A 60,948-nucleotide genomic window follows, 5' to 3' on the forward strand; every position below is an offset into this window, starting at 1 on the left:
CAGTGCAGTAGTGCACTGGCTCTGTTTACTAATGGGGCGATACACCTGGAGTGAGTAAACTGATATGGTTGGTGCGTACTACGTAGCGCACCACAGCAGACGAGCTGCACAGCTGGTTTATCAATAACAATATCCTAATCGCCGTATGCTGTGTACCAACGTCTGCGTGAGACTGGGTCATTTAGCAGATTACCTGGACAGGGACACCGTCGCACGGTAAGAACGCTGCAAGTTGAAGAAGCTGTCTTGCAGCATGTGGAGTGGGATCCTTCAATCAGCACTCGTACAATTGCACGTAAATGGGGACAAATCAGACGAATGTAAGAATAGTCCTTCAAAAGCAATTGTTACATTCATTTCACTTACAGTGTGTCCACAACCTGGAACCAGTTGGTTATCCACCCAGAGCACAGTTTTCGCAGTGGTACCTGGAACAGTATGAAATGCATCCTACATTTCCATCCTCTGTGTTGTTTACCAATGAAACAACATTCGGGGGTGATGGAGTCTTCAACATGCACAATTCGCATGTTTGGAGTGAGGATAATCCACATGCCACAGTTACAAGCACCCACAAAGTGCGGTTCTTCGTTAATGTGTGGGTCGGTGTTGTTGGGGACTGTTTAATTGGGCCGTATCTGCTACCTAGTTGTTGTCTCTTGGTCATAAAAAAATGGAAAAGTGTTTGTTGGTTTAATTAATTTGCCGCCAGAGAAATCTTCCTCTACTGGTTTAAATACTCCTCATAGCAAAAAATTACTTTAGGGGAAAATATTTGTTTTGATGTCCCCTACAACCTCCCAGAGTTTGTCGGTTTAAATACTTTTCACCTTGTATAAGATCCTTCCCACCCCTACTGAAATGGTGCTCTGTCACCCATCCTACCTCCACAGTCTATCCCTAAGCCACTCCCAAACCCAGTCCCCTGCCACAGGTATCATTTCTCTGTGGAAGACTAGGGTGCAAGACCCACCCAATCCAGCCACCCAGCACTTCCTACTCCAGCCCTGTCACAGGCTTACCCCACACCATCATCAGAGGCTGAACCACCTTTGGAAGCAGTTGTGTAATATACCAGCTCTGCTGCCATTGTTGCTGACTATCATTCAGCTGTCCACCAGGATGAGTGGCCACTGCCAAACTGTGGCCAAGAGAAAAGTTGACCATCCTGTAGCTTAACATGTAACTGAACATAACATGCTTGATGTCAATGGCTGCCTCAGAAAGTGAGCTATCTGGCTGCTCCTCTCCACCAACAGGTTTCTGAACTGTGCAGATGGCAGTTATCCTTATAACCCACATCCACTACCAAAACTATCCCAGCTTCAATCAACAGTAACCAACTGTCCCTACACTGACGGCCTAACAGTTAACTCACCCTCACTGTGTGTTGCTCTTCATTAACACACCAGCATGTCTTTTTCCCCTTGCCTGCTCCTTTCTTTTGTGCTCCGTTTCCTGCTGACCCCCCGTCCCCTAATTCCCTCCTCTACAGCCTCCTGACAACTACGCCTGGCAGTCTTGTCGTGCCATCTATCTAGGCCCTGCTTGTTCCACCAGGCAACGGTCTTCTCCCCTCCCACCCCCACACCCATTCCCTGATACCCCTCCCGTTTCCCTGCCTCACTCCTGATTGCTGCTTTCCTTCAATGTGACAGTTGTATTCTGGTTACAGCTGCAGGAGATAACCGTCATGTGTGCTTGCTTCTGTGAATGTATGTGTGTGTGTGTTTTTTTTTTTTTTTTTTTTTTCTTTTTTCTGAACAAGATTTTGGTGGAAAGCTAAATGTTTACCAGTCTTTTTCTTGTCCCTGTCTGCAACCCAACATTTCATCTTTGCAGTGAGGATCAATGTATTGCTTTGCTACATTATGATGGACCGAAAGATACTTTGCTAATGTTGTAGGCATTTCAACCTAGACTTTCCAGTGTTTTATTTTACTTTTCTTATATATTTTACATGTAATTGCATTCTTATGAGTTGTACTATGTTTTCATACTATAAAATGCTCTGAAATATGTATTCCTTACTTTATTGCTCCACATTACCTTGCTTATAAAAATGTGTTAACACTTTCATAAAGTAACAGAAATGTTAATATGTTGTAGACAAACCCTAATCAATTGAACCCTTCACTACGTAGCTTTGCATATCTGCAAAGTGGAATTAAACAAAATTTTCTCAGGTATCTCTGCTAATTTAACATTGAAGTTCCCTTTACACAACTGCAACGCTGCATATCTAAACTGAGTGCAAGAATTTGCCACTAGTCGACACCACTGTCAATTTATATGACTTACGTTTGTCGTGTACACAGAAACTTCAGTTTTAGCATGAAGCACCATCTTATAATATGTGATGCAGTAACAATGGTGAATATGTCTTCGTGATGTTCATGCACATTTGTTTCCTGTACACTTGTTGACAAAGCATTACTGTGATGGATTCCGTTGTGTATTGGGATAATAGAAAACATAAGGTTTTGACATGAGATGAATTTATGGTGATGGTTTGCCGTTCTGAGAGTGAAGAAGGGGTGGAATTGGACAATAAACGTCCAAGGCCTTAAATCTCCAGATAGCGATAGTGATCCTGGAACTCTTTTTCTTCTTCGTCATGCTTTAGGCTTTCCCTCAGCTTGTTGCAGCTACACATGGTCCTTCCACCATCTTGCAGGTCTTCCGATGCATCTTTTACCTTGCAGAGTATATCACCAAAAGTATAGTGGTAATCTTGATTTGTCCATTCATAACAGATGGCATATCTGTTTTTGTCGGTATTCCTCCACTTTACTGCTTATATCGAAAATATTTAATTCCTTCCTGATACCTGTATTTCTGGTGTATCCTGCTATGTACCTGAGGAATTTCATTTCATTGGCTTGTAATCTTATTTTATCTTTCGTTTTCATTACCCAAGATTCACTCCCATATAGTAATGTTGGTACTGACATAACTTTATAAAATGTTATATATGTTCCGGTTCTCTTCTGATAGTGCCATTTAAGTAGTTAAATTTCTCAATTTTGTCTTTTTGATCTAGGTCTCCCCTGTACAACAGCATGGTTCCTAGAAATTTGAATCTATCTACTTGCTCTATAATCTTGTTGTCTATAATTATTTTTGTTCTTACTGGATTTTTCTCCACAGAAAGCCATGGCTTTAGTTTTTTGTATTGCTATTGACATATTATATATCTGGTATGTTTAGTATAGTTCTTAGGCAGCTCACTGCAGTCCATCTTCATTATTCAAAATTAACACTTGGTCATCTGTGAATAACAAAGTCATAATTTAATCTTTTTGGTTGAAGTTATATGTATAGTTCTTCAGTTTCTTTCTCCATTATCGTCAATGTTGTCAATGTATATATCAAAAAGCAGAGGAGACAAGCTGCAACCTTGTCAAACTCCTAAATTAATAATCTTTATTGTTTCTTCATTATCCCCAATTATTTGGATTCTTGTATTAGCATAGATCTTGTATTACCATATATCTTCTGAACTTCCAGAAATTCAAACTAAAATTCCTGTTACCAATACAAGAAATATAAAAAAACATCGCATTTTATGGAAAAAGCAATGTTTTCCTTCCTCTCCCAGCAAGTTCCCATTCACAGGAAAGGACAAATTACACCAGTCAGTTCTACAGCTATCTACATTGTACAAATTTTTAAAATATTTCCTCATTGATGAAATTATATATAAAATTGTGGATGAAACAAATTTATATGTTATTCAACAAAATCCAAACGAGCCAATTTATTGTACAAATGATGACATTTATAATTTTTTTGGTATATGCATCATCAGTGCTTTGGCCCCATGAGCCAACATCTGTGATCTATGGTGATGAAAATCGTGTAATGAAGGGTTAACAGTATGGAAGGAGTAAAGCGTGTTTTTGTTGTTTATAAATGAGTATGATGGGTGAGCCATTACGGGTGTGTCTTTTGGGTGTCATTTCTGGCTCCACTTTCTTTTTCTTATTTTAAAAATTGTTTTTGTACTCTCTTCTACCATTGGCTCTCACTGAAATGCAGCACAGATAGCGTAGATTATAGTCATAGAGTCGGGCCTCTCAAGCCTAGAGCCTATGTGTGTATGCAAGATGCGTAGTCATATTACAGACAAAAGTGAATAAAACACTTTTAGTTAAAAGAAGATGACGAAATGGCAAGTGATTTACGCAAAAATTATCTTTTGTAGGTCACTAAAAAATTAATACTGGTAATAGACTTGAGTATAAAAGGTAGGATTGTGACTTCCACAGTGTGCATGTGTAAGCAGCAGAAATCATGCCAATTGATTTTTGATGAAAAATTCCACGTTTTTGTGAAAGTAACTGGTATTATTCAATACTTTTCCAGTCATTATAGCACATACTCATAAAAATGACTTAAATCATGGTTATATCTATTTGGGGCAATGCAGTCTTGTTAGAAACAAATACTACTAACAGAGGGGAAATCCACCACCAATTAAACTTTCTGACTGCCAAAAACTAATCAAATGACGATAATTTACTGGTACAGAGCTTACGATATTCATTCCATGGAAGAATAAGCCTTTTATATTCTGAAACCTTTCTTCCCTTTGATTTGTTGGGTACTTTGAGGACAGGCTGAGTTACATTTGGAAGGGGGTGGGGGTGAGTGGGTGGGGAGAGGAGGTTAAAAATTTTACCAACTGCAATTCTTATCTACCACCCTTTTGCAAAAGGTTGAAATTGATTGTCTTGCTTACAGTGTTGTTTTTCCCATATTGTTGTGAAAGATTTTCACAGGGGAAACGTTCTTGAAACTATTTCACATCATTCTGTTGTGCAATCATTATAAAAAAAATGAGATGTGCAAAAACTAGCAAAGTTTTCAGTCTTGCTTATGTGGCTTTTGATGACTCAGTACCTCTGTTATTCAGTGAGTTGTCACCTTTACTCATTAATTTATTAACAGTCCTCATGTTTGTCAAAACAAAATGCAATGCAGAGGTCCTATTTCCAAGGCAACAATGAGGTGGAAGTAACACTTTCCACTGCTCAAGGGCTACTTGTGCGAATGAAGAAGAGTTACATAGTTGATTCAAAGAAAACTGTTCTATGAACCAGCAGGGAAGAGTCAGCTTAAGACCATACAATTGTCTGTAGGCAAAAAAAAGTTAACAGCAGTAATGTGACCTGCCACAAACATTATTTAGTGATAATGGCAACTCTCCCAATGAATGTCGGACAATTATATATAAAAAAAAATTTGCTTTAATTATTTTGCAACAGTAGCATGTAAACACATTTCTCTTTCTATGATGGTGAAAACTTTTAAATACGTACACTGAAGCAAACCACTGTAAATTTCACAATTTAATGTTTATAATTTCATCAACTGAATATCTGGGAAGAGAAAAAAAGGAAGACGAGACAATTCATTTCATCAGGTTTAGTTTATTGAGCAAACCTTTTATAACAATGCCTGCCACAATATGACGAACATCATATCAGTCATTACAGTCTTAACAAATAAAATTCTTTTCATACTAATGCTGTACTACACTTTGGTTTACCAAAATCTTCAGATCATTTGCACAAAATATGTGACCTCATAACATACTTTTGTACATTTGTCGAATATAAAAAATCTGTATATTATCTTTCATAAACATCCACATTTAAAAGTAAAAGAAAATAATAATAATAGTACTCGAGAATTTGTCACACTATTAACAATAAATTTCTTCGACATAAGTTTGACTGAACTTATGTGAGAAAACAAAACAGTTTATACATTTAATATAAAATCATATTTATACAATAGTAGTTTTAAAGTGGGCCTAACTTGGACTTGAGTAAGTGTGATCGTAACATCTGCCCCTTGTCTTACAACTGCAATTACCTATACCCTTCTCTCAAGCCTGATTTACAAGACAGCTCTGAGCAGCTAACAAAACATAGGATTTTTAGTAACAATTTTATGCATGAAGACAAGAAATATTGCATCTCATAATGATATAACTGCTGGGCACAAGCTCAATACCAAGAAATGTCATATGCAGAAACAGAGGAGACTAGCACAAAAAACCTGCACCAATTAAAATCAATAAAAACAGTTCCTATTAATTACATTTATTCTTTGTAATTAACTGGACAGTCAAAATTAATGTATTTTTACACATGTTAATTTCAAAAAGGAACTTTCAACGGGTGTATGATATATATGCAAACTGAAAAAGCAAGCAATGGAGAGGCTTGCATATAACGAGATAAGGATTACGAAATAGAAAGTATATCAACAATATACAGCAGACCAAATTATTGTAAAGCTATTGTTTTCCTTTTTTCATATGCAGTAAGTACACAACATAGCATAAGAGCACTGTTTCCTTAGATTTTTTATCCAGTGCTCAGTACAATGATTGCTAGTCCCCGCTGGCTCAGTCTCCAAATTGACACTGACGAACATGAGATGCAGTGCGAGCACTAAAAACAGTGCTTCAAACAACCGCATTACAAGAAAATCTTTACTAATATAAATTCCTCCAGCACTAAATCCCCACCGTACATACTACAAAGGGATTTCTAGTCGGCAGCTCAACAACACACCGCCACGAGGCACCATGATTACATCCCTACAAGATCTCTTTCAGTTATGTCACTTCAAAGCACGGTAAAGCCTCCAACCCCAGAAAGCTGTAGCCACAAATGACACACCAACATGGAGCAGCTGAAACCGCATGCTGGGTCGGCGCACCAGTACAACTGCAGAAGCCTGTGTGCAAGATGGAGGGAGGCGCCGTGGCAGGCGCCTGCGGTCCCGCTCTACTTGATATTGACAGCACGGGTCCAGTTGCCATGACACAGCGTACAGACCAGTGCAAAGTAGGGACACCGCTGTCAGTGGTGCATAGGCACAAGGCCGGTCGGGCCATAAGAAACCTGAGTAAAATTCAAAGATCTGTCAAAATCATTTCACACTGAAGTAACAAACTTCAGATTCATTTTGGTTAATTTACATAATATAAACAACAATGGAAAACATAAATATGATCCAAAAAAGAATTACATATTACTGCATCAACAACAGGAACTAAAACTTTATTACATTTCTTTAACTAGTAAACCAGCACATTAGAAACTGTATGATTTTATATACAAATATCAACGATAACTTCATATGATAAAACAACCGAAAAACAGTAGTGAAGGTCAGCCTAGTGCTCAGTGTTTTTCGAGTGATATGGCAAGGAGTCTACACACTTCCTACTTCATTTAAAGAATCAATCCTCTCCCAAAAAAATTTTCTATTAATTTCGATCCACAACAAAAAAATGCAGGCTGGAGCATGTGTGATTTAAAAAATGAAATTCCAGTACTCACTGATAGCATGGAAATAACGATACTCAAAGTTCAGTAGATAAAGAAAACACAGTGAGCTTTAGATTAAAACATTTTGCTTCAAAAGCCGAGTTCTTTTTGGATGTAACAGCAGTTTGTATATTGGGAAATTGGGCAATATGGTAGCAACAGTTTGAGCACTGAATGGAACAAGAAGAGGATGTTGTACACGACATATATCAAAGTCTCTCCAGAGCTCATCTCTCCAACTTCAGAACTCTGCAATATTTGTAATGTGAACTGTCAAAAGCATGCAATTTGATAACTAAGTATGATCATATATGAATTGTTCGCTTAGCGTATACACACATCAAAAAAAGTTCCCAGAACTCCTGAAGATAGATGTTGACTGTGGATATTGTATCACAGACACAGCCCCTTTGGCTGTTCAGAGATGTCACTAAACCTGCCCAAAGATGTAAACAATCATGCATGAGCAGTGCCTATTAGATGGAGGGTGTCAGACCGCCGATTAGTTCCCGGAGGGAGGTACACAGCTTGTGTTGTCTGTCGTTCAACCATGCCTAGACAGTCAACACCGCGGTTCAATCGCATCTGCATTGTTACTTTGTGCCAAGAAGGGCTCTTAACAAGGGAAGTGTCCAGGCATCTGAGTGAACCATAGCGATGTTGTTCGGATATGGAGGAGATACAGAGAGACAAGGACTGTCAATGGCATGCCTCACTCAGGCCGCCCAAGGGCTACTACTGCAGTGGATGACTGCTACCTACGAATTACGGCTCGGAGGAACCCTGACAGTAATGTCACCATGTTGAATGATGCTTTTCGTGCATCCACAGGACATTGTGTTACGACTCAAACTGTGCGCCATAGGCTGCAGGATGCGCAACTTCCCTCCCGACATCCATGGCAAGGTCCATCTTTGCAACCATGACACCATGCAGCGCAGTACAAATGGACCCAACAACATGCCTAATGGACTGTTCAGGATTGGCATCACTTTCTCTTCACCAATGAGCGTTGCATATGCCTTCAACCACATAATCATCAGAGGCAATCCGGCCACACTGAACATCTTAGACACACTGTATAGCAAGCGCAGCAAAGTGGAGGTTCCCTGCTGTTTTGGGGTGGCATTTTGTGGGGCCGATGTACGCCACTGGTGGTCATGGAAGGCACCGTAACGGCTGTACGATACGTGAATGCCATCCTCCGACCAACAGTGCAACCATATCGGCAGCATGTTGGCAAGGCATTCGTCTTCATGGACGAGAATTCATGCCCCCATCATGCACATCTTGTGAATAACTTCCTTCAGGATAATAACATCACTCAACTAGAGTGGCCAGCATGTTCTCCAGACATGAACCCTATCGAACATGCCTGGGATAGAATGAAAAGGGCTGTTTATGGACAATGTGATCCATCAACCACTCTGGAGGATTTATGCCGAATTGCTGTTCAGGAGTAGGACAATCTGGACCAACAATGCTTGATGAATTAGTGGATAGTATGCCACGACAAATACAGGCACGCATCAATGCAAGAGGATGTGCTACTGCGTATTAGAGGTACTGGTGTGTACAGCAATCTGGACCACCACCTCTGAAGTTCTCGCTGTATGGTGGTACAACATGCAACGTGCGGTTTTTATGAGCAATAAAAAGGGCAGAAATGATGTTTATGTTGATCTCCACTCCAATTTTCTGTACGTGTTCCGGAACCGAGGTGATGCAAAACTTTTTTTGATGTGTGTAGTAATAAAATGTCTTTCCACATTTCACATGTATTTCTATCGTATATAGATCGCTACTACATAAGCGTGTATGGCACGCAGTGGATGGTACACCCTATACCAATTTATACAAAGCACTGAAACATAAATAAACTTCCAAAACATTCAAAACACAATCCACATACCACCCACAGGATGCCCTTTAATTTTCCATTTTTAACAGGTGTTGTGCCTATAGACTTCCATACCACTGTAGTGCTTCCATGTAGTATGAAGATAAGAGCAGTATGATTTCAGAACTTCTTTTGAAAACAAAGTATTTGTCTTCAAATAACACAGGACAACTTTCTTTTAATATCTCCTACTGGAGTTTACTAAACTCTAATGCTCTTTAACTAAAGAAATAAACTTGCCCTTGAATAAAAATGAACGATTTTATGTCATCTCAAACAAGCAAGCAATGTTCAAGGAACAACTGCACTAGTGTCTGGTTATTAAGCCTTTTGGCCAAGAGGTTCTCATTCTGAAAAGCACAACATAGCAGCTACCGCCACAATATGAGGTACAGATGGTGGAAAATTATTTCAGACTGGCAATGGCAAGGAAATCGTTTCTGAAGAAAAGAAATTTGTTAACATCGAGTATAGATTTAAGTGTCAGGAAGTCGTTTCTGAAAGTATTTGTATGGAGTGTAGCCATGTATGGAAGTGAAACATGGACGATAACCAGTTAGGACAAGAAGAGAATAGAAGCTTTCGAAATGTGGTGCTACAGAAGAATGCTGAAGATAAGGTGGGTAGATCACGTAACTAATGAGGAGGTATTGAATAGGATTGGGGAGAAGAGAAGTTTGTGGCACAACTTGACTAGAAGAAGGGATCGGTTGGTAGGACATGTTTTGAGGCATCAAGGGATCACAAATTTAGCATTGGAGGGCAGCGTGGAGGGTAAAAATCGTAGAGGGAGACCAAGAGATCAATACACTAAGCAGATTCAGAAGGATGTAGGTTGCAGTAGGTACTGGGAGATGAAGAAGCTTGCACAGGATAGAGTAGCATGGAGAGCTGCATCAAACCAGTCTCAGGACTGAAGACCACAACAACAACAACAACGAAGTTATCAATAACAAATTTACTGATGTTAATAAACACCAAAGTTATGTATTTCTGTTAAGGTTTGATATGGCACAATGTTTTAGCTGTGCAAGACACAGCCCCACCTTAACATTTTTTTAAATTTTTTTTTTTAATCCGAACAGTGTCTGTCCATTTTCTAGTAATCGAGTGCTGAGGTCTTCGATATTGGCACTGGTTACAGACTCTGCATCCACTTCAGTGGCAACAACAGTCACTGAACTACGTTTACATTATGGTGGCAGAGATTAAAGATGACATGGTGGGTGTTCCTGCATCCAAGCCAGTGAGTATTAGGCCAAAGACATGAGCAATATAGAGCTGATTCTAAAGTGCACAATATAGAGCTGATTCTAAAGTGCAGTGATAAGGAAAACTTTAATTTCTTTTTGTCACCCATAATGTCAGTAGTATCCAATCAGACCTGGAGAGCAGCAAGGTACTGTGATTCAGAACTTGTTTCAGAGCACAAATACAAAATTTCAAATCTTAAAGGGCAATTCATGCAAGCAGCTTTTGGGCATAGAATAAGCTATTCAATAATTTGAACAATGGTTTAGGTAAGTGGTTCCAGCATACAGAGTAGAAATTTAAATAGCAGTAAAGAATTCAGGACCTTGAGTCTCTAATATGGGAGTATAATGGGGAGCAGCTACAAGTCCTGGTTAAGGCCAGCGTGGTAATAGAAGCACATATACAAATAACAGTTAAATTAAGAGAGACCAATAATGATACTGAACATACTAATAAATACTGAACTTAAGTTATCACAGGTGACACAAAATAAGGGGGCAATCAACAGGATAATGATAAATGACTCAGCAACCATTTTCACTGGGGTTGATGTGAAAAAGTTACATAAAGATGTCCAGCATCTAACTGCGGAACAAGGAGACACGCAAAATTATTTTTTTAGTATAAGAAATTAACAAACTGAGGAAGAGTGTGAAAGTTTTGATCAGTCTTGACAATGGCACACAAGAAAGTACAGAATTCGTCTGCCAACTGCCATTTATAAAAATATTTTGTAGAATTTTACCTGACTCAACTCAGATATGCAGAGTCACCTGTAAGCATGATAAGAGGTGATAGTGGCCTATGTCATTCTTTTTCTCGGAAGTTAATGAAAATCATTTCTTTAAAAATGGATTACGAGTGGTCTCAACCACAAAAACATTTGAAACTTCCTGGCAGATTAAAACTTTGTGCCGAACTGAGACTCGAACTTGGGACCTATACCTCTTGCAGGCAAGTGTTCTACCATCTGAGCTACCCAAGCACAACTCACACTCTGTCCTCACAGCTTCACTTCCACCAGTACCTCGTCTCCTACCAAACTTCACAGAAGCTCTCCAGCGAAACTTGCAGAATTAGCACTCCTGAAAGAAAGGATATTGCTGAGACATGGCTTAGCCACAGCCTGGGGTATGTTTCCAGAATGAGATTTTCACTCTGCAGCAGAGTGTGCGCTGATACAAAACTTCCTGGTAAAATTAAAACTGTGTGCCCAGACCAAGACTCGAACTCGGGACCTTTGCCTTTTACGAACAAGTGCTACACCATCTGAGCTATCCAAGTATGACTCACACCCCATCCTCAAAGCTTTCATATCAGTGCACACTCCACTGCAGGGCAAAAATTTCATTCAGGAAACATCCCCCAAGCTGTGGCAAAGCCATGTCTCCACAATATCCTTTCTTCCAGGAGCGCTAGTTCTGCAAGTGTCGCAGTAGAGCTCCTGTGAAGTTTGGAAGGTAGGAGACAAGGTACTGGCAAACATAAAGCTGTGAGAACAGGGTGAGAGTAGTGCTTCATTCCTTACGAAAGGTCCCAATTTTATGAACTTTTAGTATGTTGTGAACAGATGGCCTGTGGTGTAGGATCCAAGTTTTACACCTCTTAGACTCTACGCTAACTTGAGGAAAGATGAAAAACTGTATAAAGTCAGCAACTTTCTGTCTTTTCTACATTATGATTTTCCCTTGCATCCCTATAACAAAAACCACTTAGGTCTTTCTTATACTGCATTAAATATTCTACCATTTTCATTACCTGAACATATTTTTGAACAACATACTTACCAAGATACAATGCTTGAAAGACACAGCAAAATTCTCAAACTGCAAAACGGACAGGTTTCAGCATTACAATTTTAATTGAACATAAAAAAGACAGTAGTAGTTGCCTTTAATTGTCAACATTTATCATCTCCAACACCCCTCCCCCTGCAACTGGGCATTCATTTCTGCTTGGGTTGGAGAGTAGGATAGCAAGGTGTCCTATGGAAACCCTATCAGCCAGTACCCTTCATCCACCATCTCTATCTGGGCTGTCGTTGAAAGCGGGATTTCTTCGTGTAGGATTGTGGTCCAACTGTTAAACTATGGATTCAGTAATTTCACACGTGTAAGCTATTGCAAAACTTCATTAAAGCTAAAGGGATGGGGTATTGAGTACTGCACAGTGAATGTGTCAAATTGATTTCCTACTTCCTCACACCAGATCATTTGACCTGCACTGGGGCTGACTCATCGCCACAGCATAATGAGTCACTGTAAAACACCTATATAGATTATGTGTAAAAAAAAACTTTAAATTTAATGCATTAGTAGTTCTTGATAGGTATCCTATTGATGCTCATTACCAAAATACCAAAGCAGAGGAACAATCTCAACAGGTTTTACTGAACTTGTACTCAATTCCAATGACTGAACAAAGGGCACTGTGGTTAAGCAGACAATATAGCATGTTGCTCTGACAATAATTAAAAATGCTATATCAAAGGCAGTTTACTTCAATAACATTACTATTGTATTTCCAGAAGAGCAGAAGGGGTAATTTCCCATCCTTCTGTACTCAACAACATCATGTAAATTCAGTGTACAGGATATTGTTTCCCTTCACGTTACAAGTAAGTGTGACATTACTTTAATCCTCTTTGGACAAGAAAAAAGAACGTACCATTTACGAGAGAACTCTTTCCATGCCCAGCACGATATTTTCAAACAGCCAGATGCAACAGATGCCAAATTACTAAAGCAGAAGAAACATTTCTTGTGGCACTGTACAATGGAAATGTAAACAAAGATAAACTGGACAATCTTCTCTAATGACAATCTCTAAATCAGAGGCAAATCCAAATTCCAACTTGGGGGACTGCCACCAATACGAGACACTAACCTGTACCATTCTTTTTTACCTACAAATTTAGGCATGGTTTGAGGGTGAACATTAATAAGAAGAGGAATGAAAAATGAAGCTCCACATTCTTCACTGAAAATAATTTCATGTTAATGTACGAAATGATGTACCGAAGTGGCCTTGAGCTACTCTGGTCCTTTACCATTTGCAAACATTCTTGTGACATACATGCAAGAATTTGTCCAAACTGACTCTTACTGAGCCGGATACTGAAAGGACATACAATGACGGGGAAATCCTAACCACTGACATCATTACTGCGGAGTAAGAAACTGATACCCAACTTGAATTGTCATCTGGACCAAAGAGGTCAAGTTATTAACTCTGTTACATATTTTTTCCATTAGCAGTAATCTTCATTTTTGAATTAGGTCTTTAGTTGGTACGGAATGACACGGTAATGGAACTTTCTATGAAATATACATTGTATACATCAAAAGCTGTTTTCCTGAAGTTATATGCCTGTACTGAATGAAAACCCCACCAAGGACTGGGAGGGAAGTGTGTTCTCAGCGTTGTTAAAGTTAATATTTAGAAGCACCAATTATAAGAAACCATAATTTTTGCAATTTTTGTGCAGGTTTAGTAGAAATCAGCAACCAACTGTAAAATATTCGCCATTAAAGGCATCTGCAATTGTCCTTTTAAAAATGTTGTAAAACTGAAATTGTAATGCTAAAACCTGTCCTTTTGTGCAGCTTTTCGATAATCTGAGTTTGGACACTTTTTTCACGTTCTTTATTTTGGTAAGTATGTGGTGTAAAAATACAGGGTGACAATTATTGAACTACATGAAAAAAAAATGTAAATCAGTTGACAAACTATGACGTACACACACTTTATTCAACATGTAAATGTCACTACAGATATTCAGATTTAGGTTTGATATGCCTGCCATAATTAGTGATGATGTGGCGCAGGTGAATAGCAAAATTTTGCATGACCTGCTAAAGTGTGGGAACATCGATGCTGCTGATGATTTCCTGAATGGCAGTTTTCATCTTGGCAATGGTTTTGGGCTTATTGTTGTACATCTTGTCTTTAATACAGCCCCACAAAAAGGTGTCACATGTGTTCAGATCAAGAGAATATGGCGGCCAATCGAGGCCCATGCCAGCGGCCTCTGGGTACCCCAGAGCCAGAAATTGGCCCCTGAAGTGCTCCTCCAGGACATCAAACACACTCCTGCTTCGATGGGGTCAAGCTCAGTCTTGCCTGAACCATATCTCGTCAAAATCAGGGTCACTTTGGATAATGGGGATGAAATCATCTTCCAAAACCTTCACATACCATTCGGTAGTAGCCATGCCATCAAGGAATATTGCATTAATTATTCTGTGGCTGGATTGCACAACACACAGTCACCTGTTGAGGGTGAAGAGACTTCTCAATTGCGAAATGCAGATTCTGTCCTCCAAATGCACCAATTTTGCTTACTGACGAATCCATCCAAATGAAAGTGGGCTTCATCGCTACACCAAACTACAAATACCATACTAATTCCCATTATGTCCCACGGCCAACCTAACACAAACCATTCAGAAGTTATAATGATCTTATTTCACATAGTTTAATAATTGTCAACCTGTATATTCATGCAGTGAAAATCCTAGAAAATTTAACGCACTACAAGAAATGTAAAAGGGCTTACTGTTGCAGGATGCAAGGTAAAAAAAATATAGAAAAAACTGAAAAAATGCCAGAATTTGCTATCTCCCTCCCGCAAAGCTCCCAGATTTTACACTAGATTACCTACATACAACATGCTAAAATTTCATAAAGTTCGGACCTTTTGTAAGGTCCAATGTACCCACAAAGTTGACTACTGTTCCTAATGAAACGACAACCCACACCTTCAATACCATAGGTTAAACGAAAATCTCATCTCCATGGGAGCGACAATCCAGCGTGTGAGAAGTTCCTGTCTTTCTTCTCGTTTCCATGTCCATTGATCTTTCTTTTTCCATTTATTAGCATTTCTCATTTCCCTGTCTATATTCTTATGTCACAAAGCAAAAACTATTTTCTACTTTAACAATTTCAGAAGATGAAATTCCAGTACTGGTGATAAATTGATTAAAAATGAAAAACTAACCCTGTCTTTCAGAGCTACTGGTTCCTTCCTCATGGAGGAAAAAGGGATATGTTCTGGAAAATTCAAAAGGAAGGTCACTCACTAGGATTGAAGCAACAAAACCACGGTCTCCACCAGAGTTCTGACTTCCTCTTGTCTTGCCCTGAAATGACAAATATTCCTCCCACTATCCTCCCCCAAGTGGTGTTCTGCTGCTCATCCAACTGATGCAATCTCCTTGTCCATTCCTATACCATCTGTACTCCAGGTGCCTAGTCCCATGGCACACATCACTGTAATATACCAAGATGCAAGACCTGTCACATTCATCCACCCACTATCATCTACTCCAGTCCTGTCACAGGAATTTTCTACCCTACCAGGCAGGGCCACCTGTGAAAGTACACATGTAGTCTACCAACTTAGCTGCAACCACTGTGTGGCATTCGGCAGCCTACGTGGCTATGAGCACTAACAAGTGGTCTATCAGCATGACTTGCCATTGCCAAACCGTGGCCAAGAGACAGCTGCACCACCCATTTGCTGAGCACCCCACCCAACACAACGTGCTTCACTTCAATGACTGCTTCACCACCTATGCCATCTAGACTCTGCCTGCAAACACCAACTTTTCTCAACTGCACATGTGGGAACTCTTTCTGCAAATTATCCTTCATTCCTGTAAACCTTCCATGGCCTCAACCTGCATCTATGCCTTTCCCTGTTCCCACCCCAACCTCTCACCCACCCCCCCCCACCTTTCCCCCACACAGCTGCACAGTCCCCCTTCTCTGCCTTTTTTCCTCTCCCCTTTGGGTCCACAGCACAGTCTCCTGATGCTGCACTTAGCAGCCTACCATCCTGTCTCTGCCACATCCCAGCACACCAGCACACTCCTACAGGCAGCACTATAGCACCTTCCCCCACTCCTAACCACTGTGCTTCTTACTACTAATGAAGATGATCACAACAGTCAATAAGTACTTCCATTTGGTGTTATGCAACTATTTATCACATGAGACAATGAAATAATGTATATGAGCCAGCAACATTGCTGTCCACCACTGGCATCTGTCAGTCAAAAAGTTATTTTAATCAAAATATAAAAATAGGTCACAAATGCATTCAGCCAAGTGCTAGTTTCAAGTAAGAATCTGATCAGCCTCACAACAAATCAACATATTTTTTTGAAAGATGCACCAGAAGAAAGTGACATCATTGCACATATAGTTTTGTTACAAGATCCTTATGGAGACCAGAACCTCTATTACTGCCGCTTAGGAAGTCAAACTCGTAAACTGACCCGCAATGAACAGTAACCATAAATGCTGCCAGGTATGATGTACACTAAACAGAGATTTTAACTCCACAAATCAATGCCATAAATGAACTTAAGATCTTGTTTGGTAATGCTGTGGGTCTAATTTGTTCCCTCATATACTGCTTATTTGCAAGAGTAAAATGAAACATACTATAAACCAAATGTATACTATGTACGAAGGGCATCATTCCAAATAGCATTTTTTACACATGACATACATACATACATACATACAGTGGCAAAATACACAAACCTGCCCCAATTGAACATATACTGGACAAAACAGCTGTCTTCCGTAAACAGTTCCCAACAGCTATCCAGCGGGCTGTTTCATCTCCTAGCCTTGAAGGTTCAATGACAATTATGCTGCATCCAGCTTCCAGTGCTCTTTCCAGTTCAAGTTCAAAGGTTTCGTGCGCATTTTCACTGTCATACACTTCATGGATGATGGCAATTTGTGAAGGGTCTAGATCTCTGAAACATACATTTAATTTCTGTCATAAGATTTGCAGTTTATGACAAACAGTACAAAGTGCTTCTACAACCTGAAACCAAAACTAATAATGTTCCATATGTACCAAGCGAGTAAAAAAAACCACATTCGACAGTAAAAATTGGAGGAGGAGGAGAAGAAGAGGGGTGTCAATTTCACAGTACTTTCCCACCAATACTGATAGATTGTGACACAAGGGTCAGTTTTTCCACAGTTCTGATGCATCACTTTTTTCATATTGTTTTCCTTTAATAACCTATCAAACCCCAAGACGGGAGAGTATGGCAAGATATAAGTCACTGTGTAACTGGAATCTGTCTTCAACTGAGAAGCATTTGGACATATCTTGACAATGGGGTTGGGTTGTTTGGGGGAAGAGACCAAACAGCAATGTCATCAGTCTCATCGGATTAGGGAAGGATGGGGAAGGAAGTCGGCCATGCCCTTTCAAGGGAAACATCCCAGCATTTGTCTGGAACGATTTAGGAAAATCACGGAAAACCTAATTCCTCCTCCCGAATGAGAGTCCAGTGTGCTAACCACTGCATCTTGACAATGTCTTTGCCATGTTAATTTGGGGTAGTTCTAAAAAAAAATTATGGCCATTGTGAGATTGCCCCACCCAAAATGCAGCAGAGACCAAGGTCTACGTTACACTGGAAGGTTACACCTTTTCGTTGTGACTGGGCAAAGCCTACAAATATGAATACAAAGTAATGGTTGGGTAACAGATTGATCTGTATCATAGTATGAGGTCTATGTTCATTGTCGGTAAGATTTCCTCCGCATTTCATACAAGCCATTATGACAATATGTGAATCCTTTGTTCATGGTTCCATTATTTCTAATTGTTGTATGATGCACTGTAGCCGACATTCACTCCACATTTAATGAACTTTTCTTTAAAAATAACTGAAACTGCATGGTAAATTTCAATGTCATGTTATATAACAGACATATCTTCGACGGTGTAATGGTGCATATTACTACACATAGCATATGGTACATTGACTACGAAAAATGCACGGAGCGGCAGTACTATATTACTCTTACTCAAATTACTTTTAGTTTGTTACAGAAGCTATGTTTCAGAAGTGATGGTGATTTCTGAAAAAAAAACAGCGATGCAGTTCCAAGTTAAAAAAGTATGTAACTTTTAGTGGGTGAGCATCCAGCTATTTATTTTACTAGGTATGGATCCACTGGAAGTGGTTTGCACTCTGTTTCCTTCAACTTTTGAAGTGACTTATGAGACGAGTTATACAAGGCTTACAGTTTTAACATTAACTTCAAATCATGGTGTAGTTTGACATTTATCACATATACAAATCAATGACAGAGCTGAAAGAAATGAAAGTGACCAAACATCCACAGAGTACTGAACCCCAAACCTTGGATTTATAGTCTGACACTTAGTCACCAAGCCACACTAGAATCTTCATTTCATGAGACAGGGTGCAGTGAAAATTGTGATACAGTAGTAGTTCAGTGATGTCACCACTGGTTTTATATTTACTTTATGAATGTAAGTTATGGTGAAACTCTGCTTGGCATTTTCTCATATTATATGCTGTGAACTATGGATGAAATGCAACAGGCAGATTCCATATTGCTAGATTTCCAGAAAGCATCAACACAGAGTCCCACTGCAGACTTAACAATGGTACGAGCATACTGATTAGTTTCCAGATATGTGAATTGCTCAGACTTCTTAATGACAGAACTCAGTATGTTGTCCTTGACAGCGATATCACAGAGATGAATCAGAAACTCAAATTGGAATCCCTTGAGGGAAGGCGAAATTCTTTCCACAAAATTCTATTGAGAAAGTTGGAAGCTTACCGCAGAATGAGTCTACTACAGCCAGTGTACATATTGTTTAAGGACCACTAAGATAAGAAAAATGGCTTATCTTCACTTGCATGTGGAACAGGAAACAAAGTGATTAGCGATGATACAAGGTACCCTCTACCATGCACAATATGATGGCCTGTGGATTATGTACAGATATACAGGGTGTTACAAAAAGGTACGGCCAAACTTTCAGGAAACATTCCTCACACACAAATAAAGAAAAGATGTTATGTGGACATGTGTCCGGAAACGCTTCATTTCCATGTTAGAGCTCGTTTTCGTTTCGTCAGTATGGCTTCATTCAAACGTGATCAAGTTGTAAATTTTCACAATCAACATGTGTTGGCTGACGAGAATCCACACGCAATTGTGTAATCACGTCATCACACAGATTTTCTGTGAACGTTTGGCAGGCATTGTTGGTGATGTCTTGATTGGGCCCCATGTTCTTCCACCTACGCTCAATGGAGCACGTTATCATGATTTCATATGCGATACTCTACCTGTGCTGCTAGAACATGTGCCTTTACAAGTACGACACAACATGTGGTTCATGCACGATGGAGCTCCTGCACATTTCAGTCGAAGTGTTCGTACGCTTCTCAACAACAGATTCGGTGACCGATGGATTGGTAGAGGCGGACCAATTCCATGGCCTCCACGCTCTCCTGACCACAACCCTCTTGACTCATTTATGGGGGCATTTGAAAGCTCTTGTCTATGCAACCCCGGTACCAAATGTAGAGACTCTTCGTGCTCGTATTGTGGACAGATGTGATACAATACGCCATTCTCCAGGGCTGCACCAGCGCATCAGGGATTCCATGCGACGGAGGGTGGATGCATGTATCCTTGCTAACGGAGGACATTTTGAACATTTCCCGTAACAAAGTGTTTGAAGTCACACTGGTACGTTCTGTTGCTGTGTGTTTCCATTCCATGATTAATGTGATTTGAAGAGAAGTAATAAAATGAGCTCTAACATGGAAAGTAAGCGTTTCCGAACACATGTCCACATATTTTCAATATTTGTGTGTGAGGAATGTTTCCTGAAAGTTTGGCTGTATCTTTTTGTAACACCCTGTAGATGCCTAACTGACCTTTACTGAAATCCAAGGTTGGTTGGTTAGTTAGTTATTTAGTTAGGCCAAGGTTAGATTGAAAAGTGATAATTTGGTTGTGGGTTGGCAAAGCCAAGAAATGTGAGTTGACTATCACACTGTTTTTATAAATAATAGTAAATAATAAACAGACAATAACAAATAATTTACAGACAGACAACAAATTTTTAATATCATGACTTGGGTAATTTGCTGTCATCAGGGACTCATTGACGGCACAAAAAGTGCATTTTCAAGATGGAGCCTTATCATATTTATCAACAGTGTCCATTCTTCTGCTACAATTGGTGTGTACTCTTAACCATTGTCTGTGTTCTGCATAACTGATTGAAGGCGGAAGGTTTGTTTCTTACGCAGGGTGAATTCTGGCAATGGCCTCAGTCCAGTCCCATTCCCAAGATTCATTTAAGTCGGACTGAGACGTGCGTAGCTCTGTGTCTGTTTTCAAGGATGGCTTTCTTGATTGAAGTCAGTTTCTTTCTAGGGTAACCATGTATTGATAGGATAGGGAGTTGTAGGTTTCCTTGTACACATTTCAACTCAGTACCTATACACTATTCTGAAAATAATAGTGTATAGGTACTGAGTTGAAATGTGTACAAGGAGGTTGTGGATACTAATTGATCTGTAGCACAGCTAGAGTTCTACGTTCGGCTCCAATGTGATAGTTTGGTTGTGATGACAAAGTTAACAAACGTGTCATGACAATTTATTTAAATAGATTCTTTACACTATAGTTATAGTCGCTGTCCCCAATTAAAACTGTGGGGCCATGAGAGCTCCCAATACTTTGACACCTAAAATAATAGTGATTATATAATATTACAGTCGCCATATTGGCTGACAGTGTGACTGGTGTAAGATGACACTTTTTACAGCATTCTTCAGTACTTCCATAAAGTGTGTGAACCATACATGCAAAAGTTATATCCTAGCACTTCGAAGTTGAATAGGTAGAAAGGGTAACAGTAAAAGGTGAAAGGGGGGGGGGGGGGTATCAAAATGGCCAGTATTCTTCATAATGTACAGGAGAGTAACCGCTGCCACATACATGCACAGAAGAAGAAACTTATTTTACTATGTACAGGATGCCTATGATACAGTCACGATGGAGGTTGCAAAAACATGAGTGTCCACAAACACAAAAATTTAAAGAAAAATACTGAGATGAATTCACACAAAGTACTGTGCCCAAATAACTTGTCTCAGAAGTGTACAGTAATGACTTTATTTCCACACAACGCTTTATTTTATTATATGAACTTGCTTACAAAATATAATTTTCAAAATTGATTTGGATGGATGAATTTTTTGCATTATGTAAGTGGCACACTACAATTAAGTAAAGGAGTTTCATTAGTCACGGACTTCATTTTCCAATGAGACGCTAAATTTACTGCTTTACTAGTAAAATAATGGTGGTTGGTTTGTTTTCATTGAAACTGTCACGTTATGAAGAAACATTAGAAAATGAAGCCAAATGAAGGACCTAGTTAAACAATGTACCATTTCACTGCACAATACAAATGTATGTTTCTTAAGGATCATCCAGCGTGAAAAAGAGATGAGCAAACAAGAGTAAAATAAATAGTTGTCACAATCACAATTGTTGACGAGTAGCCAGAAAACTGCTGTTTACACTGTTAAAACCCCTCACTTTTCAAAGTAACAAAGTTTTTCTTTACGATAAAATTGGTATTTTTAAAAAAATAAAAAGACGAAGATTTTGAAAAATATATTGATAAGTAAAATTCATTATGTAGTTTTCATCCAGTATTTGAAGGCAGTAGATTAAAAAGTCACTCAAATGATCAACTTCGACAACTGACACATTAAGTAAAATGTAAAATCAGTAAGATGTTGGATGAACCTCCAAACTGAACTTAAATTGGTTTACTGGCAAGTATTAATATTTCTTTGGTAAACGTCATGACTGACGGCACGACATTTTCATGAAACCTTCAACATCAACCAATGAAGACGCATTTCCAACAACCTTTCACAAATAACAAACAGCTTAGTCACAAAAACTTTAACACTTAGTCAATACCTCTACTAACGCAACCAACCTGCTATCCCCTTCATCCACCATCTTTGCATCAGAGATCCAGTATTAAAATGATTACCGTCAGTGATGACCGTGCTGCGCAGATAAACCTCAGCTGAATAGGTATGATGTCTGTCCTATACCTGTATCGATAGAGCATCATTATAGTTTTTTCGAGTCGATCGATTTTATAAGCCACTATTTCAGTGCCACATTGATTTAATTAATGTTGCGAAATATATAGGCCTTCGCCATATTAATCGGTTTAGTTTTATCAGTTCGAAAATAATATTTATTTTTCGTTCGTCTGCACTTGATATTCGGGTCGCAATATATTTTTAATAGATATTGGGCTTTGCAACTTCTTAATTGCGTCCTGCTTAACAATTGTAATGAAATGTGAATGATTTTAGTTTCTAACAAATATGTAGTATCTTCGATACTGAACTGCTGCGCCCGTGTAAGATGTAAAAGTTCGCAATTTCGAAACTGTTTGTAGTGTTGTTCCGCGACAGTGATGAATGCGACGAGTTTGTATGTTTCGACTTGTAGACTTGTATTACAAGCAGATTCGGAAGATTCATCGTCTTGGACGGACTTATTTCGTCTGGTTCCCTATCTAAGACAATCTTTGTCTTGCACGGTTTGTGGGAACTTATTAATTGAACCGTATACTCCTACAGAGACGAACTGTCAGCATCATGTGTGCCGTTCTTGTAAGGGCGGAAGAAAAAAGCTCAAGCCATCTTGTAGTTGGTGCAAAAACTACGAAAAATATGTGGAAAATGTGCAGCTACGTATATTACTTCAATGCTATAAAAAACTGTGCGAGTATGTGACCAGCACATCGATTTACCGCAGTTTATTTGTGTCCGCAACCAGCAATGGGGGATCAGGTGATGGAACGTCGAGTCTTGTGGATCTCATACAGGAGGGTGCAGGTTTCAAAGATGATTTCAAAAGTAATGCAGGATTGTCGAAATCTGCTTACAGCATACTACCATGTGTTTATACTAGTACTTCAACACAGACGGGTGTTGCGCCTGCAACCATTGGGCAGTCGGAAGGAAATAACTGCTTGCAGGCTGTCGAACCACAAGCCATCCGAACTGTGTCAAATGGTTCTTCACTATACTCAGTGCTGTTTAAGGGAACAGGAAATAAAATAACTATAAAAAGGAAAGCCAATGATTTAGGAGACGACCCGGGCGATGGTAATGGATGCAGTACAGATGCAGTATCCACAATAGTACGTGTGCAAAACATAATTTTTCCTCTATAGAAAGAATAATTTTATTTGGTACGATGAAAGGCAAATCCACTTGTTCATACCCAAGGCCTCACAGAAAAGGTTTTCACCTTCTCTTTGCAATACTTGGCGTCGTGTAACTACTAAATCCCCAGTGATAAAGCTATTTTTGCTTTATTTAGGAAATGCAACTTAAGTGATTCTGTTCGAATTGACTCACAAATGCATTTCAGGTATCTAGGGAACAAAATTTGTGTTGTAAATATTACAGTAAACTGCTACTGGTGCTTCTTCTGTGCTGGCATGTATCATACATGTCTCAATTTCTGTTTCACTACATGCTGATCATTTACAACTATTCTTTTTCTTCCTTTATTGTTTTTAAAAGAAAGATGGACAGATGTGAGTTAGTAATTCTTACCCACCATCTTTTACACATCACAAAAATAGAAACTGTCCTGCAGACTAGCAGTTGTCAAGCACAAACTTTTTCATTTTGTTTTCAAATTTAACTTTGCTGTCTGTCGGACTTTTGTATCAGTGTGTGAAATTTTGGTTGCAGCATTGTGCACCCCATTTTGTACTAAAGGGAAATTTAATGTGAAATAATGATTGTCATATTTTCTTCAACTATTGTAATTATGTACATGTTTGTTCCTCATGAGCTGCAGTGGATTATTTACAACAAACTGTTTTCTCCCTTCCCAAGAGTTGCAACAATTCTAACTGAAAATATAGCTAAACTAAGTTGTCTTAGGATTTCCAAAATGTGCTTTTCCCAGTAGAAATTTTTATCAATGTGGACACCTAAGAATTTTGAAGTTTCCGATCTATTCATTATTCCCCCATGAGGTGGTATACGTATCATTTATATAGTACCTCTACATGTGCAGAACTGAATATGTTGTGATTCTTGGAAAAAAGACAGCAAGACCATTTGCAGAAAACTAATCAGTGATACTGTTAAGGTTATTGTTTACTATTTCTTCAGGTGCTGTATGTGTGCTTGTATTGATTACAGTACTAACGTCATCTGCAAAAAGAACTAATTCTGCTTGCTGCATGTAAAATGGAAGATCATTTACATACATGAGGAACAATGCCCAATGAGATAAATGGAACTGCATATGTATATAACAAAAATATTTTCAAGACAGATTTGTTGGTTCACCAACTTGTAACCTGTCACCTTCCGTCGTAACCTAGACCATCACCATCTCCACTGGACCTGTGTAAGTGTGGTAAACAACATGGTCTAAGCCATCACCCCCAAGAAATAAATGAAATATTATAAACAGATGATGGAGCAGTCATCCAGAGTTGAAACAAGCAAAATCTCAGACGTAACATATGACTTCACTCTTCATTGTTCACTAGACCAACCAAAAACAGCAATACTCAGTTATCAGTTAGGTGAGAGTTTTTAAAGCAACCAAGAAAATTATGTATGAATTCTTCTTCCACACTAGCTATTGTTAGTAGCACCAAAAAGTTTCATTGTATATCAGACTATAAATTTATCACACAAATAAGGCACATCCAGCAATTAATTGGGAAAATTATAGTTTGTTAGTGGTGGGTATGATAAGACATCCTGTGAAGCTTTACAAAATGCCTTCTCTGAAAACTATGTAGAACAGATAGTGAGGAACCCTAATAACGATGGAGATATATTGGATCTAATCACAAAAAATAGACCTGACCTCTTTGAGGATGTCTACATTGAAACTGGTATCGGTGGTCGTGACATTGTGGCAATAAGGATTACAGAAGTACAGAGGACAGCTAACACAAGCAGAAAGATTTATGCATTCAGTGAACTAGATGAAGAATCAGTAGTATATCTCAATGAGGGAATTGAAACTGAGCACAGATCGGGAGCAGGTAAAGAAAGTCAGCACAAGTTTAAAAGAATAGTTGACCCCCCCCACACTTGATAGATTTGTATCCAGTTGAACAATTCATAATGGGAGGGAACCTCCATGGCATACAATCACTGTCTACAGAAACAGAAGTTACTGCATGATAGGTGCAATATAAAGCATAGGGCTATATTAGAGATGCTGAATGAAACACGTTTGGCTGTGAAAAATGCAATGTGTGATGCCTTCAATGATTACTGTAGTAGGATATTGTCAAATGACATTACACAAAATCCAAAGAAATTCCAATTGTATGTACAAGCTGCTAGTGGCAACACAGTTAGTGCCCAGTCTCTAGTGAATAAGTCGGGAACTGGAATTGTAGGGTAGCAAAGCAAAAGCTGAAATGTTTAACTCAATTCTCAAAATGTTCTGTCACTAAGGAAACCCAGGAGAATGCCCCAATTTAATCCTCATGCCACTGAAAAAATGAATGAAATAAGTGTTACTGTTGGTGATTTTGAGAAACAGCTGAAGTCATTAAAATTGAACAAAGCTCCAGGTCCCGGTGGAATCCCTGATAGATTCTGTATTGAATTTGCGGCGGAGTTAGCACTCTCTTCTCACTATAATCTATTGTAGATCCCTCAAACAAAAAACCGTGCCCAGTTCTTGGGAAAAGGGACAGGTCATACCAGTCTACAAGGAGGATAGTAGAAATGATCCACAAAACTACCATGCAATATCCTTGACATCAATTTGTTGTAGAATCTTAGAACATAATGAGGTATCTTCAACAGAATGACCTCCTCAATGCCAACCGGCATGGTTTTCGAAAATGTCGATCGTGTGAAACCCAACTCTCACTTTTCTCACATGATGCTTTGTGTCAAGGCAACCAGGTAGATGCTGAAAAGCATTTGACTCAGTACCCCACCTATGCTTATTGTCAAAAGTGCAATCATATGGGGTATCAAGTGAAATTTGTCACTGGATTGAGGGCATTTTGAAGGGAGGACACAGGATGTCTTGGATGGAGAGTCATCATCAGATATAGAAATAACCAGGTGTGCCCCAGGAAGGTGTGTTGGGATGCTTGCTGTTCATGTTGTGTATCACTAATCTTGCAGACAATGTTAATAGTAAAAAGCAGGCTGTTTGCAGCAGATGCATTTATCTATAATGAAGTACTATCTGAGAGAAGGTGCATAAATATTCAGTCAGATCTTGACAAGATTTCAACATGGTGAAGAGTTTGGCAACTTGCACTAAATGTTCAGAAATGTAAAATTTTGCACTTCACAAAACGAAAAAACATAGTATCCTATGACTATATCACTGAGTCACTGTAGAAATTGGCCAACTCATACAAATACCTGGTTGTAACACTTTGTAGGGATATGAAATGGAATGAACACACAGGTTCAGTTGTGGGTAAAGCAGATGGTAGATTTTGGTTCATTGGTAGAATACAGGGGATGTGCAATCAGTCTACAAAGGAGACTGCTTAAAATCACTTGTGTGACCCATGTATAATGTTCAAGTGTGTTGGATCCGTACCAGGTAGGATTAATAGGGATTTGATCAGTCATTCTTCCCATAAATGATGATGATGCTGTGGTGTACGGGAAGGTGTCATTGAGTGACTGTAGCAGGATACAATATGATTGGACAGGATTTGTGATTGGTGTAAAGAATGGCAGCTAACTCTAAATATAGATAAATGTAAATTAATGCAGATGAATAGGAAAAAGAATCCTGTAATGTTTGAATACTCCATTAATAGTGTTGCGCTTAACACAGTCACGTCGATTAAATATTTGGGCATAACATTGCAGAGTGATATGAAGTGGGACAAGCATGTAATGGCAGTTGTGGGGAAGACGGATAGTTGTCTTCGGTTCATTGGTAGAATTTTGGGAAGATGTTGTTGATCTGTAAAGGAGACTGCTTATAAAACACTAATATGACCTATTCTTGAGTACTGCTCGAGTGTTTGGGATTCCCATCAGGTCGGATTGAGGGAAGACATAGAAGCAATTCAGAGGCTGGCTGCTAGATTTGTTACTGGTAGGTTTGATCATCACACGAGTGTTACGGAAATGCTTCAGGAACTGGGGTGGGAGTCTCTGGAGGAAAGGAGGCGTTCTTTTCGTGAATCGCTTCTGAGGAAATTTAGAGAACCAGCATTTGAGGCTGACTGCAGTACAATTTTACTGCTACCAACTTATATTTCGCGGAAAGACCACAAAGATAAGATAAGAGAGATTAGGGCTCGTACAGAGGCATATAGGCAGTCATTTTTCCCTTGTTCTGTTTGGGAGTGGAACGGGGAGAGAAGATGCTAGTTGTGGTATGAGGTACCCTCCGCCACACACTGTATGGTGGATTGCTGAGTATGTATGTAGATGTAGATGAAACCCTAATAATTGGTACAATAGGATGTACCCTCTGCCATGCACCTCACAGTGGCTTGCAAAGAGTAAATATTAAAAGACATTTAAACAATCATAGTTCAATGCAATTAACATTAACGATTGGCATGTTTGGGAGAACATGCTGCTCCCATCAGGTAAACAACCGTACACGAATCAAAGTATGTTATCAGTTTGAATAATTTAAAAATGCTAATGTGTTAAAACAGACTAAGTTCCCATCGTTTCCCTTCATGAACAGTCCTAGTCACTGCACGGCTATGACAGAGGACACTGTATATCGGAGAAAATAGGCTTGTGGTATTGTGAACCTGGTGGTTGATGAAGGTACTTTTAATGAAGGTGAATACAGTTCAGTCTGACTTTCTTAACCTAAGAATTTTTTAATCTTGATAGGCCAAACATACTTTGATTTTTGTTCTTTAACTAAAGACGCATGTGCTCAGAAATATGTTGATCGTTAATATCAATTATGCCAACAAATCATAGATGTGATGAAATTAGCTGATTTCAAATACTTTATTAATGGATGTGAGGTTTGATTGTAAACTTATCCCATATGTTCTAAAGTCTTATTAATTGTGATGATAGACCTGAGGGTGAGGCACAGGGCTGAGTAAATTTAGAAATATTGCTGTATATAGTTCCTACAAACAATCGCCAATGAAAATGTCACATGTGTAACTAACAAAAAACTCTGAAAATAGAAGGAACATCCGTAATAACACACATTTTCGGATTTTTGACCTTACAGAGATCAAAGGTCTGGAATCCGTTATGAAATATTTGAAGCCTGTATTGTACAGAAACTTCTGAGTGGAATATAAGAACCTGCAAAACAGAAGTTTACAATACAGCATTTCATTACACATCACGTAGTTCACATTGTGTGCTGTTGGAGTTAAAATCCTCTCCCGCTATGGTAATGACAAAAACATCTCCAATTTTGTTATATATGCTAATCAACATTCTACATCACAGTGGACAAATCACTCCTAAACGAACAAATCATGTGTCCCTAAGACTGATAAAATGGTCATACGTAAAGTAAATAGCAAACAGCAAGACTAGATATGAGAACACAACAGCACAAATGATATAGATGTGCCATGACATTACTAGTGTGCAGAAATTGTTGAATTTTAATCACTGTTCATAATGTAACCATCCCTGCATTAGCCAGTGCACATTATCTACAGTTTTCTGGATTTCATAAATAGATTGGGCAGTTCGAGCATCCCTTGTTTGCTTTTTGCTGAATTCTTAATGATTTGTATATACTTTTTTTTCCAAATGCCAAAATAATTATTATGTGGGCACAATGTGTGTTACAGAATACTAAAACAGCTCTCCCCTCTCTCTATAGGAATTATGCCATGTACCAAAGACAATATATATTTAGTCACTGACTTGTGTCAATGTATGGTCCACAGGACCACCTTCCTGTTTTATCTCTTATTCATTTTCAGTATTAAACAATCGAAAATCCAGGATGGGATAATGACAACATTATGGAAAGGATAGACTGTTAACATACAGCGGAGATGTTGAGTCACAGACACACAACAAAAAGAAAAAGACTACTAAAACATATTAGCTTTCAGCCAGAAGGCCTTCTTCTAAAAATAGCATATGGCGCCCCCCCCCCCCCACTCGTGCCCACACACACACACACACACACACACACACACAGTGTAGTGCTGGAGTGGGAACAGATAAAGGGATAGTTGGGTGAAGGACAATGACTAATGAAGGTGGAGGGAGGAGGGTTGCAGGAACATAGGGAGAGTTCCCATCTGTGCAAATTCAGAAAAGGTGGTGGTGTTAGGAAGAATCCAGATGGCACAGTGTGTGAAGCAGTCATTAAAATTATGAATGTGTTAACCCTTTTAGTGCCAAATACGATCTGATCGTGATGGCTTTCTCATTCGCTAGGATATACTAACAACTTTGCCTTCAAGCGCGGAAAAAATGAATGAGAAAGGCATCACGATCAGATCGTTACTGGCATTTTTCGCCGAAAATCTGGATCACGATCAGATCGTATTTGGCACTAAAAGGGTTAAGCAGCACACTCAGCAACTGGGGGTCTAGCTGTTTCTTCGCCGCCATTTGTCGATGGCCACTCATGCGGACAGATAACTTGTTGGTCGTCATGCCTGTGTAGAACGAGGCACAGTGGTTCAGGTTAGATTGTAGATCACATGACTGCTTTGACAGGTAGTCCTGCCATTGATGGAATAATCATCAAGTGGTCTACAAGCTAAGCTACAGCCAGTGTGCCTCATTCTGTGTGCGTGTGACAACCAACAAGCTGTCTGTTCACATACATGGCCACCAACAAACTGTGGGCAAGAAACAGCTGCACCATACAGTTGCTGAGCGTGCTATCCCACACAATGTTCTTCATTTTAATGGTTGCTTCACAGCCTGTGCATCCGGATCCTTCCTACTAACATAAGCTTTTCTGAATTGTGCAGGCGGGCACTCTCCTTGCAATACATGCCATGTTCCCATAACACTCCTTATCTCAATCTTAATTAGATTAGTCATTGTCCTACACTCACCTGTCCTCTTCACTGTTCCCACTCCAGCACTACACAGCCCTCTGTTCCACCAATGCACCCACAATCTTTTTACTTCTCCCTTTTTCTGTCCTCCCCCCACCCCGCCCTCCATCTAATCTTCTGACTGCTCCTAGCTGCCCTACACACTCTCCACTTCTTCCCTGTATGCTCCATAAGCAGCACTTTACTGTCCCCCACCCCCTAACCTTTGTCCCTCCCCTTATGTGTTTAGTAGCGTTTTGTTGTGCATGTCAGCAACTCAACATCTCCATCATTTATGTTATTGATAACTTCACAAGCAATGTGTCCAACTGAAATAATATTAACAAGATAGAGGCGGTAGTGTCATATCTCAAAGAGAAATTCAGAATAGTTACCTCTGTGCAAGAGCATGTAGATGAACTGAGGTTCAAATATAAAAGAGTAGTTGACCAAGCATTGTGTAGATGTGTATTACTTGCCAAAGGGAACCATAAATTTAGGCGTCACAAGACTATGTACAGCCACATTCCAGTTCAAAGCAATGTGCAACTACAGGAAGTGACCGCCGAAAATACTCCCACAGGAGGCTGCGATGGTCTGCTGTAAACATAATTAAATTTATGGACCCTGAGGAGGACGAAAGAGTAACTGTGTTAAGAGATAATGTGATCAGATGTGCAAGCAAAATGTTATTTTTGAGTAAGTTGATGGTGTATGATAAGGTAGGGTGCACAACACACTGCTGAGTGAACTGTGATTCAGTTATCTGCACCAAAGTAATGAAGTGTACACAAAAAATATCTTCCTAATGGTATGGATAAATGTGTTACCAGACAAAAATATTTGTTGTATTATGAACAATACAATGAAATGTCCAACTTTACGAAAACTTCTCATATTTTATCTCACAGAATTGGACTCCAGTCTCAAAGAAAATGTTCAGTCTATAGGATTTTATTTTAAAAAGTGCCATGATAACTGAGTCATCATTTGCAAACCACCTACATCTACATATATACTGCGCTAGCCACCAAGCAGTGTGTGGCGGAGGGCACAGTTCGCGCCAGTCATATTTCCCCCCTCTGTTCCACTTGTGGATCGCACAAGGGAAAAACGACTGTCTGAATGCCTCAGTAAGAGCTCTAATTTCCCTTGTCTTTGAATGGTCATCATTGTGCAATTTGAAATTTGGTGGTAATAATATATGCTATACATCCTCGGTGAAGATCAGATTTAAGAATTTAGGCAGCAACCCCTTCCGTTTAGCATGCCGTCTATCTGCAAATGTGTCCCACTTCAATCTTTCTATGAGATTTGTAACGCTCTCGCGATGGCTAAATGTACCAGTCACGAATCTTGCCGCTCTTCTTTGGACCTTCTCAATCTCTTGAATCAGACCCAACTGGCAAGGGTCCCATACAGACCAACAATACTCTAAGACTGGATGAACTAACGTATTGTAACCTGTTTCCTTTGTTGAAGGACTGCATTGCTTCAGGATTCTACCAATAAACTGCAATCTAGAGTTTGCCTTACCCGTTACTTGTGAATCTGATCATTCCATTTGAGATCATTTCGAATAGTCACACCCAGGTACTTGATGGATGTTACCGCTTCCAAAGACAGGGCATTTATTTTGTACTCGTACATTAATGGAGATTTTCACCTTGTTATATACAGTAGGTTACACTTACTAATATTGAGAGATAACTGCCAGTCATTACACCACACATTTATTTTCTGCAAATCCTCATTGATTTGTTCACAACTTTCATGTGATACGACTTTCCTGTAGACTACAGCATCATCAGGAAACAGTCTAATGCCACTGCCAATACCATCAACCAGATCGTTTATGTAAATCATAAAAAGCTGCGGACCTAATACACTGCCCTGGGGCACACCTGAAATTACACTTGTTTCTGTTGAAGTCACCCCGTTCAGGATGACATACTGCTTCCTGTCTGTTAGAAAACTTTCTATCCAACCGCATATGTCATCGGATAGACCATAAGCACGCACTTTTTGGAGCAAGCGACAGTGCGAAACTGAGTCGAACACCTTTCGAAAGTCGAAAAATATGGCATCAATCTGGGAGCCTGTATCTAGAACCTGTTGTATATCATGTACAAAGAGGGCCAGCTATGTCTTGCATGACTGCTGTTTCCTAAAACCATGCTAGTTTCTGCAAATGAGCTTCTCAGAGTCTGGAAAGGTCATTATGTCTGAACACAAAATATGTTCCATGATTCTACAACAAATCAATGTCAGTGAAATTGGCTGGTAATTATGTGCATCCAATTTTCTACCCTTTTTATAGATTGCTATGACCTGGGCCTTCTTCCAGTCCCATGGAACTTTCTGCTGTTCCAATGATCTCTGATAGATGATGGATAAGATTGGTGCTATGTTTGTAGCATACTCAACATATAATCTAAATGATTAATGGAAAATCTCATATTAAGATGTGAAACAAATACTAACAAAGAGATAGAGGGGCTAGCCAGTACTTACCTCAGCTCAGTACAGCCGATAGATTCACAAAACAGAACAGAAAATTTACATTCCTAGCTTTCGGAACTTTGTTCCTTCACCAGGGAGAAGAGAGGGGAAAAAAGGGAAGAAGGGAAAGTGGATTCAATTACTCACAACCCAGGTTATGAAGCAACAGGGAAAGGTAAACAGGGAGGGTGGCTTCATAACCTGGGTTGTGAGTAATTGAATCCACTTTCCCTTCTTCCCTTTTTTCCCCTCTCTTCTCCCTGGTGAAGGAACAAAGTTCCGAAAGCTAGGAATGTAAATTTTCTGTTCTGTTTTGTGAATCTATCGGCTGTACTGAGCTGAGGTAAGTACTGGCCAGCCCCTCTATCTCTTTGTTAGTATTTGTTCAACATATAATCTTACGGGGATACCGTCTGGGCCAGATGCCTTCCTGGCATCTAAGGAATTTAACTGTTTTACAATCCCAGATACACTAAACACTATGTCAGCCATCCTTGCATTTGTTCGATAATTGAACATACTTCAAAAAAGGCATACTACATTAGATTTACAAAAAAAAATTAAGTATCAGGATCAGAGTGGTAATTATAAATAGATTGAAGGTGGAGTCATACATATTACACTGCAAATAAATTGTTTAATGTTGATACTGTGCTAGAAGTATTGCCAGATAAAACTGCCAATCAACGTTTAATTATTGTGCTACACAGAACATTGGCTTACAGACATGTAGCACAGGAGCACTCCAGTAATAAGAATTCTGAAGTTTGTGATGTTACTACTTCCCTTCACTGTTTTTTGAATGTACACTTGGTGTTGCCACACTTGCCAAGTCTTCGGTTCATGTTGTTGAGTTACATCTAGTAGAACAGTTCACGATAGGAAAGACCCTTCACAGAATACAATCACTGTAAAGAAACGTATTAGCATAGACTTTTAGATAAAAAGGTGTTGAATACAATGTAACTGTCAGAAGGGCAATGTATGAAACCTTCAGTGACTATTGTAAAAGAATTATATTGTAAGATTTCTCATAAACCTCAAAGAAAATTTTGTCATATGTAAAGGAAACAAGGGTTAAAACACTCATGGATGATGTAGGAACTGAAATTAACAAAAGCAGAAATGTTCTCCATTTTCAAATGTTCTTTCACAAAGGAAGATACAGAAGTATTACCTCAGTTTTGTATGCACACTTCTGCAGAGATGAGTGATGTATGACGGTGGTCATAAAATTTCAATCATTGCCGCGTAAATGTAAAGTTACACAATTCTTTTTGTTCAGTTGTAGCTACATGTCTACAGTCTTAGTGTACTTTGAAATCTGCTCGCCAAAGTACTGTAGCATGCTGCCCATTGATAAAACGAGAAGTCATTTTTTTGTCATTTGGAAGAAGATAATGCTGTAACAATCCACGGTGGAATTGCATAGCAACAATGCACCATAATATGACACAGTGGTTAGACAATGCTGATGCTTGATGTGTGATCAGATGAGTCTGAATGACAGAGAATCAAGTGGAAGACCATCTCTAAGTGAAGAACCAAGAGTAGCGTATGCCGTGGCCCTCAAGACCATTGTATCACTATCAAGGTGATATTGCTAAAAAGTGAAAATCAGCCGTTGGCCTTTCTTCAGCATCTTACATATTTTGAACGTGACATGGGTTCCATGGCTGCTCATACCCATTCCAAATGTCTGCCGAAGTGAAAGCAGTGAAAATGTTGCAGCTGTGCTAGTGTAATCCAGATAGCTGCATTATCAGTGGGCTGCACCATTTGTTTTAGGGTGTGAAATTTTAATAAGTACCAGGGCTGCAGACGTGTAGCTGCAAACAAACCAACAAAAAGTTAATATACTCACCAAGCAGCGGTAGGAGAACACACACAAAAAGGTTTAACTTATACAAGCTTTTGGAGCCAATGGCTCTGTCTGCTGGCAGAAGAGTTGGAGAGGAAGGAAGAAGGGTGAAGGAAAAGGACTGGAAAGGTTTAGGAAAAGGGATACAGTTCGAGAAAGTCACCCAGAACCCCGGGTCAGGCGAGACTTACTGGACAGGTTGAGAAGGAAAGTCTGTCTTCCTTCCTGTCCAACTCTTTTTACCCGAAGAATGTGCAACTGGCTCCGAAAGCTTGCATAAGTTAAACTTTTATGTTTGTGTGTGCTCCTGCTGCCACTTGATGAGTAGATTTTTTTGTATCAATCCAATTACACTATATTGTCAAAAATTGATTATTTTTGTTGTTATAAAAATAATAATTAGTTATGTAAAACTGTGCCCAACATTTGGCAGGAAAAACAGGTCACAAGCACCTACATGAAGTGTAGCAGAAGTGACCCACAATACTTCCATATAACCAATGATATCCATCAGTTATAGAGTTTTATAGCATAATCTCAGCTGAACATAATGAGGTATTTCAAACAGAATAATCTCTGTGTCATCCTGCCTGGATTTAAAAAAAAAAAAAAAAAAAAAAAAAAACACCACACACACACACACACACACACACACACACACACACACATTAGTTGTGCTAAACCCAACTCATGCTTTTCTCACATGACATCCTGAAAGCTTTGGGTCAAGGTAATCAGGTGGATGCAGTACTTCTTAACTTCCATAAAGTTATTACCCAGTACCACAGCAACAGTTATTACAAATACATGACGATAGGGATTATCAGATAAAATGTATTGCTCAGTTGACAACTTCTCGGTAGGAAGAATGGAGCATATTATCTTGGGTGGATAGTCGTCAATAGAAAAAGTAGCTTCAGATGTGCCCCAGGGGAGAGCTATTAATGTTGTATATTAATGACCTGACAGACAGTATTAGTAATAACCATGTCATCTGTAACAAAGTATTATTTGAAAAATACTGCACAAATAACCTGGTCGATCTTGATAACATTTCTAAGTGGTGCAAGGATTGAGACTTGTTTTAAATCTATGAAAATATAAACATGTACACTTAATAAAACTTAGAATAGTGGTATCCAATGATTGCAACATGAATGAGTCACAATTGGAATCAGCCAACTCTATTATACCTGGGCATAATAATTTTTGGGGATATGAAGTGGAATAATCACCTTGGCCCAGTTATAGGTAAAGCCAATGCCAGACTTTGGTTCATTGGTTGATTACTTGAAAAATACACTCAATCTATGAAGGAGTCTGCTTGCGAAACACTTGCACATTTCATCTTAGAATATTGTCCAAGTCTGTGGGGCCCATACCAAATAGAAATAACGGAATTTTGAACATAAACCAACTTCAGTATGGGTACTCACAAGTTTGCTTGACTAATGGGGGAGCATCACAGAAATGTCAGAAAACCTCAATTGGAAAAACTTTAAAATCGGTAGCAATTAACCTGTGAAAGCCTCCTTGCAAAGTTTCAAGGACCAGTATTAAGTGAAGAATCTACGAATATTCTTCACCTTCCTATGTATCACTTCCAGAGGGGCTGTGAAGACAAGATTAGATTAATTACAGGGCACAGTGAGACATTAAAGCAGCCATTCTTCTTATTCTCTGATTATGAATGGAACAGGGAAAACCCTAACATGTGATACAGTATTAAGTACTTTCTGCCAGGCATTTCACAGTGGTTTCCAGAGTATGTATGTAGGGTAGTTGTGCATTTGTCACTAGAGCTATTGGAATGGAAGTAAGTTTTTGTGATCTAGAAGACTGTGTATTAGGAGGGAAGCTCACATCTAGCTCAACTCGTTAGTTCCACCTACACAAAGTAGTACCTGTGACTACATGATTACTAATGGCTTGTAGCTATGATTTTTATTCCCAGTATGTTATGCAATTTAAATTGTCTGTGGGTATGATCAGTTTAATGGACCGCCAGTTTGGAGTTTACAGGTGTACTCTCTCATGTGTCAGAATACAACTTGTGGTAGAGAATGATTTCTTCTTCCTTCTGACTAAGGCTCTTGTTAGGCCTTGGCCTGCTTTAGGACATCATTCCATTCATCCCTGTCCAACATTATGCGTCTCATCATCTGATGCCAATAAGTTTTAGTTCTTGTATGTCATCCAAGTATCAAAGTCATTGTCTTCCCATGCTTTTTCGTCCTACGGATTTTTGTAGCAGTGCTCTTTTTGTTGGGTTCTTATCTACCATGTTAAAAAATGGCCGACCCATTTCAGGTGGTTTATTTTAATGAACTTTGTGATTTCGAGGTCTTTTGTGAAGTTCAGAATTATATTTTCTACACCACACTCCACCTTCATTAGTTGCCCCATATATTTTTCATAACATCTTCTGTTCAAAAGATCCTACTATCTCTTCACATTGTTGTGTCAATGTCCAGCATTCTGAGCCATATGTTAATACTGGATTATTAAAGTTTATACGGTTGGCACTTTGTTCTCATGGACATATTTCTGAGCTTGTGGGGCCAGCCCATAATAGCATTTACTAGCTAAATGGGTGTGTCACTTTATTTCCACAGTAATATTGTTCTGTGATGTAATCCATGTTCCAAGACAGCCAAATTTTCTAACAGGTTCTGTTTGTGCTTAGTCAATTTTGAATGTTGTATTTAGTTTTGGTCACATTATTTTCATGTATTTGGTTTTATGGATGTTCACTTTCACTCGTATTTCTATTGTTGCTGCCACCAATGCCCTGTACGTTTCTTTAGCAACTAGTTCTGTTCTTACAATAATATCCAAATCATCTGCATAGGCCAGAACCTGCACCATTCTATTGTGTATTCTGCCTCTTAAACTGACCTTATAACTTCTCTTGTATCTTTCTCTAGTGCTGTATTAAACAGCATACATGATAGCGCATCCCCTTGCCTTAGTCCACAGTTAGTCTCAAAATTTGGTGTTAAAATTTCCTTGTATCCATACTTTAAATACTGCATTTTTGATAGTCAGACTCATGGGGCATATTAACTGCTGTGGCATGCAGAGTTTATTCATGACTTCAATCAGCTTTATTTCTTTATGGTGCCATATACTATTTTAAAAGCAATAAACATATGATGTTCCTGTATAGTGTATTCCCCCTCCCCCTTTTTTTTTCAATATTTGCCTCAGGGTGGATATTTGGCCAGTAATTGATTTGCCAGGTCGAAAGAGTGATTGATATCTCCTGATTGCTTTTCCTGCAAAGTATTTTATATAGTTAAAAGTGGGGAGAAGAATATTTTCTCTCTGTTGTTCAACAATGTAATTCTTCTATACTTTGTACATTCTTGGCCGCCCTCTTTCTTATACATAGCACATATTACTCCCATATTCTAATAATCCGGGATGACTTTTTTGCACCCAATATCAGAGATCAGGATGTGCAGGCATCTAACTAGATGATCTCACCACACTTAATAAGCTTGAATTCCAGGTTGTTGTTGTCAGGTGACTTATTGTTGTCTAGCTTCTTTATTGCTTGCCGAATTTCTCGCATTGAATGACCCCATTTTCCTCTTCCTCTACCTGTTGGTTTTTGGTTAGTTCCCATGCTTCAACATTCTGTGATTACAGTGAGTCCTTAATCTGCTCTGCCCATTGATGCATTGCTTCGGCCTATGTTGCTAGAAGTTCACCATTTTCCCCTTTACATAGTGTTGTGTTTGGTTGAAAGCCTCTTCTTAGGTTATTGGCCTCTTTATAGAACTTCTTGCTTTCATGAGCATTACTGAGTAATTGAATATCCTGCATCTGTGTTTTGAAAAAGCGTACCTTCTTTGTTATTAGAATCTGCTTTTCTGCATGCCTTTTTTCACTGTAGTCATCTACTAGCAGTCTTGTTCTTCTGGCTTGCATTTTTTTGTTTGCATTGTTCTTGTTGCCTCCTCACACTCTTCATCATACCTTTCATTGCTTTTGGTCTATTATCCCATACCAATCGCTTCCTCTGCAGCATTCTGTGTTTCATATCTAATTTTATTACACTGTAAAATCCGGGATGGAATTTAACAATATTATGAGAAGAAAAGTTGCTACTTACCATATTGCAGAGATGCTGAGTTGCAGATATGCACAACAAAGATTTTCACACTTAAAGCTTTCGGCCAATGGCCTTCTGGTTCTCGGCCAATGGCCTTCTGTCAATCTGTTTTCCAAATTAATAGCTAATTGTTCAGCTTTTGATGAGTCCATATTAACATCTGTGAAACTACAGCATTCGGTACACCAGAGCCTTGCCTGATGTTTATTAATATATCAATAATTTGGTTCTTAGTATTGTTGTCTGGTGACACCCAAGTCATTTTATGTATATTCTTGTACTGTAAATGTGCTAGAAGCTGTTAAATGGTGCAAAATTTATAAGTTGCAGTCCATTGTTATTATTCTATATATGGAGGTTGCATTTACCAATGGTAGTGAAGAAGAAGAAGAAGAAGAAGAAGAAGACTCACAAGTCAGTTCTGCCCTACCTTAGCATTCATATCTCCTATCACAATTTTATATCAATTTTTGGACACTATTGATAAACTTGTTGCAGTTCCTCATAGAAAGTATCCTCCTCCTCTGCTGTTCTCAATAAGGGCAGGTGCATGTAGGAGGTTGTAGGTAAGAGTTTCCCTTTTATTCATACGTAGTATGTCCTTGGATGTACTGCTTTAAATACTGTCACTAGTTGTTCAGTGCTTTGATTGGCTATAAATCCCACACTAAATATGTGTTCACTATTGTGGCTCTTGTAATACATAGTACACTGCTGTTTCTTGATGGTGTCATTGTCCAGTCCATCTTATCTTTTGCAAGTCCATGATATCCACCTTGTAGACTTTCACTATCCAGTTAGGCACCCAATGTGCATAATGTCTGTACATTCCACAATCCAGTTCTCAAATTTCTTCTTACTTTGCCTTAGGCTCCATCTGGCTATATGTCCTTGCACTTTTGTAATAAGACTTTTTTTCTGGGTATGGGTTATTAACCCATAGCCCAACCCCTATTCTTCAGAGGACTGTTTCTCCCACTTTCATTTGCCCTGATCCTGTTTCCCACCGGGGTTGGGATCCAATCTTCCACAAGGCTGCTCAGGTTCTTAGGGTTCACCAGCTTGGAGGTGAGAGATGGAGTTGTGTAGGTGAAACTAAGATACCTTGACTTGCTTAAAGTCATATTTTATGCATCATTACCCCATTTGAAACCCACAACATGACTTTCGCCTTGAGCATTGTTTCATACATGGGAGAATGGGAGAGAGAGGAAAAAATGTGCTTCAAACACCACATGGAACCATAGGTCACTGGTACATGGTTCAGAGAAGGTAGAAATATATTACTTACAAAATAACTTTGTATGGTAAAATATTGTAATGATCAAGTTGTCAACTTGCTAGTTTGGTAGTTAGTGTTACTTGACGTCCAAGATTCTTATTATAAACTGTAAATGAACAGGACTGCCAACATATTCAATGTCTGCAGTATATCACTCCTACCACACACAGTTTATGTAAAATTCATTATCAGTGTAACCTCCTCAGTGGAACTGCCCTGTCACCCACCCTTGTACTCTTTGTGTACCCATTACCCCTCTTCTTCAGCATTGCCCTCCCCCCTCCTGTGAAATCACTCCCAACTCACCCTTCCATAAGCCATTCTTCAACACCACATCACTCAGCAGACTCCCCAACTTCTCCCCTGACAGAGTATTCAGTATCACCCTTTGACGTAACTATTTCAGCATTCTACACATACTATTTTAATTAGTATCCTAAAGTCATAAAAAGGTGGAAATATTGAATCTACCAGGGCCACCCATCTCTTTTGCTCCATGGCATCATCAGTGATGACACACACTTCTTATTCACCTGATCTCGACTTCGTTAATCCTCAGCTTTTTCCAGTGATCAAAAGTGCTTTCCATGGGTGCCGGTTTTCCAGTGAGATCTATCTCATCAGCTCTTTTCCATTGGATGAAATAGGATACTAACACAGGTGCCATGGAGGCACAGTGGATATTGTAAAAATGGTATTCATGTACAGGGGATTTATACTGGAAAGTAGCAATGGATTAAATTTATTGGTATAGTGGTTTGTCAGAATAAATTAGCTGACTTCTAAAACATGGAAACACCTCATATGTCAACATAAAGTGAATAATGCTATCCTGCAGAGCAAATATTTGGATCACTACATAGCCTGCTGTGCGTATTAGAATTCCTCTTTCAAAGTGCAGCAACTGAGTTGTTTTAACAGTTCGACTGCCATGATGCCACTGCTGGCGACAGTAGAGCCTTACGCGTGATGCTGTGTGCCCATTGACAGCCACAGAAGAGCCTTACACTTGACACCATTAAAAAAAAAAAAAAAAAAACAACTCTGCAGAGCAGGATGTAGTTTGATTCTCTTCAGAATCAAGGGGGATTTATTATTCCTGATTGATAAACTGGTGTTGCTCTTACTTAAAATTAGACTGTATTTATCTTAATTTTGTCACAAATATGAACAGAAGTAGGTTGCACAACAAACATAGTTCTTTATGGAAAAAGTATATTTTTTATGTGAGGGGAACTATTACGGAGTTTGCTACTTTTCCTTTTAAAGCAACACATCATAGTTGAAGACCTGAGATTGCTGGATGGCAATTGTGATGCCTTTTCCTTAGATTTTTAATTTATACATAGCAGCATATTATTCATAGAGGAAAAACCAAACTAGAACACAACACTCGGTACTACAAATACAGTCCATCAAAGCAAAATAAAAATCCCATGCCAAAAACTCCAGAAGGCTGTGGCATTTGGTACAGCTTTTAATTTTGATGCTGTGTGTTTTCGTTATGAAATATTGCTATGTTCAGTAATTTTACCTTCATCTCTTGCAATGAGTTGCTGATGTGAAAAAAACTAAGTTCTGCTCAGTCTCAAATGAATTGTGACATTCTCTTCCTCCTTTATTTGATCTTGCAGAGCGTGCATATATGTTGTTCACTTTGAATGGTGATGAAACTTCTATTTGTGAGTCATCCTATTGCCCTACTGAGCAAAAATTCAAAGCGTGTTTTTGTTCTACATGTACTACGTAACCCTGGTGAAAGAAAAATCCCTTCTCAAAGTGCTGTTGTTTACAAGAAAAGTATTGGAAAACTCTCCAGATATTTTAAGCATGCAGTTTTTATTTTGATGTGTAGAACTATATGCCAGTAGCGATTTTATATATTTTTCCATATATTCTAATCATGAACAACATGCTGGAGAGAGTAATTTAGTATCGATTCAGTGTGTGTGCTGTCATCTTTATGAACTAAAAATATAATTGACAATATTTTGACTAGATCACCACCACATTTCTAAAATTGAACTTTGTTCATTGTTTGTGTGGTGGTGCTCCTGGCAGTTTAAATTGGCAACAAAGCAGGATAATTTTGTTTTTTCAGTATAAATTGGTTAATATTTGTCCTCGGCAAGAAGTGCTCTCTGCTGGTAGCTTTGATCATTCGTGAGGTTTAGTGTATGTCATTGTTTAAATAGTTTGTGTGGGTTTGTTACTGCTTACTGTTTTTCTCTCCAAGATAATAATTGTACTATTGTGTAACAACACAAAGCTCTTGTGCTTTGTTGCTGTAGTTGCATGCTGCCACAAATTTGAATGTTTCACATCTTTCTTATTCAAGATTAGATTTACATACAATATCTGAATATACAGGCAAATGGTGCTACAAACAACTGGGATGTGTTCAAGAAACCTGCACCAAGAGTGACAACTGTACGTGGGCCCGGTGGGGCGAAGAGACGAGGTTGTCGATGTGGAAATGCAACGGCGACTCCAGGCAAGCTGACTTGCTGTGGGCAGCGATGCCCATGTTATGTCGAGAGTAAGGCATGCGTCGAATGTCGGTGCCGTGGCTGTCGTAACCCTCACAGACCAGGAGGCAAAAAGGTGAGGATCATCCGTATCTGAAGCTAAATCTGTAGGTGCTATTCTTGTAATACTGTGTGGTGTAAAAGTGGAAATTAGAAGTAGAAAGAGAACTAATAATATTTTGTCAAGGAAGAGCTTGAAGCGAAGCAGCACCAGAGTAACACCACAAACCACAAAATAGTTGGAGTAGTTCAAATTTTGTCAACCACTTCTAGTGGAAGAAAGAGAGAGATGTATTGAGAAAAGATGACTTGTAAAAGGAAATATTATTCAGGAAATTCTCCAAATATTACAGGCTACAAGAGGTGTGCAGAACAGGGTGAAATGTACATGAGTAGTAGAATTGCAACAAATGCAATATGGAAACATGATAACATGGAAATGATTGAAAAATGCATGAAGGGAAAGGTACAGAAATTAAAGAAAAAATACAAAAAAATGTCAGAGAGGAGAAATAGGGAGGGGGTAAGCTTAAGGTGGGATGGTGAAAAGTAGAGGAAAGGTCTTATGGAGATATTAGAAGGGAGAATGGATGGTTGAGAGAAAAAGACAAAACCTAACCAGTTGTCAGTGGTGACAGCTGGCTGGAGTGGCCGAGCGGTTCTAGACGCTTCAGTCTGGAACCGCATGGCAGCTACGGTCGCAGGTTCGAATCCTTCCTCGGGCATGGATGTGTGTGTCATCCTTAGGTTAGTTAGGTTTAAGTAGTTCCAAGTTCTAGGGGACTGATAACCTCAGATGTTAAGTCCCGTAGTGCTCAGAGCCAGTTTTTTGTTGGTGACATGAACAGAAACAGAGGTTGTGTGTAAGTCAGGAACGTAGTGTGTGATGCACACAAAGCTGGTGCTGGCAGATATTTAAACACTAAATCTTTGAGAAGGAATCCAAGTCATCTGCGTAGTTAAGTCATTTTTCTTGTCCTCGCAGCAAGCATTGTGAGGTCAGAGTGAAAAGACCCTCTGGGTTCATTCGTTCTTCCCATCAACTTTGTCATCTTGCCTACACAAATATTGTAGCCAAAATAATGGAAAACACACACACACATACCAGTACACAGCATCTGTTTGAGGCAGTAATACTGCATGTTTTTGCTCTTTTAATTGGTGCATGAAATTAGTATGTTGTGTAACTGATAAGATATAGGTGTAATAAAATAGATCACTCTGACATTAAGTAAGGGCAGTAATTGGAACAATTGTGTCAAAGCCTGCTACTGTGTTAGTTTTATTGACAGCACAAGGTAATAGGAAAAATGCAACCATGAAAGACTGGGTGTGTTTACTAAGTCCCACTGCGAGCTTCTCTGAACCACAATTTCAAAATCATCATGGATTCTTAGCAATTTGGCTTCAGACCAAAAAAATCAAGAAAACTTTTTTTTAACTTTTTGTAACTTAAATTTTGTTGGTTATTCTAGCCTGCAGTTATAAGCAACACAGTTCCTAACTCTTTTAAGAAATTTGATTTTCTAGGTATTTGACATGTCAAGTACAAAATTATTTCTACAGTATTAAGAAAATCCTGTTGTGGTCTTTAGCGTGAGGACTGGGTTAATGCAGCTATATGCTAATCTATCTTGGGCAAGCCTCTCTATTCTGAGTAAACATTGCAACCTTCATCTATTTGAACCTGCTTACTGTATTCAAGCCTTGATCTGTCTTCATTCATACACTATATATACCTATTTAATCTTAAGCTTCCTCCTGTAGCCCCACATTTCAAAACCTTCTATTCTCTTCTTATCTGAATTGCTTGTTGACCTCATTTCACTTACATACAAGGCCACACTCCATGTAATTACCTTCAGAAAAGACCACTTAAATTTATATTTGATGCTAAAAAATTTGTTTTCAGAATTGTTTGTGTTTTCAGAATTGTTTTTTCTTGCTATTGCCAGTCTATATTTTACACACACTCTAATTCAGCCATTATTGGTTATTTTTCTGCCTAAATAGCAAAACTCATCTGCTGCTTTTAGTGTCTCATCTGGTAATCTAATTTTCTCAGCAACAACTGATTTAATTTGACTAAGTTCCACAGTCCTTGTTTTACTTTTGTTGCTCTTTATCTTATGTTTTCAAGACACTGTCCATTCCATTCATCTGTTCTCCCAAGTCCTTCGCTATTTCTAAAAGAATTATAAAATCATCAGAAAACCTCAAAGTGTAAATGTCTTCTCCATGAACTTTTATTCCCTTTCCAAATTTCCCCCTGGTTACCTTCACAGTATGCACATTGTACAGATTTAATAACATCGGTGTTAGACAAGAACCCTGTGTCCCTCCCTTCCCAGCTACTGCTTTCCTTTCATGTCCTACATTTATACCTGAAATCCAGTTTCTGTACAATGCTGCAGATAACAGCTTGTTTCTTGTATGTTATCGACAAGATGTTATTTTCTTTCCCCATTAAAAAAAATCGCTCTGGTGCATAGCCCACGTAGTAATACTGTGAAAAAATCTCAATAAACCGACTTCCTACAGAGTCTTTAATTCAACATCAACACTTGCCAGCTGTCGATTTGTTTGAGAGCCTATTCTGTGTAACTTATTTATGTTTTGTTTCACAGATTCATTCATGGCATCAATTCTGTCAACTACATCATCCAATTGGGCCTATGTATTGCCAGACTCAAGCTCTGACTCTCTCAATTGGACTCTGATGTTGGGAGATCTGATTGTAGTTTGTAGTTTTTTTAACTCTGTGAGATCACAAAGCTCTTTAAATATATATTCATTATCATATTGTACAGAAAATCATTACTTTCTTACAGCATCCATATCAAATTGTAAATCTGTTTTCACCTCAGTTATCCTGTTCTCTAGCTTTTCCGCTTTTTGGTTGCTGGAGTATCAACTTACTCACAGAAATCTACCCTAAAAGATATGTTCAAAGAAACAGTTTCATCTTCATCTGCAGTAATTTTCTTGATTATGGAACTGTTTGTCCCACTTTAAGTATTTGACAAACCTCCATTATCTATCTTTAATTGACCAAGGATGGACATAATATGATGTAAAACATCAGAAAGTTTTGTTGGTTATGCATGAAGAGGAGTGCTGTGTCACCCAAACATATAACGCACTCTCCCAGTTCACCACTAGCCACAGGATTCACTTTTACCTCAACAGTAGCTATTGTAGCATGTATGTTCCCACTGAAGAAATACTTGATTTTTAAAAAATTAACAGTTACTTATCTTGTATATATCCCGGGCGATACATGATGTCAACAGCTTTGAGATATGAGCACGCAAACATTCTGTGAAGGCAGAAGTCAATTTGTGATATTCGCAGCATTTGCTCTGTGAGAGTTTTGACGTAATTTGGTAAGTGCTCAAAGTTTTTTATTGTTGAATACCTCACTCCTTCCTGTACCACACTAAGACTGATTGATGGAGAGAGTAAGTTTATCTGCTTCTATTATTATACAGTGAAGGAAAAAAAGATTGTAACACCAAAAAACAATTAATGTAAAGTCATTAAATTTCAAGAATACATTTGTCTAGATAATTTATGTAAGTGATTAACATTGCAAAATCACACGTTAATGTAAGTGTGACATAAGCCATTGCAAATGTAAAATGCTGATGCATTAATAACTGGTGTAATTGCCAGAATGTTGAATACTTGCATGCATTTTGTTGCACAGTTGCCAGATGTCAGTTTGTGTGATGGAGTTCCATGCCTATTTGACTTGGTTGATCAATACAGGGACAATTAATGCTATTTGTGGATGACACAGGAGTTATTTTCTGATGATGTCCCTTATGTTCTTGATTGGAGACAGATTTAATGATCTAGCAGGCCAAGGCAACATGTCAACGCACTATAGAGCATGTTCGGTTACAATAGTGATATGTGGATGAGGTCTATATTGGGGGAAAACACCCCTTGGAATGCTGTTCATGAATGGCGACACAGCAGGTCGAATCATCAGACTGACATATACGTTTGAAGTCAGGGTGCCTGGTGTAACCATGAGAATGCTCTTGCTGTCAAATAAAATCGCACTCCAGACCATAACTCCAGGCATACATCCGTGTGTCTATCATCCAAACAGATTGGTTGCAGGCCCTCAGCTGCCTCCTCCTAACCAAAACACAGCAATCACTGGTACTGAAGCAGAACCAGCTTTCATCAGAAAACACAACAGACCTTACCCTGCCCTCCAATGAGCTCTGGCTGGACATCACTGAATCGCAAATGGTGATGATTTGGGGTCAGTGGAATACACGCTGAAGGGCATCTACCTCTGAGCTGTCCTTGAAGTAAGCAATTTGTAATAGTTCGTTGTTTAACTGTGGAGCCAATTACTGCTCAAATTGCTGCTGCAGATGCAGTACGATGTGCCAGAGCCATATGCTGAACACGGGTGTTTTCCCTCTTGGCAGTGCCATGTGACCGTCCAGAGCCCAGTCTTGATGCAGCCGTACAGCCTCATGAATGCCGCTGCCAGCTATCACATACTGTGACTACATTCCTGCCAAGTCTTCCTGCAGTATTGTAGAAGAAACATCCGGCTTCTCTTAGCCCTATTACATGATCTCGTTCAAACTCAATGGGGTATTGATAATGGGGTATTGCACCTTGAAGGCATTCTTGATTAACATCATTTCAACACATCCAATCTCAAAGGAAACTAACACTCATGATTGTTACAGTGTTTATTTAAAGCAGACGTGATTTGCATCCTCATAGTGGCGCTACTAGCGCCACTCTAAGGCAACTGGCAAGAAATTTGAACAGACATCATGTTTCAAATGTAGAAACATGCCTACCAACTTTTGTTTATGTTGCACAACTCCTTAGTGTTGTAATTTTTTTCTATCAGTGTATTTATTATTGTTACTATTGTTTTTGAACTGAGGGGAGAATATATACTTGTGGGACTATTATCAGTATACCCAGTTCTTTAAAGACTTGTCTACAAAAAGCTCTGGAGTGAATGCCACATATTATCTCTGTTACATGTTTCTGTGGAAAAAAGAAAGAAAGCACGTATGCGCGCGCACACACACACACACACACACACACACACACACACACACATTGTTTTTCAATGAAGTTTGCCCAGAATATACGGTGTATGACAGTTGTGAATCAAAAGAGGAAAAGTAAGTGAAATTGAAACCCGTTTTTCTCCTAAGTCTGTTGCTGTTCATAATGCAGAAGTTCAGTGTTTAGACATTTAAAAAGCACTGTAACATGTGTCTTTCAGTTCATGGTCTTATCGATATAAACCCCAAAATGTTTATGATATTCCATTTCATTTCTCAACAGCAGCATATCAGATGACACTACAATATTTCATTTTGTTGTAAATTGGGGAAAAGCATAAAGAGGTTGCATTGTTTACTGCAACCTACATCCTTCTGAATCTGCTTAATGTACTCATCCCTTGATCTTACTCTATGAATTTTATCCCCCACACTTTCCTGCAGTACTAAATTGGTGATCCCTTGGTGTCCCAGAATGTGTCCTACCAACCAATCCCTTCTACTAGTCAGGTTGTGTGACAAATTCCTCCTCTCCTCAATTCTATTCAGTACCTCCTCATTAGTTATGTGATCTACCAATATAATCGTCAGCATTCTTCTGTAGCACCACATTTAGAAAACATCTATTCTCTTGTTGTTTAAACTATTTATTGTCCATGTTTCACTTCCATACATGGCTACACTCCATACAAATACTTTCAGAGAAGACTTCCTGACTCTTAAATCTATACTTGATGTTAACAAATTTTTCTTCTTCAGAAACGCTTTCCTTGCCATAGCCAGTCTACTTCTTATATCCTCTCTACTTCGGCCATCATCAGTTGTTTTGCTCCCCAAATAGCAAAACTCATCTACTATTTTGTCTCATTTCCTAATCTAATTCCCTCAGTATCATCTGATTTAATTCAGCTACATTCCATTATCCTCATTTTGCTTTTGTTGATGTTCGTGTTATGTCCTCCTTTCAAGACACTGTCCATTCTGTTCAACTGCTCTTGCAAGTCCTGTGTCTGACAGAATTACAATGTTGTCGGCAAACCTCAAAGTTTTTATTTCTTCTCTGTGGATTTTAACTTCTACTCCAAATTTTTCTTTTGTTTCCTTTACTGCTTGCTCAGTATACAGATTGAATAACATTGGGAATAGGCTGCAATCCCTTCTCAACCACTGCTTCCCTTTCATGCCCTTTGACTCTTATAACTGCCATCTGGTTTCTATTTGAGTTGTAAATGGTAATTCACTCACTGTTTTGTGCCCCCTGGTACCTTTAGAATTTCAAAGAGAGTATTCCAGTCAACATTATCAAAAGCTTTCTGTAAGTCTGTAAATGCTATAAACATAGTTTGCCTTTCCTTAACCTATACTCTATGAGAAGTCATAAAGTCAGTATTGCCTTGCATGTTCCTACATTTCTCCCGAATCCAAACTGATCTTCTGTGGGGTCAGTTTCTACCAGTTCTTCCATTCTTCTGTAAAGAATTCGTGTTTGTATTTTGCAGCCATAGCTTAATTAAACTGATAGCTCGGTAATTTCCACACCTGTCAGCAACTTCTTTTTTTTGGAATTGGAATTATTATATTCTTTTTGAAATATGATGCTATTTCACCTGTTTCTCACATCTTGCTTACCAGGTGGAAGAGTTTTGTCATGGCTGGCTCTCCCGAGGTTATCAGTGTTCTAATGAAATTTTGCCTACACAGGGGGCCTTTGTTTTGGCTTAGGGCCTTCAGTGATCTGTCTGATTCTTCACGCAGTATCGCATCTCTTATCTCATCTACATCCTCTTCCATTTCTATAATACTTCCCTCAAGTACATCTCCCTCTATATTGTCCTTCCACCTTTCAGCTTTCCCTTCTTTGCTTCGTACTGGTTTTCCATTTGAGCTCTTGATATTCATAAAGATGTTTCTCTTTTCTCCAAAGATCTCTTTAATTTTTTTTTCCTGTAGGCAATATCTAACTTTCCCCTAATGAAACATGCTTCTAAATCCTTACATTTGTCCTCTAGCCATTCCTGCTCAGCCATTTTGCACTTCCTGTCAGTATCATTTTTTAGACATTTGCATTCCCTGTCACCTGTTTCATTTACTGAATTTTTATATGTTCTCCTTTCATCAATTAAATTCAATATCTTTCATCAATTAAATTCAATATCTCTTGTGTTACCAAGGATTTCTGCCAGGCCTTGTCTTTTCACATATTTGATCCTGTACTACCTTCACTATTTCATCTCTCAAAGCTACCCATTCTTATTCTATTGTATTCCTTTCCCTGTTCTTGTCAATTGTTCCCTAATGCTCCCTCTGAAACTCTTAACAACCTCTGGTTCTTTCAGTTTATCCAGGTCCCATCTCCTGTCCTACTTTTTCCTTCCTTCCTACATCCTACTTTTTGCTGTTTATTTAGCTTTAATCTGCAATTCATAATCAATAAATTGTGTCCAGAGTCCACATCTGCCCCTGGAAATGTCCCACAATTTAAAATCTGGTTCCAAAATCTTTGTCCTACCATTATATAATCAATCTGAAACCTTCCACTGTCTCCAGGTCTCTTCCATGTATACAACCTTTCATGATTCTTAAACCAAGTCTTAGCGATGATTAAATTATGCTTTGTGCAAAATTGTACCAGGCGGCTTCCTCTTTCATTGCTTTCCCCCAGTCTCTGTTGAGCTACTGTTTTTCCTTCTCTTCCTTTTCCTACTATCGAATTCTAGTCCCTCATGACTATTAAATTTTCATCTCTCTTAACTATCTGAATAATATCTTTTATCTCATCATACATTTCTTCAATCTCTTTATCACCTGTGGAGCTAGTTGGCATATAAACTTGTACTACTGTGGTGAATGTGGGCTTCGTGCCTGTCTTGGCTACGTAATGCATTCACTATGCTTTCATTATGTTGTTGTTGTGGTCTTCAGTCCTGAGACTGGTTTGATGCAGCTTTCCATGCTACCCTATCCTGTGCAAACTTCTTCATCTCCCAGTACTTACTGCAACCTACATCCTTCTGAATCTGCTTAGTGTATTCATCTCTTGGTCTCCCTCTACGATTTTTACCCTCCACACTGCCCTCCAATGCTAAATTTGTGATCCCCTGATGCCTCAGAACAAGTCCTACTAACCGGTCCCTTCTTTGTGTCAAGTTGTGCCACATACTCCTCAATTCTATTCAATACTTCATCATTAGTTATGTGATCTACCCATCTAATCTTCAGCATTCTTCTGTAGCACCACATTTCAAAAGCTTCTATTCTCTTCTTGTCCAAACTATTTATCATCAATGTTTCACTCCCATACATGGCTGCACTCCATACAAATACTTTCAGAAACGACTTCCTGACACTTAAATCTATACTCGATGTTAACAAATTTCTCTTCTTCAGAAATGCTTTCCTTGCCATTGCCAGTCTACATTTTATATCTTCTCTACTTCAACCATCATCAGTTATTTTGCTCCCCAAATAGCAAAACTCCTTTACTACTTTAAGTGTCTCATTTCCTAATCTAATTCCCTCAGCATCACCCGACTTAATTCGACCACATTCCATTATCCTCGTTTTGCTTTTGTTGATGTTCATCTTATATCCTCCTTTCAAGACACTGTCCATTCCGTTCAACTGCTCTTCCAAGTCCTTTGCTGTCTCTGACAGAATTACAATGTCATCGGCGAACCTCAAAGTTTTTATTTCTTCTCCATGGATTTTAATACCTACTCCGAATTTTTCTTTTGTTTCCTTTACTGCTTGCTCAATATACAGATTGAATAACATCGGGGAGAGGCTACAACCTTGTCTCACTCCCTTCCCAACCATTCATAATAGCTTATCCAAATTCCTATTTCCTTATTTATTATTAAACCTATTCCTGCATTGCCCCTACTTAATTTTGTGTTTATAGCACTGTATACACCTGATGAGAAGTCCTGTTCCTCCTGGTGCTGAACTTCACTAACCCCCATTATATCTAACTTTAACCTACCAATTTCCCTTTTTAAATTATCTAACCTACCTAGGGGAACTGACATTCCACACTCTGATCCATAGAACACCAGTTTTGTTTCTCCTGACAATGACATCCTCCTGAGTAGTCCCCACCTGGAGACCCGAATGGGGGACTATTTTACCCAAGAGGATGCCATCATCATTTAACCACACAGTAGAGCTGCATTCCCATGTGAAAAATTACAGCTGTAGTTTCCCCTTGCTTTCAGCCATTCACAGTACCAATACAGCAAGGCTATTTTGGTTGGTGTTACAAGGTCATATCAGTCAATAATCCAGATTGTTGCTCCTACAACTACTGAAAAGGCTGCTTCCCCCTTCAGATACCATACGTTTATCTGGCCTCTCAACAGATACCCCTTTGTTGTGGTTGCACCTATGGTATGGCTATCTGCCTCCCCACCAACAGCAAGATACATGTTTCCTGAGGGGTGGGGGATGAGGTTATATACTAATCAATGTCTGTTTCCTCATTTCTTCTTTTATAAGTGTTAACAAGAGTCACTAATACAGCTAACTATTACAAGTGTGCATACAACCAATAAACCAGTGTGACAGACAGTTTAGAAATGTTTAATAAACAGTGATGTGTACGTAACGGTTAAGCAACAAATGATGCTGCAGAAATGCATCATACTAATAATTATTTGGATAAAAATGTGACTGAAGCTGAAAAAGTGTTATTTTATGATAGTATTGACTACCTTTATATCCGGTGAAGACAATGAGTGCATCCCTACAAACTGACAGTTCAAGTGAATGTCACAAAAATCGTTATTAATTGGTGACACCACCACCATGACCGCCACCACTTTGATTTCTTCAGGTAGCGTTTTTGTTCTGATTGTTCTCACAGTCGTACTGACTGTTGTTCTGTTTATTCTCACCAATATTTTCAAGAACTGTATGAGACATGCTAGCTTACTATTCTGCATCTGTTCTTTAGAAATATATTGGAAAACAGTAAGACTGTGAACGTAATCAGAATTTAATACTTATGGTACCTTCCAACGAATGTTTTGAAAAGCAGTAGGCACCATGGTGTTTCCTTCCACTCTCACACACTGAAAGGGTGTGTCCATCTCAGGGGTCTAGTGTGCTCTTTGAGAGTTGCTGACATCAGTCATTAAGTCCAAGCAAGCTGAGAAGTGAATTTTGATTTTCCTCTGCAGTGAACTACTGTAGGGATAATGAAGATACTGAGAGAACTTATTGATGGCCCAAGTAATAAAAGCTTCTCTCACTCCATTATTCAAGATTCCTTCCACACCTTTGAGAGCTGAAATACTTCTTGTGTGACATCTTATTTTCAGGGAGTCTAATCTTGGTCTGGGCACATTCTTTTGCCAAATTTCTTGTTACTGCGCTGGGAGATACAGTTAGGGAATGTGGAGATGATTTGATTTTGAAATGTTTACTTCTTCAGAAGCGAAAAGCTGTTTATTTGTAACCATACAATGACACTGTGTCGTCATTGAAACATTGTGGAAGACTGCTGAGTTACACACAAAGTAGGTGATGTTGGTTGTCCCATAGGTTGGTTAGCACTGTTTGTGTCATTTAATGCTATAACCTGCAACTTGTCTAATATAAGCCATTTTCTGTTGAAGTTCCTCTCATACTTTTCAGTTTCTGTGGTTTGTCTATATATTCTTGCATAGTGATCATTAGATGTATATGAAACATCAGAATCAAATTGATGGTCACCTGGTACTGGCATATGAGTTGCTACCACCAGTTTATCTATCTTGACTAGAAAACAGTTTTTCATGTATTCTTGAAGTTAGGTGTTATCAGTTCCAGTACACACCTAGACTGCACTTGTAGAGGATATTGTACTCACTGGTCTTGGCTGCAATCAGTGAGTGGTTTCACCAACTTAACTCTCACTCTTCCTCTCTCTGTCACCCCCTCCCCCCTACATCCTCTTCCTCCACTCTTTCCCTTCCTGCTCAACCACTATTTCCCTCCCTTTTCCCCCCATTCCTTCTCTCCCTGTTCCACCACTATTTCCTTTCCACTTCCCTCATTCTTCCTTCACCTTGCCTTTCCCTCTCTTACTACTCCCTTCCATCTTATCCTCTCTCTTCTTCCCTCTTCCACCCATACTCTCACTACCTTAAATGCCATTCTATCTTCCCACACTCTCTTACCACCCCTTCTCGTACTCTCATTCCCACCATCCCCATGTCTCACTCCTTCTCCTCCCCTCCCTCTCCCCCCACTCCCTCTCCCACCATTTCCTTCTCCCCACTTCCCTTCCCCCCACTTCCTCTTCTTCATCACTCCCTCTCTCCTGTCACTCTCCCTCTTGCTCTCTTCTGAGTACTCTTCACTTTCTCCCTCCCTCTCCCATCCACTATCCTGTGTCACTCTCCTCCTCTACCCTCTCACTTCTGTCCATTCTGTCAATACCCTCTACCCTCCCATTTTCTTCCTGCTCTCTCACTACCACTCCCTCTTTCTGTCCCCACCCTCTCCTCTCACCACCCTCCACCCCACCCCCTTCTTACCCCCACCAACTCGACCCCCTCCCACACACACACACACACACACACACACTACATCCTGTCTTCCCCACACAATCTTCCTCCCACTCTCTTCTCCCCCCCCCCCCCTCCCACAAACACACTCTGCCTCTGTCTTCCACAAAGCAAGGTGGTACAGTGGTTAGCACACTGGACTCACATTTGTGAAGATGATGGTCCAAACCTGCATCTGGCCATCCAGATTTTGGTTTTCTGTGATTTCCCTATATCACTTCAGATAAATGCTGGGATTCATTCTCTCTCTCTCTCTCTCTCTCTCTCTCTCTCTCTGAATAAGTTATATGTCCTCCTTGTTACAGAAACTCATTTTCTCATTCTTCCTTGTTGGCAGCTTTGAGAAATTCCACGTATTTGCTGCTCGTGGCCGTGCGGTTCTAGGCGCTGCAGTCTGGAACTGCGAGACCGTTACGGTCGCATGTTTGAATCCTGCCTCGGGCATGGATGTGTGTGATGTCCTTAGGTTAGTTAGGTTTAACTAGTTGTAAGTTCTAGGGGACTAATGACTTCAGAAGTTGAGTCCCATAGTGCTCAGAGCCATTTGCTGCTCCAATAAACACCTATTCCAGCATAGGTTTCTTGACCTGAATTTTATCAGAACAAATCTATTTTCTGCCTGTATGATTATGCATTGCTTTTCAGCTCAGTTCAGTTGGAACATTGTTCTTTGTCGCTGACCTTTTCATATGTTCACTTACCCCACTACAGACATTGTTGAAAGAATAGTGAATTAAGATATGTATTCCAATGACCACTTTCAAACCTGGGAAAACTTTCCAGGCCGAGTAGTCCTTTAAAGGAAACTAGTGAAATGAATGCTCAGTAGAAAAAAAATAGAGACCCTACTCTGTCTATTAGTTGTACATAAACATATACACAGTGTCCAGGAATAGCTTGATCTTATAACATGTTAGCTAGATCCATCTTGTCTCTGATTCATTCACATCAAAAACTTAAAGACGTCTTATGAAGTAACCTTCACCTTTTGTTCTGAGAAGTCCTTTTCACGTATGTGGTAATGCAAAGATTCAAGTCCAAACAATTGTAAGAAAATGTTTTGGGTGGCAATTGCAAAAGCCTTTTGAGTAATTATACGTATTTTTTATGTCACACAAACAGGCCCAGGTAATTGCCAGCAGTTACAAGCCTCCTCTTCCAATTGGTTATATTTCCTGCTATCTACAGCAGGTCCTCATTAATTTGACCTCTCTTATTTGGTTTGCCTAGTGGTCTTCTTCCCCAAAGAGCAAAATCCATGGATTTCGAAGGTCATTGATGTTTATTTATCTGGAATATGTCTTCCCATAAAAGCCATTTGGTTCTCACAACACCTACAATATTTGACATGTTGTAGATGGTGTCCAGCTCACAGTTATGCTGGATCCTCCATTCCCCAGTGATTTCATCTGGTACTGGACCATAGATCTTCTGTAAGTCTTTTTTCCATGTACTACAACTTTCACAACCATATGACCGTACAGGTTAGTTCAGTGTCCTGTACAGCTGTAGTTGAAATTCCTTGACAGATGGCACGATTTAAAAAGCTGACTCAGACTGAAGTGTGATCAGTTTGCGACGTGGGCCCTCGCTTTTTATTTCTGCCTCACAAGACACATGCTCCATAAAGATTACCTCCTAATATTTAAAATTATGAACCCTTTTGAAAAACCAGGTTAAGTGGTGCAGTGGTGAGCACATCATACTCCCATTCAGGATTATGACAGTTCAAATCCACCTCTGGCCATCCAGATTAAGTTTTTCCATGAATTTTCGAAATCGCTCCAGGAAAATGCCAGAATGGTTCCTTTGAAAGGGCATGGCCAGTTTTCTTCCACATTCTTGAAAAATTTGGAGCTTGTGATCTGTCTCTAATGACCTTAATATCAATAGGATATTAAACCCTACTCTTCTTTTTCTTTTGAAGAAACAATTTCTGACTACAAGTGGCTGGAGCGGCAAGAGTTCTGTTCATCAACAGATAGTTGGTCTTTGCTGTTGTTGCTGCCTCTATGCTGTTGCTCATCTGCATCAGTTCTTCCTTAGATCTGGACAACAGGGACATGTCATTGGCAAATGTGAGATATGTGGCTTTCTCACCTTCTAGCTTGATCCCTTCCTAATTCTGGTGGAAAGCTTCTGTCATTAGCGTTTTGAGCCCCATGTTGAACAGTATCAGTTACACACCATCTCCTTGTCTCAATACTATGTTTATGTTAAAGCTCTCTTTGTCTTGGTTCATGAGCTTCACTTTGCCTTTATAAATAGTGAGACAAACCCGAAGTAGATTGATGAGTTTCCTGAGTATTCCAAATTCAGTTAGGCAATCCGTCAGGCTCTCCTAGTGCATACACATATGCCTTCTTAAAATCTATGAAGAGTACTTCATGCTCTTCACCATGTTTCTGAGCTGTTGTACAACATAGATGTTGTGTACAGTCAAATGGCCCTTTCCCAAACCACCCCAATATCCAACAGTGACTTCTTCTACAAACAGCTGGATTCTATCCAGTACACAGTTTGACAAGATCTTATAGCAGATGTTCAGGAGAGTGATTCCTCCATAGTGGGCACAGTCCATTTTGCCACCTTTCTTTTGTATAGGACAGATGACTGTAGTCTTCCAATTTTCTGGAATCTCCTGTACGGTCCAGATCTTCCTTATTAGGTGGTGAATTCTCTTGTTGAGTCTCTGCCCTCCAGCTTGAATGACTTCCACTGGGATTACATTTTCTTCTGCACTTTTGTTTTAAACTTCATCCAGCGTAGGTGGTGAAAAATGAAAATCTACAATGTCAGGAGGTTGGAATTTGAGCAGATCTTTAGGCTCATTGCAGTTGAGGAGCTGTCTGAATTATGTTTCCGTCTCTGAGCAATATTGAATTCATTACTAAGTATGGCCCCAGTATTATCCTTAACAAACTTTTGGTGGCTGTGGTATAGGTTCTTAAAGAAGTTAACTTTCTTGTTGAACCTCCACTATCATCCCTCCAATGCATCGTGGAGTAACTGGTCTGATGATGATCTCACACAGATTGAAACTGGTCACCTTTTAAAACAAAAATAAATTATTTTAACAGTTAAGACTTTATATTAATTTAAATATTTAATTTGAAAAATCGTGATTGATGATTTATAAGGTCTTTGTATTATCATATTTTTCTTTGTTTTCATTTAAATTAATGTGTTCTGTATTTTTGTTTGTAAGGGCACTAAAATGAGCTCTGACACATATTACCTGCTTCCGCATTGAAACCTTTATTTGTGTAATGTTTTCACAGGTGCGCCCAGTGATACCTGAGCTGCAGAGCTTGCAGCTGGCCCTGGAAGAGAGTAACTGTGACAACAGCGCTGCTGTGCAGGTGGTGTATGCAGATGATCTCCAGTCTTCACTGCTGGTTCCCGATGTGAGACATACGGCTGACTGTTCGCCAGATGACACAAGTGACATCGAAGTGGATGTTTAATATGTGGTCTTAAGTTTTGGTCATCCTGATTTCAGGATTGACATTTTCTGTGCTGTGGCCCATTGTCATATATCTGTAATGTGGCATATCTTTTTGTACAATGCAAGAATATAGATTGCAGAAAAATCCAGCAGAAGAGTGTTCTTTACGTATGGCATTAAATTTCTGTGTCATGATTCCATTCCAAGACTTTGGTTTTACTCTAAACTATTGGCTTAATATTCTCTTTAGGTAGCTGCATCAGCAGGTGTTTTGTAATTATTTAACATATTATTCCTAGTGTGACCTTTAATCTTTCTTGCCTTTTGTTGTGTGCAGATGAGATACTTTGCAGTTGACAAGTACTATTAAAATTGTAAAGTACAAAATTTATTCATTGTTATGTATAGATCATCTTTGTCATTTCTTGAAATATATGTATATCAGTAAAGGGAATTATTTTGAATTAATCCCATTACCCATATTGTGAAATAACCTTATCAAGTATCTGTATCACCCATGGATACAGTTTTCGGGTCAAAAGACCCGCTAATCATCCATTAGACGAGGTGCTTTTTTAATAAAGTAAAGAAGTGAACTGAATTTGGTTTGAATATGTTAATTACAAATTTGTTTCGTCCAGCCAAATTCAGTTTCTTAGGAGCTTTTCAAAAACAAGTGTAGGTTTGTTCCAGGTTTCTCTTTGTATAAAGATAACTGCAGACCAGACTTGGCAAATCTTGTGTCACTGGCGAGGTAGAGGTGTGATGTTTCTGGTATATATTCTCAGATTTCAAGTCTGTTAATTTCTTGTACACTACTGACCATTAAAATTGCTACACCAAGAAGAAATGCAGAGGATAAACGGGTATTCATTGGACAAATATATTATTTTAGGACTGACATGTGATTACATTTTCACGCAATTTGGGTGCATAGATCCTGAAAAATGAGTACCCAGAACAACCACCTCTGGCCATAATAACGGCTTTGATACACCTGGGAATTGAGTCAAACAGATCTTGGATGGCATGTACAGGTACAGCTGCCCATGCAGCTTCAACACGATACCACAGTTCAACAAGAGTAGTGATTGGCATATTGTGACGAGCCAGTTGCTCGGCCACCTTGACCAGACGTTTTCAATTGGTGAGAGATCTGGAGAATGTGCTGGCCAGGGCAGCAGTTGAACATTTTCTGTATCCAGAAAGGCCCATACATGACCTGCAACATGCGGTCGTGCATTATCCTGCTGAAATGTAGGGTTTCGCAGGGATCGAATAAAGGGTAGAGCCACGGGCCGTAACAAATCTGAAATGTAACTTCCACTGTTCAAAGTGCCGTCAATGCAAACAAGAGGTGACCGAGACGTGTAACCAATAGCACCCCATACCATCACGCCGGGTGATTTGCCAGAATGGCAATGACGAAAACACGCTTCCAATGTGCATTCACCGCAATGTCGTCAAACACTGCGACCGTCATGATGCTTTAAACAGAACCTGGATTCATCCGAAAAAATGACGTTTTGCCGTTCGTGCACCCAGGTTTGCCGTTGAGTACACCATCGCAGGCGCTCTGTCTGTGATGCAGCGTCAAGGGTAACTGCAGCCATGGTCTCCAAGCTGATAGTCCATGCTGCTGCAAACGTCGTTGAACTGTTCGTGAGGCGTGGCTGCACGATCCATTACAGCCATACGGATAAGATTCCTGTCATCTCGACTGCTAGTGATACGAGGCCGTTGGGATCCAGCACAGCGTTCCGTATTACCCTTCTGAACCTACCGATTCCGTATTCTGCTAACAGTCATTGGATCTCGACCAACGCGAGCAGCAGTGTCGTGATACACTAAACGGCAATTGCGAAAGGGTACAATCTGACCTTTATCAAAGTCGGAAATGTGACGGTACGCATTTCTCCTCCTTACATGAGGCATCACAACAACGTTTTACCAGTAATGCCGGTCAATTGCTGTTTGTGTATGAGAAATCAGTTGGAAACTTTCCTCATGTCAGCTCGTTGTAGGTGTCGCCACAGGCGCCAACCTTGTGTGAATGCTCTGAAAAGCTAATCATTTGCATATCACAGCATCTTCTTCCTGTCTGTTAAATTTTGCATCTGTAGCACTTCATCTTCGTGGTGTAGCAATTTTAATGGCCAGTAGTGTAGATCTGAGTTACTGTACCTGAAATGTATTTTCTGTTTTGATCATGGACTCTGTTGCTGCTGCACTCATGAGTAATGGAATCTTGACATAATAAGGAATTCTCATTAACGAATTTGAAGTGTCGCATCTATAACAACTTTTGTATATTGTTCCATAAATACACAACTACTTCTACGCAAAAATGTGGGAAACATCACGTAAGAGCATGAATGTCAGTTTGACACAGTGATGAATGAATGAATGAAGGAAGGAATACAATGCAAGCTTATTCTATCTCTGCATGGGTCTTCCACAGTTTTATAATGCTATGGGCATTTACTCTGAGACAATGACACGTGGAGAATGTACAAATGGCCATAAAGGTATTTAATCTTGTGGCATTATTGCTCTTGTGTGCCGCAGAATTTGAATCCGTGCCAGACGGCATGGAGGTCGAAGACTCCTAGAGGTCTCTGCACCATCGCGCCGTAATAAGCCGTGACGGCACACGCCTCCTGGCCCACATTTAGTGTGAGGGCGTGTGAGGGCGCCACAGTGGAATACGTGGTCCTGGCGGCCAATAGCGGCACCCCCAATCACATATTTAAGCGCCTGCCTCTTGCTCAGCCAGCCAGTCTAATCTTGCATGCGTCTCTGGACTTCTGCCTTGCCTTAGCGTCTTTTACTTTCTAGTTTTGTGTACGAGTGGACATGGTTTTCTTGTGATTCTGTTGTTTTGATCTTGTTGTTGTTAGTTAGGGCCTTCATTGGTAGTGTCCGTCCTCTCCTGTTTGTGTCGTCGTTAGCGGGCCACTCCTTGGGTCCTGCTGTGCTTTCCGTCACGTCAACCCCACAACCGTCCCAGTCGCAGCTACAACACTTTGGTGACAAGGTAAACGGTGGTCATTGTTGGCATGAAGGCGAAGTTGGTCTGTCTGCTGGAGCAACAGCAGCAGCTCATGCAGCAGCAGCAGCTCCAGTTAGACATCTTACAGAAATTGCTGTAATTGCTAACGGACAAAGTCGATGCCCAGGACGC

At 39.4% G+C, this 60,948-nt stretch overlaps 2 protein-coding genes across 2 annotated transcripts; one reads left to right on the forward strand and one right to left on the reverse strand.

The window, feature by feature from the left end:
* Nucleotides 1-5,429: 5,429 nt before the first annotated feature.
* LOC126474047 (transmembrane protein 11 homolog, mitochondrial) lies at nt 5,430-22,461 on the reverse strand. The gene is made up of 3 exons (XM_050101458.1): nt 22,346-22,461; nt 17,062-17,282; nt 5,430-6,923 (listed from the first exon to the last, which is right to left on the reverse strand). The coding sequence occupies exons 1-3, from the start codon at nt 22,366-22,368 to the stop codon at nt 6,640-6,642; spliced, it is 528 nt and encodes a 175-aa protein (XP_049957415.1). The 5' UTR covers nt 22,369-22,461; the 3' UTR covers nt 5,430-6,639.
* A 324-nt stretch (nt 22,462-22,785) lies between these two features.
* Nucleotides 22,786-58,213, forward strand: LOC126474197 (E3 ubiquitin-protein ligase MSL2). Its single transcript, XM_050101660.1, has 3 exons — nt 22,786-23,572; nt 42,554-42,787; nt 57,598-58,213. The coding sequence occupies exons 1-3, from the start codon at nt 22,841-22,843 to the stop codon at nt 57,781-57,783; spliced, it is 1,152 nt and encodes a 383-aa protein (XP_049957617.1). The 5' UTR covers nt 22,786-22,840; the 3' UTR covers nt 57,784-58,213.
* Nucleotides 58,214-60,948: the final 2,735 nt, after the last annotated feature.

This window comes from Schistocerca serialis, chromosome 4, assembly GCF_023864345.2.
Source record: "Schistocerca serialis cubense isolate TAMUIC-IGC-003099 chromosome 4, iqSchSeri2.2, whole genome shotgun sequence".
Lineage (NCBI taxonomy): Eukaryota > Metazoa > Arthropoda > Insecta > Orthoptera > Acrididae > Schistocerca > Schistocerca serialis.

Bases quoted from the DNA above. Each gene is read 5' to 3' on its own strand.
- LOC126474197 (XM_050101660.1), top strand. From the start codon at position 22,841: ATGAATGCGACGAGTTTGTATGTTTCGACTTGTAGACTTGTATTACAA. The intron at 23,573-42,553 runs GTACGTGTGCAA...CTGAATATACAG, and splicing joins CAGATGCAGTATCCACAATA to GCAAATGGTGCTACAAACAA. The intron at 42,788-57,597 runs GTGAGGATCATC...ATGTTTTCACAG, and splicing joins ACAGACCAGGAGGCAAAAAG to GTGCGCCCAGTGATACCTGA.
- LOC126474047 (XM_050101458.1), bottom strand. From the start codon at position 22,368: ATGGTGGATGAAGGGGATAGCAG. The intron at 17,283-22,345 runs GTTGGTTGCGTT...TGTATGTTTCAG, and splicing joins GTGGATGAAGGGGATAGCAG to AGATCTAGACCCTTCACAAA. The intron at 6,924-17,061 runs GTTTGTGTATTT...AATTTTACTCAG, and splicing joins TATATGTTCAATTGGGGCAG to GTTTCTTATGGCCCGACCGG.